Consider the following 72,089-nt stretch of genomic DNA (forward strand, 5'->3'; position numbering starts at 1 on the left):
AAAATTTTGAGGTCGGCGGGAAAATCTCCCGCGACCCTGATTCGAGCAGTGGGAAGTTACCATCATAGCCTTCGGAACAGGCCTACGGATGACGCTTGGTAGGGGGCTGTTTTGGTAACTTCAGGTTCACCCTACCCAGCTAACCCCACCCAAACACCCAGAGTAGTACACCTAAATACTCCCCATTTTCTATCCCCACTGCAAAATAGACTTCTCCACGGCACCGCAGCCTTCGTGCTCCTCCCCCTTTACATCGGCGCACTCATCCACCACAGCGCATCTGCCTCATCGACAACCTCGTACGCCGCACTGGAGCCGGTCCACCGTCGTCGTCGTACACAGAACCTCTTCCCCGACATCATCTTCCATGGTCTCAGATCTGCTTCCCGGAAGCCGACGCCAAGCGCAGAAGTACCACCGTCGTGGACAATGAACTGACTCCCTTTACCGACCATGACTCACAGAGGCCGCCGCGACCATCGTTCTCCTCCTCGATTGGTAATGTGTCTATTGAATCACTTAGCAGTACATGTGCAGTTCCAATTTTGTTCATACCTACCCTTCAAATTTCCTGGGTGCTATTGTTCCTGTAAAAGTAATTGCTTATAGCCTCCATTGTCCAACAGAATATCAGCTTGTAATTGTGTGTCACTCCTGTATCGCGTTGTGCTTGGGTAGGTTTTTCATCTGCAACCAGTAGTGTGGCAAATGATGGAAAGGTTTTTAGAACTAGCAAGATGCCCATGCGTTGCACGCATCAAGATGCATTTGTATGAGTATTTTATCTTGTGGGAGAAAAGGATGAACGAGGGAAGCCCTTATTTGCAAATCTGGAGAGGGGTATGGGTATCTTTTTGCAAAATTCCCATTTGTTTCCTTCCTATCTGTCAGATATAAATCGGACAGCCTATATTGCAAGAAAAAAAGTATAGAGAAAAAAAGTAGACAGTAGAGAAGTAGAGATAAATATTAAATATTAAGTATAAAATAAATATAACAGTAGAGAAGAGAGTAGAAATAGCAGAGACGTCGGGAAAGGATCGCGCGCGCGCGGGAAAAAGCTGCCGGGCGTGCGCTAGTTTTGGCGCGCGGCGTCCGGCGCGCTTTATAAAATCCAACACCCTCCCACCGCTCTATGCCTTGCCACCGCTCTCTCCCCGCTCTGTGCCTCGCCACTGCTCTCTCCCTGCTCTTTTTCGCCTCGCCGCTACCGCGCCACCATGCCGCCGTGTCGTCGGGAAACTTGGGGATGCCGTGGCATCCCCGTGCGCCCCTCCGGCGGCTTCTCCGCCGAGATCCGGTTCCGCGGGATGCGCCTCGGCCTCGGCAATTTCGACACCGCCAACGGGGCTGCCCGCGCGTACGACGCAGCAGCATGGCGCCTCCGGTGGCCTCATATAACATTGAACTTCCCCAACATGCCGACGCGGGAGCGGGCACAGGAGCTCGCGCCTCTTCCGCGGCTTAGCACCGATGAGGATCGTCGCGACAACCGGAGGTGGGAGCACCATCTCGGGATCACCGTGATGGACGAGGAAGCCATGGCGCTATGGTGCCAACACTTCCCGTAGGACATCATCAACGAGCGCGAGTTCTACACGCAAAGGAGGGCAGAGAGGGATAAGAGGAGGGCGGAGCGAGCCGCCTATCGCGAGGACAAGCGTAGGCGAAAAGCGGACGCTCAATTCAACATGAGGCTAGGAGCAGTGTCGCCCTGGGAATTCGACGATGATCGGTATCTTCACGCATACAGTCAGACGTCGGAGGAGGACATCACCAAGGAGGAGTCGGACGACGAGGAGTAGTTGAATTATCTTTTTTTATCTATCTATGCTGATAACTATCCTCTACTCTCTAGTCTCAACTTCTCGATCTCAGCACTATAAACACTTTTTTAATGCGCCATGCGTTGCAATTCTGTTGGAGATGCTCTAACATGGCAGACGAGTGCTTTAATGTTGCCCACAAGATGCGCGAGTATTACTAGTAGTATATTTTTCTTGCGACGTTGAGATTTTAAAACCACGAATGCGAACATGCAGAGGAGCAATGAAGACCAAACACGGGATATTCAGGACATCTTCAAGGAGCGTGGCAAGTTGAAGAGGAGCTGCACCGAACCTGTAAAACGAGCTTTGGTAAGTGACACCCTTTCAATTACTTTCATTTAGCCTCGTGTTCTTCGATGTGTATATGTTGTAGTTTCTATTTCTCTTAAGCGTGGTGTTCTTCGATGTGTAATAAGAAGAGTCTTAATCGTCCTAATGCTTTCGTTTTTAGCTTGATGTAGGAAGTGGGTGTTCTCACCTTGTAGTCTATTTTTATATTTTTTTCCTTTTGAATTCACTTCTCCAAGTTTTGTTTATCTGGCTTCTACTAAATGGATCTAGGTTGCTCTGAGTATTGATCTAAAAAAGAAGTAACTTCATGTCAGGATGCAGTTCCTGCGAGGAGGGAAGTATGGTCAACCTCGAGATCATGTCTCCAAAATGAGGATGGATTACACACAAGGTGCCAGTTCCCTAATGATGCTGGATTAGACACAAGGTGCAAATTCCCAAATGATGCTGGATTACACACAAGCTAGGTGGAGTCGTCAGCTGTTCGTGTCCTCGTGGCATTAGTAAAGGCTGAAAGAAAGCATGCAGCAGCCTTTGAGAATGTAACTGAGTTCCTGAAGAAGCGAAAAGAGCAATCAGATGCTCTCTTCACCCAAGCCAAAGAAGAGATGGAAGAAGCCAGAAATAAGCTAGCAGAGGCAGGCTAGGCTAGGCGTCTCCTGCTATCTAAAACTGTTGTAAATACAAAATTTCCTTCATAATAGCTAGGTTCAAATGTTTATCCAGTCAGCATGCCTGTTGTGATGTCCGTGCATCTACTGATGTGGCACAAAATGTTTTTTTTCGGGTCATGTAATAACAGCAATTACTTTCCAAATAATAACAGACGAAGCATTGGACATGGTATAATTCACGCGCAAGCCCGGCATTCCAAGTTCAACTTCCACATCAAACTCATGTTCAGTGATATCTGCACATTCATACATAATGTCCACAACCATGATTCACTTCAAAGCCAAAAAAATGTGAGGAGAGTTATAAATAAAGAAAAACCTCTACTAGTTCTTGCTACCAGTGTGAGCACAACAAGTCAACACCATGCGTAAATTAATTATATTTTAGTCATTTTTTGTGTTCTAAAATGCCTGCCGGCTTGCGGAAGGATCTGTTGTCGGCACAAGCATCGATACAATGAAGGCAGGCGGGGTAGTCTTAAGCTGGTTGCACGCGGCGAGGAGGCGTTCTCAGCCGGGACTCCAGCGAGTGCGGCCCTCTTGGCCGGCGCACCGGTTCAATGCCTGCGCTATGAGAGGTCGCCTCCGTGTCAAAGCAATCACTCCCTCCAGTCCTTTTTTGTTTGGGTATAACAAAATCTCGTTTTCCATTCACATTTTACAAGTAAAATTCGTGGATAAACTTTGACCCAAAGTACGATGGGCACTAGTAAACCAGAATGGAGGTAGTAGTTTTTTTTAATCAAAGAAGAGTTTCCCCTTCCGGTTTTCATTACCGAAAACCAGGATCTAAATCTAAACCATAGTATTTGCCCTAGAACTACCAGGTTCAACATCTTGCAACATAAACCCATACAACCATACGCCAAGGAGGTACGTAGTACTACGAATTCCATTTTCGCACCATACCAATTGTTCTAAAAACTAGTTACTACTTATAACACGCCATTGAAAATCGGAACTCTTAACCCCGCTAAAAATGATATTTTAAACGTGGCTACTCGATCTGTGGCTACTGGCGAGCCACCGCGCTCCAAGTCGTTCACCCGTGGTCCCGACCATCAACTCCTACGGAGCAAATTATCACGCGAGCTAACTATTCCTACAAAGGTGCCCCACCACGTACCCGGTACCCGCGAATGCAGCAATCGTGCACCTAGGATTTTAGGGTTTATTTGTTAACTTCGCCTTTACGTAAATCTCTTGTGTGCGAGACAACGAGAGGCCGACTGCGTGCGTGCGCCTCTTCTCTTTGTATATGTACTCCACCGTTTGTCTGGTGTCCAAAAAGTTATAATAACTACTAGCAATGTGCCAATGCGTTGCCACACGATCAAAGTAGATTAATACATATTCATCGATTTGATAGAAAAAAAAGTCTAGTTTTGAGATATGTATATCAGTAAAAATATGTTATGTTTCACTCAAAATATATTCCTTTGGCAATTTTGATGAGATAAGGGAGGAATGTTGTTGATTTCAAGATTCGAGAAGTGGTATATGTCTGATATCTACTCTTACTAGCAAGATGCCTGTGCATTGCACGGAACATCAAGATCTTGTGGGAGAAAAGGATGAACAAGGGAAGGCCTTATCTGCAAATGTGGTGAAGAGTGCGGGTAAATTGCCATAGTTTCCTTCCTATCCATCAGATATAAATCCGACAACCTACATTGCAGGATGGCAGGCCCACCATCATCAACAACTCTATTTTTTATCCCTACTCTTATAGAAAGCATAGTCGGTGATGATCGTGTGCCTGCCGTCCTGCAATAGAGGCCGTCCAATCTATATCTGACGGATAGGAAGGAAACTATGGCAATTTTGCAAAAATATACCCACACCCATCTCCGCATTTGCAAATAAGGCCTTCCCTATTTCATCCTTTTCCCTCACAAGATAAACTACTCATATAAATGCATCTTGATGTTCCATGCAACGCATGGGCATCTTGCTAGTTGTTGCAAAAAGCCCATGTGTGTGTGAGAGAGAGAGAGGGAGAGTGGAGGAGGACGGAGTGCATGTGTGACAAAAACACAAGGAGTGTGTGTGCGATAGGTATCAACTTAAAATGAGGCGATAGTGTGTGTGTGCACGATCGAGAGGGCGTGTCTCAAGAAGGGAAGAAAAATCTACATAGATACAAGGAGCGGGAGAGAGACATGTATGCGATAGTGAAAGGACGAGTGTGCGGGTGTATAAACCTATCTAGAGGCTAGCTAGTCGATAAATGTTTGTGAGAGAAATACGAGTCGGGGTGCGAAAGCGAGAGTTTTGTGTGTGCGAGAGAGAGGGTAGTCGGGAAGGGGAGTGGAAGCAGGAGTTGTGTGTGTGTCTGAGAGAGAGAGAGGGGGGGGGTTGTCTGATCGGTAAACAAAGGAATAATGTCAGTCTGGGATGGAGACGAAAAGGAGACCGCAACAAATGTTGTGTCTAGAGGAGAGAGAGAGTAATTTTAGTGGTATGGGTCATATGTAGAAACATATAGGGTGTGTGAGAGAATCCCATAGAGAGAAAGACAAAGTGAAAGACGAGTGGAGACTGTGTGTGTGGCGGTGAAAAAGAAAGCTTAGGTACCGAGTGATACCAGAGAACAGTAGAGACGTGAGAGATAATGAAAACCGGGTAATGTTTAATGATAGGGAGAGTGTGACGCTTCTCAAGGGAGACGTCAAGACCATGTTTGCGAGGATAGGAGAAACATGAAGTGATCGTGCGGGTGAGCTGGAGAAAAGAGAGTGATAGCTACCTGAAGCAGCATGCATGCGAGAGAGGTGCGCATGAAAGGAGTGAACATAAAAGGGATTCAAATATTTGAGTTCGAGATGATGATACATGTAATCCATACTCGAACCAAAATTGATCTATCAAACATTCATACTCATATGAATTCATGCACATCTATGTTATTTAATATGTAGATATTACTGATCCATACATTTTATTAGAGCATAATTTGGTTAATTTTTTTCGAATTCAACCTTAAGATTTTGAGATCGTTGTATTTGTAAATCATATTATACATATAAAGAAGCATAATTCTTTGTTGTGCTTTTGAAAGTATATATATAAAAAAATGATGTATATAGAATGTAATTCCAATTGAAAATGAATCCCGCCCGAGAAAATAGCATAAAAATGGGACTCGAATTGAGTTGGCATGGTAAACGTGCACTGTGCAAAATTTGAACGAAGCAGGGAAAGTCGCAGTAACCGCCCGAAACCAAAATCTGCGAGATGGAAATTACTACTACCTATCCCTGCCACGCAAAGCCTATCTGCTGGATTTCTATAGGTTTCGATAGGGGTAGGTTTGTAATTTCACCCAAATGTGACGTACCCGCCTCTCACCCGGATTTATACACGATGGGCGCCAAAACACAGTGTGTCCTCGGCCAAAATCGACTCCCTCCCCAATTCATATTCATACACGGTGGGCGCCAAAAACAAACTCTCGTCGGCAAATATTCGGTGCATGCGAGATTACCGTCCTATCCCCAACTGACTAATGTTGTTGTGATGTAGTAGAAATTTGAAACGGGGGCTAAGTTTGTAAATTTCCTCGCATTTGAGACAAGCGCGCCCTGAATACATGGTTCCCCCTTCCTCTCTACCTCCCTTTTCCCCATTTGTACTCCGTGGGCGCCAAAACACCCTCTCCACCCCACCCTCCTCCGTCTGCCGCCGTTCGCCACCCCATCCACCGCCGTCCTCCTCCACCATGCCGGAGCTGATACCCCGACGCCGCCGTCCATTACAAGAGATCGACCTCTCTCATCCACGGCTTCGGACTGGGATCCTTGCATCCCGTCCTCTCACTTCACCCCCGTTGTCGTCCACCATGCCGGTGCCGCTCCTACGACCGTCTTGTCTACTGTGCCCCGCCACCACCGTCTACCCTCCTAGATCTGGTTCCACGCTGCCGACAGCCATCGCTACCGCAGCGCCGTCAAATTCTCAGCAGATGCGTACATGGCGCCGCACCAGAGGCGGTACTCTTTCGTATCTGCTCAACTTATTTATCACAGCAAGAAAATAGATCACCACTGCTTTACTCTAATTTCTTGTCTTGGTTGCGAAGTTGCCTTTGTCCGGTTTGCACCTTCAGATCCGCCATGGCATGCTCAACACTATACTCCCAATGCTTATAGTTTTCCCCTTTTATATTCCACACTAGTTAAATCATAGTAGACTAAAATTTTCAGAGCTCGCCGGAGTTCGCCGGTGCGAATGAAGGGGCTCGGGTGGTTGTGGGGCCTCGCCGAACAAAGAAAACTCGATGCGGGTGGGGGTTGGGGCGGGGGTGGGGGGTGGGGGTGGCGGAGGAACACAGGTGGTGGGGGCCGGTGGTTCGGCCGGCGGCCCGTGCGGTGTTCTGTGTGGGAAGAATCAGAGACAAGGAAGAAGATGGGTTAGGAGACGTAGGATCTTCATCCAACCACCTGAAATGGTCGAGAGATAGCTGGGAGTTGCATTCTTAATGCGCTCTGGTTCATCATGTGTGGGCACTGCGCAACCAACATTTTATTATCCAAAATCTTCTTGCTCTTCTTTACCATGTTCCTCTTCCGTTCTTCTTTAATATGTACTCTCTCCGTTCCTAAATACAAGTCTTTGTATAGATTCCACCATGGACTACATATGGAGTAAAATGAGTGGATCTACACTCTAAAATGTATCTCGATACATCTGTATGTGATCCATAGTGGAAATCTCTACCAAGACTTATATTTTGGAACAAAGGGCGTATGATAGTAGTATAGTATGTTCCTTGTACTAAAGATGAGCAGGGACATTTGCAGTGTACAGGTCTATACGGTCAGTTGTGATGGACACTTTGAGCCTCTTTGATTCGTAGGATCTTGTAAACACAGGAATAGGATTTGTAGTGGCCTACCCACTTGAATCCTATAAGAATAGCAAGGAAATGCGGTGACCTGTGTCGCATTTGAGAGTTACATTGATATTAATAGTACCGCACCTTCACTTGAAGAGAGCTGGTATCCGAAGCCTTTCTAGCCGTACCGGCAAACTAGCACATATATTCCAGCAAGTTCCACTTTGCTGATTTTACTCTGATGCTTAAGGTTTTCCCGTTATATCTACACTATGATCTGTGTAGCTGCTTTGTGTCGCACTAGCAGCAGTCCACTCTTAAAGCTAAACACTGCAATGACTTACAAAATTGGCACCAAGGCATTGAGTGCCATTCTGGATGCAATGAAACTCATACGCTCCCCACCTGTTGATTCTTGTTCAGAATATGATCCTAATGACTCTTGTTCAAAATTGCCACATATAAAGAGACATCATGGAATTGCATTTCTTTGGGCGCTATGATTCATCATGAGTGGGCAACCAACATTGTATGCAATGAAGAGGAACCTCAAGAAAATGCTTCCTCTTCTGTTCTTTAACATGTTCCTCTTTGTTTATTCTGTATTTAGTATGTACAGTATGTTCCTTGTCAGGAAGGGGCGCAGGGACATCTGCAGTCAACAGCTGATAGAGCTGGCCTGTACATGATTGATAGGCTTTCAATTACTAGTGGCAATACAACACCGTATTTTCAAGCCAGTTCCACTTTCCCAATTTATATATCGTGGTTATGGTGTACCCCTGTTCTGTACACTATGATCTGCCTAGTTGCTTTGTGCTCTTGTTATCATGGTTTTGGCAATAAACTCTCTATACAGTATATTATGAACCTGTCATCTGCCAGCTATCCTTACTTCTGGAGCCTATTTTTTGTGTACTTGTGCCAGATTATATAAATGCACGCACCATATTACAGCACACATGAGCTCTCTCATTAGAATCCAGTGATAGCACGCAAGTGTTTACAGGGGCGCCCCTATATTAGAATATCATCTGCATTACAAAGATAATCTCACAACTATTTATGTTTTCATGGTTCTCAGATATTGTACGCAATTACAGTGAATATCAGAATCCGCGCAGCAGATGAATATTGTGGAACACTGCAATGACTTACAAAATTGGCACCAAGGCATTGACTGCCATTCTGGAAGCAATGAAACTCATACGCTCCCCACCTATTGATTCTTGTTCAGAATATCACCCTAATGACTATTCTAACCTCGAGGAGTCAAAGGCAGATGGCCTGTCCTTTTCACCCATCAAGGTGCCTGTTCTAATTTGGCAAGGTTTTATTGATTGCGCGTATCTTGCATATGTTGTCTTGCATTTCTTCTACTTTGTTGCACCGCCATCTCCTTAGTTTACTCATCATATAACTCGAGATGCCATGCCCATCCATTATTAATACATATTCCATCTGTCATCATACCATGTTTTTCCACTCAAATGCTGTTCTTGTGCATCAGACATCAAAAAGGAAGTGGGTGATTGCCGAACCCGAAGGAGCACCAGCAAAGTCCTTGAAAAACTTGGTGGTGCCAGAGAAATTACACAGCGCCACACTTATATTGGCTGTACAACCAGGGACACAAAATGTAGGACCGACTCCAACAGACTGTACCCATACTTCACTGGCCACGCCACTAGCCCCACCACACAGGACCTGCACTCCAGCAAAAGGTATACCAATTTCATTTGCCATAGCACCAGCCGTACCACAGAAAAATCCAACTCCAGCAAAAAGTACAACAAGTCCACCGGCCGAAGACCTATCCCAACTGCAGAGACGGCCAATTCCTGCAGATTAGAACCCCATTCCATTTATTCCCAGTTTAAAAGACAATGCTTTCAATGTTGTTAGGGACTACGTGCATATATTCCCATCATGGGAAGATTATTGTGAAGACAAACACCATTTTCACATCTTCCTGTCCAACTTATGTGTAAGTGTTATTATTCACGGTTATTATTTTCCTGTTTTCTGCCGATCGAACACATCAATGATTTACATTACATTGTTGTAACTAGGGGAGGGTCAATCTGGTTAGTCATGACGAGTAAAGCTTGCTTGTGCTTTTCAAGGAAGCATTGCAGCAGTATCAGTGTTACCTGAGGAAATCACAGTTTGATGGCAAGTCTATAAATGAATTTTTGGTGAAGTCTCCTGTGCTAAATTTAGAAGACATTGAATGGAAAAACCTTGTTATGCACTGGTCTCGTTCCCAGGATGAGGTACTGTCTATGAAATCACATGAAAATTTGAACGTCTACTTTTCCGCATGTGCCTTACGGATCTTTTTTGCAGGAAATCTGCTCGAAGAAGAATTTCGGTTTGAAAAGAATGACAAGATATCGCAAATATGCTGCCCGCTGCTTTGCTCTTGTTTGTACCTGTTGTCCTGTATCACTGTACTTGCATACATACCTTGTTCATTATGTGACAACAGTATGCATGATAGATTGCTTATCAATTGTTTGCTCCAAATTATCTGATCTGTATGAATGGTTACATTGGTGTAGAATATATCCAATGCCAATGAATTTTTTTAGCTCTGCATTGTTCTTGTAAGTACATGCTGTCCTTTATGAGTGTACTTATAGTGACAGGTAGTTGTTCATGTACCATCACTCTGCAGCTTATTTTCCTTTGCCCTCCATTTTCTACACATCAGATCTATATTTACTCTTACCATAAGGTTGGTACTGAAGAAGTTTAGCTGTGCATTGCTCTTGGCTGTGCCTTTTGCCTGTATCGCTGCACATACATTTATAGCTACATGGTTATGTAGCATAACTCTTCATCTTATCTTAAATATTCTCCATTTTTTCGTATATTATCACATCTATATATACTCTTAACAAAATGTAGAATAAAGGCAATGCTTATGAAGAAGATTCTGTGGTAAACTTCTTGAATTGCCCCCCATCAAAATGGACAAGGGCTTTATAGAGCCTGTCTTCACCAGTAATGTAAGTTTGTCCTTCTCAAGCCTTCAAACTTTGTTGTGTATATTTGGTTAGGCATGACTGCAACAGCTGTTTATTTTTGGTGTTTGCATCAAATTGCATGTTTAAAGTTTATTATGTAGTTCATAAACAAAAGTTTGTCCTTCTCAATTTAAGTTTTCAGTTGTACAACCAAGTTCCTTCTTCATACCATGTAAATTAAACTATACAGAGCAAGTGATCTTCTTTTGCACTGCATGCATGCTTCTATTCTTCATCTGTAATCCAGTGGTGTGGTGAACCTACCCACTACAGCACAATGTCATATTCTGCAATGTCTTAACTATGAACAATGACATATCATTCTACTATTATTAAACCATCTTTTTATTTGCCAATCTGAAATGGGATAAATTGACAGCACACTAACCATTGATACTTATGAGTTCTTGATCTGTAATCCAGTGGTGTCGTGAAGCTGCCAACTCCTTCACAATGTCATTTCCTGCCATGTCTTGACCTAAACAATACCATATTGTGTTAATGCATTTTTAAACTGTGTCACTTTATTCGTCAGTAAGAAATGTGATGAATTGTCAGCACTGATACTTTTATGTGCAAAACCTGTCATCTATCTACTTGTTTATCTTTCAGAGTGAGGAAGATATAAGTGTTGAACAAGTGCAGTCTCATCATCTTGCTCTGGTGCTTGCGCTGCAGCTCGCCAGCAGGGCTAACCTTTCTTGAACTCTATTGAAGTGCTGTCGGTTTTGTATATTATTTTGTCGGTGTGTTTATTTGCACTGGTGGCGATCTTTGATGCCCAATTTATGTAATCTGCTGTCTGCTTGTGCTTTATTATCATAGTGGCGAACTTTGATGCCCAGTGGATGTAATATGCCATAATTTCTTTATTATATAGTCTAGTTTTTTTCTTATTCACGATGCTGTAGTTATTTTACTGTATATATATATATATATATCCTATCTTCGCAGTAAGGCGGCCAAACCGTAAAATTACGGTACATAATCGGGCCGTCATGCAATCACGATGTATGATCCGCATCATGTACCCGTCAAACTGGCCCACTAGTAGATTCAGGCCTTTAATAGGCTGAGTAACCCCTGGCCCTCTTTTCGCAAGAGAACTCAATGGGCTTTTAGGAGGCTGAGAAGTAGGTTGGGCCTGAAACGTGCCGAAGAGCTCACGGGCCGGCAACAGCCCGAAATGGACCCCGGCCCATGATTGTGCGAGTCAAATCACGGGCTTTTAACTGGCCAAAATTGTCTCGGTCCTTGTTTGGCCCAATCAGATATCGGCTGCGAGCAGGCAGGATGCAAACCGGGCCATAGTTAGGCCCAACTATATGACGGGCTTTTAACAGGACGAAATTAATATAGGGCCGAAATTTTAAACGGGCCCTTAACAGGACAAAACTAATATTAGGTCGAATTACTAAATGGGCCTTTAGCAAGTGGGCCCAAAAGCATAGCGTCCAGTTAACGGGCCGAATCTGATATGGGCCATAATTGAGGCCAAAGCCTCTTAAAGGGTCGGACCTGATCTTGGCCGTGATTTGGCCCAGAACGTGGGAGGCTTTTAACGGGCCGGATCTCATATGGGCCATTATTAGGCCCGGAACGTGGCAGGCCATTAATGGACCGGATCAAATATGGGCCGGCATTTGGCCCAAAACATGGCAGCCAGTTAATGGGCCGGCCTACTAGGGTCCTAAAAATCTTGTGGGCCTATAGCTGGGTCGGCCCATTAGTGTCGGTGAAATCTCGTGGGCCTTTAGCTGGGCCAACCCATTATGATCCACAAGAATTTTGTGGGCCTTTACCTTGGCTGGCCCATTATGGCACACAGAAATCTTGTGGGCCTTTACCTGGGCCGACCCATTATGGCCCGCGAAATCGTGTGGGTCTTTAGCTGGGCCAGCCCATTATGGTCCACAAAATCTCGTGGGCCTTTAGCTGGGCCGGCCCATTATGGTCCGCAAAATCTTGTGGGCCTTTAGTTGGGCCGGCCCAGTTAAACTTGATGGGCCGTGCCACGTGTCGACGTATCATAGGCGCCTTATGTCCAATGAGTGGATGACGTCTGTCCCAACGATGAGCTGACACGTGTTTCCTCCAGCCAATGGTGATTTTACACGTGGAAAATCCCCATTGGTCGGGGCTGTTAATGGGTTATCGGATCCAAAACCCGACCCGATAGCTTAACGGTGTTCCGTTACAGTGGATGCCACGTGTCGGTCACCCTTGACGAAAGCACTTCTATGACGCATGATTTATCGTCATGGAAGTGGACACTTCTGTGATGATAATTTTGGTAATGTCATGGAACACTTCTACGACAGCACAGGTATGACTATCTTGATTCCGTCATAAAATCGTCATGGATGTACATGCATGACAAAAAACGTGACCTACTTTGACAAACACATATCATCACGGAAGTGTATTTTTTTGTAGTGCTAGCGCCAACACCTTCTCCCTGGTACAGAATTGATAGTCTTGGAGAAAACTAGCTCTTCCGTGGACAAAACTATCCGATGATGGTGAAAGGCGATCCAACTGTTGTTGACACAACGTTACTAGTACCATTTATGAGAAGCAACTGTGTCTATACCTTGGGCATTTGGCTGGTTCCCTACCCTGTTACTAATATAGTAGGCCGCTTCAGCCTGGATGATCAATCCTGCGTTGGTCTCGAGATTGACAATAGATGGCCCGTCCCAGAGAATCACTTGTGGTTCAAAGCAAGCGTTTCCAACGTCGAGGATTGTTTGAGTTGAAGTTCATTTCTTTGGTTCTTATTTGTTGTGTGATGAAAACTTTAGTATTTATAATGTATCCTCGTTGTTAATGTGGGTTGATGACCTGTTGTATGTAATAAAATGATATGCCTGTGATAAACTTACTAAATTTATGTATGGCTTTCGAGTCTCTTCTCTGAGTGAGTGGTGCGACGAGGCAAAAAAATATTTTCTGAATACATAATTGTACGTGCATTGCAACAGGTTATCGGATGAGGCCAAACAAAAATAGTAGTACACTATTTGTACTAGCTTCACATGCTTCGTGCGTCGGGCGGGTGTTTTTACTGTAGCCATATGTTAATGTGTTCGCTGTACGTAACCAGCACCTCGAATCCTCGATACTACTAGTAGGAGTACTATATAAGTAGTAGGAGTAGTAGGGTGGCATGGGCCAGAACAAGCATTCACGTCCAGGAGTACGGCACACGCCACCTGTTGGAAATATGCCCTAGAGGCAATAATAAATTAGTTATTATTATTATATTTCCTTGTTCATGATAATCGTTTATTATCCATGCTATAATTGTATTGATAGGAAACTAAAATACATGTGTGGGTACATAGACAACACCATGTCCCTAGTAAGCCTCTGATTGACTAGCTCGTTGATCAATAGATGGTTACGGTTTCCTGACCATGGACATTGTATGTCGTTCATAACGGGATCACATCATTAGGAGAATGATGTGATGGACAAGACCCAATCCTAAGCCTAGCACAAAGATCGTAGTTCATATGCTAAAGCTTTTCTAATGTCAAGTATCATTTCCTTAGACCATGAGATTGTGTAACTCCCGGATACCGTAGGAATGCTTTGGGTGTACCAAACGTCACAACGTAACCGGGTGGCTATAAAGGTGCATTACGGCTATCTCCGAAAGTGTCTGTTGGGTTGGCACGAATCGAGACTGGGATTTGTCACTCCGTGTAAACGGAGTGGTATCTCTGGGCCCACTCGGTAGGACATCATCATAATGTGCACAATGTGACCAAGGGGTTGATCACGGGATGATGTGTTACGGAACGAGTAAAGAGACTTGCCGGTAACGAGATTGAACAAGGTATCGGCATACCGACGATCGAATCTCGGGCAAGTACAATACCGCTAGACAAAGGGAATTGTATACGGGATTGATCGAATCCTCGAGATCGTGGTTCATCCGATGAGATCATCGTGGAACATGTGGGAGCCAACATGGTTATCCAGATCCCACTGTTGGTTATTGACCGGAGAACGTCTCGGTCATGTCTACATGGTTCCCGAACCCGTAGGGTCTACACACTTAAGGTTCGATGACGCTAGGGTTATATAGGAAGTTTGTATGTTGTTACCGAATGTTGTTCGGAGTCCTGGATGAGATCCCGGACGTCACGAGGAGTTCCAGAATGATCCGGAGGTAAAGATTTATATATGGGAAGTCCTGTTTTGGTCATCGGAAAAGTTTCGGGTTTTATCGGTAATGTATCGGGACCACCGGGAGGGTCCCGGGGGTCCACCAAGTGGGGCCACCATCCCCGGAGGGCTGGATGGGCCAAGTGTGGGAGGGGACCAGCCCCAGGTGGGCTGGTGCGCCCCCCACCACAAGGGCCCAAGGCGCCTAGGGTTTTGGGAAGGGGGCGCACCCACCTAACTTGGGGGGCAAGTCTCCCCTCTCCCCCCTTGGCCGCCCCTCAGATGGGTTTTGGGCTGGCCGCTGCCCCTAGGGGTGGAACCCTAGGTGGGGGCTCAGCCCTCCCTCTCCCCCTATATATACTTGAGGGTTTTGGGGCTGTCAACAGATGAGTTTCACCTCTCCCTGGCGCAGGCCTACCTCTCTCCCTCCTCCTCTCCCGCGGTGCTTGGCGAAGCCCTGCAGGATTGCCACGCTCCTCCATCACCACCACGCTGTTGTGCTGCTGCTGGATGGAGTCTTCCTCAATCTGTCCCTCTCTCCTTGCTGGATCAAGGCATGGGAGACGTCACCGGGCTGTACGTGTCTTGAACGCGGAGGTGCCGTCCGTTCGGCACTAGGATCTCCGGTGATTTGGATCACGACGAGTACGACTCCTTCAACCCCGTTCTCTTGAACGCTTCTGCTTAGCGATCTACAAGGGTATGTAGATGCACTATCCTTCCCTTGTTGCTGGTTTCTCCATAGATAGATCTTGGTGACACGTAGGAAAATTTTGAATTTCTGCTACGTTCCCCAACAGTGGCATCATGAGCTAGGTCTATTGCGTAGATTCTTTGCACGAGTAGAACACAAAGTAGTTGTGGGTGTTGATTTTGTTCAATATGCTTACCGTTACTAGTCCAATCTTGTTTCGACGGTATTGTGGGATGAAGCGGCCCGGACCGACCTTACACGTACACTTACGTGAGACAGGTTCCACCGACTGACATGCACTTGGTGCATAAGGTGGCTAGCGGGTGCCAGTCTCTCCCATTTTAGTCGGAACGGATTCGATGAAAAGGGTCCTTATGAAGGGTAAATAGCAATTGGCATATCACGTTGTGGTTTTGCGTAGGTAAGAAACGTTCTAGCTAGAAACCCATAGCAGCCACGTAAAACATCCAAACAACAATTAGAGGACGTCTAACTTGTTTTTGCAGGGTATGCTATGTGATGTGATATGGCCAAGAAGAATGTGAGGAATGATATGTGATGTATGAGATTGATCATGTTCTTGTAATAGGAACCACGACTTGCATGTCGATGAGTATCACAACCGGCAGGAGCCATAGGAGTTGTCTTTATTTATTGTAGGACATGCGTGTCATTGAACAATGCCATGTAATTACTTTACTTTGTTGCTAACCGGTAGCCATAGTAGTAGAAGTAATAAGTTGGCGAGACAACTTCATGGAGACACGACGATGGAGATCATGATGATGGAGATCATGGTGTCATACCGGTGACGATGATGATCATGGAGCCCCGAAGATGGAGATCAAAAGGAGCAAAAATGATATTGGCCATATCATGTAACTTTTTGATTGCATGTGATGTTTATCATGTTTATGCATCTTATTTGCTTAGAACGACAGTAGTAAATAAGATGATCCCTCATTAAAATTTCAAGAAAGTGTTCCCCCTAACTGTGCACCATTGCGAAAGCTTGTCGTTTCGAAGCACCACGTGATGATCGGGTGTGATAGATTCAAACTTTCACATACAACGGGTGTAAGCCAGATTTACACACGCGAAACACTTACGTTAACTTGACGAGCCTAGCATGTACAGACATGGCCTCGGAACACAAGAGACCGAAAGGTCGAGCATGAGTCGTATAGTAGATACGATCAACATGAAGATGTTCACCGATGATGACTAGTCTGTCTCACGTGATGATCGGACACGGCCTAGTTGACTCGGATCATGTAATCACTTAGATGACTAGAGGGATGTCTATCTGAGTGGGAGTTCATAAGATGAACTTAATTATCCTAAACATAGTCAAAAGATTCTTGCAAATTATGTCGTAGCTCGCGCTTTAGTTCTACTGTTTTAGTTATGTTCCTAGAGAAAATATAGTTGAAAGTTGACAGTAGCGATTATGCGATCAGTAGAAAGCTTATGTCCTTAATGCATCGCTTAGTGTGCAGAACCCCAAACGTCGTCTGTGGATGTTGCGAACATCGGACATACACGTTTTGATAACTACGTGATAGTTCAGTTAAACGGTTTAGAGTTGAGGCACCAAAGATGTTTTCGAAACATCACGGAACAATGATATGTTGCGAGGGATGAAATTGGGATTTCAAGCTCGTGCCCACGTCAAGAGGTATAAGAACTCCGACGATTTTCTTAGCCTGCGAACTAAGGGAGAAAAGCTCAATCGTTGAGCTTGTGCTCAGATTGTCTGAGTGCAACAATCACTTGAATCATGTGGGAGTTGATCTTCCTGATGAGATAGTGATGTTTCTCCAAAGTCATTGCCACCAAGCTGCTAGAGCTTCATGATGAACTATAACATATCAGGGATAGATATGATGATCCTTGAGGTATTCACGATGTTTGACACTGCGAAAGTAGAAATCAAGAAGGAGCATCAATTGTTGACGGTTAGTGAAACCACTAGTTTCAAAGAGGGCAAGGGCAAGAAGGGATACTTCATGAAACGGCAAATCAATTGTTTCTCTAGTGAAGAAACCCAAGGTTGAACCCAAACTCGAGACTAAGTGCTTCTGTAATAAGGGGCACGGTCACTGGAGCAGAATTACCCTAGATACTTGGTAGATAAGAAGGCAGGCATGGTCGACAGAAGTATATTGGATATACATTATATTAATGTGTACTTTACTAGTACTCCTAGTAGCACCTAGGTAATAGATACCGGTTCAGTTGCTAAGTGTTAGTAACTCAAAATAAAAGGCTACAGAATGAACAGAGACTAGCTGAAGGTGAGGTGACGATATGTGTTGGAAGTATTTCCAAGGTTGATATTATCAAACATCGCACGCTCCCTCTACCATCGGGATTGGTGTTAAACCTAAATAATTTTTATTTGGTGTTTGCGTTGAGCATAGACATGATTGGATTATGTTTATCGCAATACAGTTGTTCATTTAAGGATAATAATGGTTACTCTATTTATTTAAATAATACCTTCAATGGTCTTGCACCTAAAATGAATGGTTTATTGAATCTCGATCGTAGTGATACACATGTTCATGCCAAAAGATATAAGATAGTAATGATAGTACCACCTACTTGTGGCACTGCCATTTGAGTCATATTGGTATAAAACGCATGAAGAAGCTCCATGTTGATGGATCTTTTGGACTCACTCGTTTTTTGAAAAGTTTGAGACATGCGAACCATGTCTATTTGTATGTACGCATGAAGAAACTCCATGCAGATGGATCATTTGGACTCACTTGATTTTTAATCACTTGAGACATGCAAATCATACCACATGGGCAAGATGACTGAAAAGCCTCGTTTTCAGTAAGATGGAACAAGAAAGCAACTTGTTGGAAGTAATACATTTTTATGTATGCAGTCCAATGAGTGCTGCGGCACGCAGTGGATATCGTTATGTTCTTAATTCACAGATGATTTGAGTAGATGCTGAGTATATTTACTTGATGAAACACAAGTCTGAATTATTGAAAGGTTCAAGTAATTTCAGATTGAAGTTGAAGATCATCATGACAAGAGGATAAAATGTCTATGATATGATCATAGAGATGAGTATTTGAGTTATGAGTTTGGTATACAACTAAGACATTGTGGAAATTATTTCGCAACTAATACCGCCTGGAACACCATAGTGTGATGGTGTGTCCGAACATCATAGTTTCACCCAATTGGATATGGTGCATACCATGATGTCTCTTATCAAATTACCACTATCGTTTATGGGTTAGGCATTAGAGACAACCGCATTCACTTCAAATAGGGCACCACGTAATTCCGTTCAGATGATAGCGTATGAACTATGGTTTAGAGAAACCTAAGTTGTCATTTCTTAAAAGTTTGGGACTGCGAAGCTTATGTGGAAAAGTTTTAGCCTGACAAGCTCAAACCCAAAGTGGATAAATGCACCTTCATAGGACACCCAAAACAGTTGGGTATACCTCCTATTTCAGATCTGGAAGCAAAAGTGATTGTTTCTAGAAACGAGTCCTTTCTCGAGGAAAAGTTTCTCTTGAAAGAATTGAGTGGGAGGATGGTAAAGACTTGATGAGGTTATTGAACCATCACTTCAACCAATCTATAGCAGGGCACAGGGAGTTGTTCCTGTGGCGCCTACACCAGTTGAAGGGGAAGCTGACGATAGTGATCATGAAACTTCGGATCAAGTCACTACCAAACCTCATAGGTCGACAAGGACACGTACTGCTTCGGAGTGGTACGGTAATCCTATCTTGGAGGTAACGTTGCTAGACAACAATGAACCTATGATCTATGGAGAAGCGATGGTGGGCCCGGATTCTGACAAATGGCTCGAGGCCATAAAATCCGAAAGAGGATCCATGTATAAAACAAAGTGTAGAATTTGGAAGAACTACTTGATGGTCATAAGGTTGTTGGGTACAGATGGATTTTAGAAGGGAAGACGGACAATGATGGTAAGTGTCACCATTAAGAAAGCTCGACTTGTCGCTAAGATGTTTTCTGACAAGTTCAAGGAGTTGACTACGATGAGACTTTCTCACTCGTAGCGATGCTAAGAGTCTGTTGAAATTATATTAGTAGTTCCTGCATTGTTTATGGAATCTTGCAGATAGGATGTCAAAACATTGTTTCCTCAATGATTTTCTTGAGGAAAGTTTGTATGTGATACAACCAGAAGGTTTTGTCAATCCTAAAAGATGCTAACAAGTATGCAAAGCTCTAGCAATCCTTCTAAGGACTGGAGTAAGCATCTCGAAGTTGGAATATATACTTTGATAAGATGATCAAAGATTTTGGATTTATACAAAGTTTATGAGAAACTTGTATTTCCAAAGAAGTGAGTGGGAGCACTATATCATTTCTGATGAGTATATGTTGTTGACATATTGTTGATGGTTGGTGAAACCACTAGTTTCAAGAAGGGCAAGGGCAAGAAGGGATAATTCATGAAACGGCAAATCAGCTGCTGCTCCAGTGAAGAAACCCAAGGTTGAACCTAAACCCGAGACTAAGTGCTTCTGTAATAAGGGGAACAACCACTAGAGCAGGATTACCCTAGATACTTGGTAGATAAGAAGGCTGGCAAGGTCGATAGATGTATATTAGATATACATTATGTTAATGTGTACTTTACTAGTACTCCTAGTAGCACCAAGGTATTAGATACCGGTTCGGTTGCTAAGTGTTAGTAACTCGAAATAGAAGCTACGGAATAAACGGAGACTAGCTAAAGGTGAGCTGACGATATGTGTTGGAAGTGTTTCCAAAGTTGATGTGATCAAGCATCGCACGCTCCCTCTACCATCGAGATTGGTGTTAAAATAATTGTTATTATGTGTTTTCTTTGAGCATAGACATGATTGGATTATGTCTATCGCAATACGGTTATTCATTTAAGGAGAATAATGGTTACTCTATTTATTTCAATAATACCTTCAATGGTATCGCACCTAAAAGGAATGGTTTATTGAATCTCGATCATAGTGATACACATTTTCATGCCAAAAGATATAAGATAGTATTGATAGTACCACTTACTTGTGGCACTGCCATGTAAGTCATATTGGTGTAAAACGCATGAAAAAGCTCCATGTTGATGGATCTTTGGACTCACTCGTTTTTGAAAAGTTTGAGACATGCGAACCATGTCTATTGGTGTATACGCATGAAGAAACTCCATGCAGATGGATCGTTTGGACTCACTTGATTTTGAATCACTTGAGATATGCAAATCATACCACATGGGCAAGATGACTGAAAAGCCTCGGTTTCAGTAAGATGGAACAAGATAGCAACTTGTTGGAAGTAACACATTTTGATGTGTGAAGTCCAATGAGTGCTGAGGCATGCAGTGAATATCGTTATGTTCTTACTTCACAGATGATTCGAGTAGATGTTGAGTATATTTACTTGATGAAACACAAGTCTGAATTATTGAATGGTTCAAGTAATTTCAGAGTGAAGTTAAAGATCATCGTGACAAGAGGATAAAATGTCTATGATATGATCATAGAGATGAGTATCTGAGTTATGAGCTTTGGCACGCAATTAAGACATTGTGGAAATTGTTTCACAATTAATTCCGCCTGGAACACCATAGTGTGATGGTGTGTCCGAACATCATAGTTGCACCCTATTGGATATGGTGCGTACCATGATGTCTCTTATCAAATTACCACTATCGTTCATGGGTTAGGCATTAGAGACAACCGCACTCACTTTAATAGGGCACCACGTAATTCCGTTGAGACGACACCGTTTGAACTATGGTTTGGAGAAACCTAAGTTGTCATTTCTTAAAACTTTGGGGCTGCGACGCTTATGTGAAAAAGTTTCAGGTTGATGAGCTCGAACCCAAAGCGGATAAAAATGCATCTTCATAGGACACCCAAAACAGTTGGATATACCTCCTATTTCAGATCCAAAAGGAAAAGTAATTGTTTCTTGAATCGGGTCCTTTCTTGAGGAAAAGGTTTGTCTCGAGAATTGAGTGGGAGGATGGTGGAGACTTGATGAGGTTATTGAACCGTCACTTCAACAAGTGTGTAGCAGGGCACAGGAAGTTGTTCCTGTGGCGCCTACACCAATTGAAGTAGAAGCTTATGATAGTGATCATGAAGTTTTTGATCAAGTCACTACCGTACCTCGTCGGGTGACAAGGATGCGTACTACTTCAGAGTGGTACAGTATTCTTGTCTTGAAGTTCATGTTGCTAGACAACAATGAACCTACGAGCTATGGAGAAGCGATGGTGGGCCCAAATTCCGACAAATGGTTAGAAGCCATGAAATCCGAGATAGGATCCATGTATCAGAACAAAGCATGGACTTTGGTGGACTTGCCCGATGATCGGCAAGCCATTGAGATAAATGGATCTTTAAGAAGAAGATGGATGTGGACGGTAATGTCACCGTCTATGAAGCTCGACTTGTGGCGAAGAGTTTTTCACAAGTTCAAGGAGTTGACTACGATGAGATTTTCTCATCCGTAGCGATGCTTAAGTCCGTCGGAATCATGTTAGCATTAGCTGCATTTATGAAATCTGGCAGATGGATGTGAAAACGAGTTTCCTTACCAATCTTCGTAAGGAAAGGTTGTATGTGATACAATCAGAAAGGTTTTGTCGATCCTAAGGATGCTAAAAGGTATGTTGGCTCCAGCAATCCTTCTAAGGACTGGAGTAAGCATCTCAGAGTTGGAATGTACGCTTTGATGAGATGATCAAAGATTTTGGGATTATATAAAGTTTATGAGAAACTTGTATTTCCAAAGAAGTGAGTGGGAGCACTATAGAATTTCTGATAAGTATATGTTGTTGACATATTGTTGATCAGAAATGATGTAGAATTTCTGGAAAGCATATAGGGTTATTTGAAAAGTGTTTTTCAATAGAAAACCTGGAATAAGCTGCTTGAACATTGAGCATCAAGATCTATGAGGATAGATCAAAAACGCTAAATGGTACTTTCAAATGAGCACATACCTTGACATGATCTTGAAGGTGTTCAAGATGGATCAGTCAAAGAAGGAGTTCTTGCCTGAGTTGTAAGGTATGAAGTTAAGAGTTAAAGCTCGACCACGACAGAAGAGAGAGAAAGGTCGAAGGTCGTCCCCTATGCTTCAGACGTAGGCTCTATAGTATGCTATGCTGTGTACCGCGCCGGAAGTGTGCCTTGCAATGAGTCAGTCAAGGGGTACAAGAATGATTCAGGAACGATCATTGGACAATGGTCAAAATTGTCCTTATAGGAATAAGGAAATGTTTCTCGATTATGGAGGTGATAAAGAGTTCGGCGTAAAGGGTTACATCGATGCAAGCTTTAACACCTATCCGAATGACTCTGAGTAGTAAACCAGATACGTATAGTAGAGCAACCATTTGGAATAGCTCCAAGTGGAGCGTGGAAGCAGCATTTACAATATGACATAGAGAATTGCGAAGTACATACGGATCTGGATACTGCAGACCCGTTGACTAAAACCTCTCTCACAAGCACAACATGATCAAACCCCAGAACTCATTGAGTCTTAATCACATGGTGATGTGAACTAGTTTAGTGACACTAGTAAACTCTTTGGATGTTGGTCACATGGTGATGTGACCTATCAGTGTTAATCACATGGCGAAGTGAACTAGATTATTGACTCTAGTGCAAGTGGGAGACTGTTGGATATATGCCCTAGAGGCAATAATAAATTAGTTATTATTATTGTAGTTTCTTGTTCATGATAATCGTTTACTATCCATGCTATAATTGTATTGATAGGAAACTTAGATACATGTGTGGGTACATAGACAACACCATGTCCTTAGTAAGCCTCTGATTAACTAGCTCGTTGATCAACAGATGGTTCTAGTTTCCTGACCATGGACATTGGATGTCGTTGATAATGGGATCACATCATTAGGAGAATGATGTGATGGACAAGACCCAATCCTAAGCCTAGCACAAAGATCGTAGTTTGTATGCTAAAGCTTTTCTAATGTCAAGTATCATTTCCTTAGACCAGGAGATTGTGCAACTCCCGGATACCGTAGGAATGCTTTGGGTGTACCAAACGTCACAACGTAACTGGGTGGCTATAAAGGTGCACTACGGGTATCTCCGAAAGTGTCTGTTGGGTTGGCACGAATCGAGACTGGGATTTGTCACTCCGTGTAAATGGAGAGGTATCTCTGGGCCCACTCGGTAGGACATCATCATAATGTGCACAATGTGACCAAGGGGTTGATCACGGGATGATGTGTTATGGAACGAGTAAAGAGACTTGTCGGTAACGAGATTGAACAAGGTATCGGCATACCGACGATCGAATCTCGGGCAAGTACAATACCGCTAGACAAAGGGAATTGTATACGGGATTGATCGAATCCTCGACATCATGGTTCATCCGATGAGATCATCGCGGAACATGTGGGAGCCAACATGGGTATCCAGATCCCGCTGTTGGTTATTAACTGGAGAACATCTCGGTCATGTCTACATGGTTCCCGAACCCGTAGGGTCTACACACTTAAGGTTCGATGACGCTATGGTTATAAAGGAAGTTTGTATGTGGTTACCGAATGTTATTAGGAGTCCCGGATGAAATCCCGGACGTCACGAGGAGTTCCGGAATGGTCCGGAGGTAAAGATTTATATATGGGAAGTCCTATTTTGGTCACCGGAAAAGTTTCGGGTTTTATCGGTAACATACCGGGACAACCGAGAGGGTCCCGGGGGTCCACCAAGTGGGGCCACCATCCCTGGAGGGCTGCATGGGCCAAGTGTGGGAGGGGACCAGCCCCAGGTGGGCTGGTGCGCCCCCCACAAGGGCCCAAGGCGCCTAGGGTTTGGGGAGGGGGGCGCACCCACGTAACTTGGGGGGCAAGTCTCCCCTCTCCCCCCCTTGGCCGCCCCTCAGATGGGTTTTGGGCTGGCCGCCGCCCCTAGGGGTGGAACCCTATGTGGGGGCATAGCCCTCCCTCTCCCCCTATATATACTTGAGGGTTTTGGGGCTGCCAACAGATGAGTTTCACCTCTCCCTGGCGCAGCCCTACCTCTCTCCCTCCTCCTCTCCCGCGGTGCTTGGCGAAGCCCTGCAGGATTGTCACGCTCCTCCATCACCACCACGCTGTTGTGCTGCTGCTGGATGGAGTCTTCCTCAACCTCTCCCTCTCTCCTTGCTGGATCAAGGCATGGGAGACATCACCGGGCTCTACGTGTGTTGAACGCGGAGGTGCCGTCCGTTCGGCACTAAGATCTCCGGTGATTTGGATCACGACGAGTACGACTCCTTCAACCCCGTTCTCTTGAACGCTTCCGCTTATCGATTTACAAGGGTATGTAGATGCACTCTCCTTCCCTCATTGCTGGTTTCTCCATTGATAGATCTTGGTGACACGTAGGAAAATTTTGAATTTCTGCTACGTTCCCCAACACCACCAGCATGACATCCATCTGACACCATATTTCTTGGAGTCCGTGCTAGTGCAATCTCTTCAACCTCGTCGTTTCTCTAACTTCATCCATCGCGCGCCAGGCGAGGTGGGGGTTTGCCGATAGTCGGTTTCCTCAACTTTGGTCCCACTTGTAAGGCCAACTCCAACGCACGACCCCAAACGGACCTCTGTTTTACATGAACTCCAACGATAATTTTGACTAGAAAAGCAATACCAAAGAAAACAAGAACCACAAGAATACATTTTAGAAGATATCCAACTTCCATAACTGCTCCTGTAAGTTGGATTAGTGCCTTCTCGATGCATTCATTGTTAATCTGCGGAGGCTCGATCTTGCGTGGTTCTTTCTTCTTTGAGCGAAAAGAAGTAGACGTTGCTTCCTTGCATCTAGTCTCATGTCTAGCCTCTATTCTAGTAGGAGTATCAACAAGTGCACTAGTCTCATCTCTAGCCTCTATGCTAGCGAAAAGTGCTAGAACATCTACTAAATTACGCTCTATCAATATATCGATGTACTCCTCTTCCCAATACCAAACCTTGCATCCATTCTATTACACAATAAATTTTTTAAGTTAGCACAACTAGTCTAATACGAGAGCACAACCGAAGATTTGGTCGGTTTCTTCCTCCTTCTGCCGACACGTGGGACATCCAGCATCCATGTCGTGTCATGCAAGAAAATAGAGTGCTAATTGAAGCCACGTGATGTGCATCTTGGGTTAAACTGTAAATAGAATCTTACTACTCATGAGTAACTCCAAAAGCAGCCACCGAAGATCTTTATTGGATTTGTTTTCCATCACCAGCACATCGAGGTGAAAGATGTGCAGGTTCAGTGGGTCCTCTTGCGTTTTCACTAACATGTGGGACCGCATGTGAGCAAACAGACGATGGGCTCCGCGCGTCCGCTGGCTGGCTGAGAAGAGAGATAGAGGAGGGCTGAGCACGGACTCCATGAAATTTGTTCTACATAACCAGCACCTCGATATTCGCGTGTGGTTGTTTCTAGAATAAAAGAAAGGAGGTACGACTACTTATGTTACTCCCACTATGCCTAGCCTAAGGTTAGTAGGTGACCTTGCGCTTGGCTCTTTGCCTCTTCCGAAAGTCGATGGTTCTACAGAAATACTTCTGGCAATCTGACACCAAATGAACTGCTACACGTCCACCGTTTGTAAGCAAAAGTTGAGGGAGTCCTGGATTAAGGGGTCCTCGGACAGCCGGACTATATACTTTGGCCGGACTGTTGGACTATGACGATACAAGATTGAAGACTTCGTCCCGTGTCCGGATGGGACTCTCCTTTGCATGGAAGGCAAGCTTGGCAATTCGGATATGTAGATCTCCTTCTCTGTAACCGACTCTGTGTAACCCTAGCCCCTCCGGTGTCTATATAAATCGGAGGGTTTAGTCTGTAGGACAACAACAATCATAATCATAGGCTAGCTTCTAGGGTTTAGCCTCTACGATCTCGTGGTAGTTCAACTCTTGTAGTACTCATATCATCAAGATCAATCAAGCAGGAAGTATGGTATTATCTCCATCCAGAGGGCCGAACCTGGGGAAAACATCGTGTCCCCTGCCTCCAGTTACCATTAGCCTTAGACACACAGTTTGGGACCCCCTACCCGAGATCCGCCGGTTTTGACACCGACATTGGTGCTTTCATTGAGAGTTCCACTGTGCCGCCGTGGTAAGGCTTGATGGATCCTTCAATCATCTTCAATGATGTGGTCCAAGAGGAGGTTTTCCTTCCCAGACAGATCTTCGTATTCGGCGGCTTCGTACTGCAGGCCAACTTGCTTGGCCATCTGGAGCAGATCGATAGCTACACCCCTGGCCATCAGGTCGGGTTTGGAGGCTTGAACTATACTGCCGACATCCGCGGAGACTTGATCTTCTACGGATTCGAGCCCATGTCAGGTGCACCGAACAGTCACGACCGGCATGACTTAGATCTGCCAGCGGACAGTGTTCGGAAGATCGCGCCTACAGCGGTGCCAGGAATCAATCTGGAGCAGATTGTGCCACCCGAGGACGGGTGGAGGAACCCCGCCACGGAGGCCACACGTTCATCGGCCTTAGAGCCAAACACCAACCCCACCTCCTATGAGGTCGGCATTGTTGGACCTCCGGACTCGTCTCCGGCTACAGGATCCAAACCGCCTACGTCCGTGCGTATCGAATCTAATGGGGCATCGGTCATGGAGTTCACCTCCGCGGATATTTTTTAGCACTCACCCTTGGGTGATGTGCTAAAGTCATTAAGGTCTCTTTCCTTGTCGGGAGATTCTTGCCCGAACTATGTCCGGCTCGAGTGGAAAGCGGACGATATATATATGGTGGACACGCCAAAAGAAGGCGATGGTGATGATGCAACGAAGGATAATCCCCTTAATAAGCCACCAAAGCGACGCTGTAGGCGCTGCTCTAAATCCCGCCACTGTAAAAACAACGACAACGGTGCAAGAAAGAATAATACCCCGGTCGACTCCAAGGGAAACGACGACCCCATGGACCCAGCGATGGAGCAGGATGAGCCAGGGAACAGTGAACATAGTCCGGAGCTGACGCCAGATGACGCCGATCCTGAGGGTAAAATTAATCAATCTGTCTCCAGAGAGGAGAACAGTCTGTACGATGATGCACTCATCATCCCAGAAAAACACTTGGAACAAGAAAACCTCCACAGAAGGCTTATTGCCACTGCGAAGAGCCTAAAGAAGGAGAAGCAAAGGCTTAAGGCTGCGTAGGACACGCTCAACCACAGATGGAATAAAGTACTTGACACTAAAGAGAAATACGGTGGCGATCGCCACACAAAGAGCTATCCAAAGCGCAAGCTGCTACCCGAATTCGATGACGAGGCCATAGAGCCCATTCAACCGAAAACGGCTGATAAGCCGGACCGACCACCCCGTGGCCACGACAAAACGGCTAAGGATGCCGCACACAAGTCAGCACACGATTTATGTGAGCTCCTGGACAAAAAGTCCGGTATGGCTAGGTCCATCTATGGATCTATGAAGAACGCTTCGGCACAAGATCAAAGCTACCAAAATGATCACATTGATCGAATACCAGCCAGGAATCAGAACCAAACACAACAACTGTCAGGACCCCGACTCAATGTCACACCGATCTAGCATGTAACACATCATATCACTTTGCGGCCTCACGCACGGTATCCCCATGGGTGCCACCTTACCTGGCCCGGGACCGTTTGCCTTTTGGCTCACGTATATGATAGTGTCGCTAGCATCCATATGACAAAGAACCCGGGCTGACATGGCTAGTCGTGAACCCAAAGTGGCACTAACTTACAGGGACAGGCATCCATGACCCAGCATCGAACGTGTCGGTCATCAGCGAGTGAATCCAGGCTGTAGCACTGGGCTAGCAGGACTCCGGTGAACCGGGCTGTAGCGGGCTAACAGGACTCCGGTATTCATCGCGTGACATTTCCCCGAAGGGACAGACACAGGAACGAAGAAGGACACATGTCGGCCAGCCTAAGTGTTCCGGAGCAGTAGCAAGCTACCATGGCTCAGTGGAAGCACTAGGAGACATTTCCCGGTAAGAGAGGCTACTAAGGATAAACAAGTAGATAGCCAGATCCCACACATACCAAGCATTTCAATAACATACACACAATATGCTCGATATGTGCAAATACAACATGGCATCACAACATGACTCTACGACTCAAATATTTATTCATTAGGCTCCGAGGAGCGGAATATTACAAACATGGGTCTCATGACCCAACATTCAGAGCATACAAGTCAAAGCACAAGCGGAAGCTATCATGTCTGAGTACAGACAACTATAAATGAAAAAGGCTGAGAAGCCTGACTATCTATCAGATCCTGCCGAGGGCACAAGATCGTAGCTGAGGTAACAAGCTAAACGTCGAAGTCCATGCGGAACTACTAGCGAGACCGAAGTCTCTCTGCAAAAACATAAAATAGGCAAACGTGAGTACAAATGTACCCAGCAAGACTTACATCAGAACTAACTACATATGCATCATTATCAACAAAGGGATGGTGGGGGTTTAACTGCAGCAAGCCAGCTTTGACTCGGTGGCTATCCTAAACTACGACTGCAAGCGACTCTTTTGAGGTGGCGCACACGAGTCCACATATTCACCATATCAATACACCACTATGGATCCGCTCCCGTCTCCCTACGAGAACGCCATCCATAGCAGTCACGCTTATCTTGCGTATTTTAGAGTATCCACTTTCACTTGTCTATGAACTAATATAAGCAATCCAGAAGTCCTTTTCCGCGGACACGGCTATTCGAATAGATGATGTTAACCCTGCAGGGGTGTACTTCTTCACACACGCTCTCACCACTTACCGCCGTTTACACGACATGTACTCGGCAACCTTCAAGCGGAAGCCCAACGTGGGTGTCGGCCACGGCCTACCTAAACACTCGAGTCTCTAGTCCAGGTTTATCGCCTATTCGGGTTCCATCCATGAGGAGATCCGGCCGGAGTTTCGCTCAATGCCCCAAACGATGTGTACAGGGTTCCGTGACACCAAACGGGCGCCCGGTTTACCCGGCCACGTGCCTACCGCATCACAGCCCACCCCTACGGTCAGCGCTGCGTACGGCCTCCAGCATACTACAAACACCAGAAACTACTTGCAACTCCTGGACAGAGGACAAGGGTGATCAAGAAGCCGAGAGGGTCCATTGGTTTCGGGCCCAATGCGTGGTAGTAGCTGAATCATGGATCACAAACATAGAACTCAGTTCTTGAGGACGGCTGCAATGAGACAACCCACCATGTACTCCTACATGGCCTCTCACCGCTACCTTTACCAAAACGTGTTCACACACTTAGCTCACACACAGTAGGACATGTTCACACGCCTCTGATTCATCCCCGATGAATCAGACCTGACTCAACTCTAAGCAGTAGCAGGCATGACAACCAAGCAAGAATGAGTAGGCACAACAAGGCTCAAACAACTCCTACTCATGCTAGTGGGTTTCATCTATTTACTGTGGAATGACATGTCATGCAAAGGATAAAGGGGTTCAGCTACCGCAGCAAGTAACAGATGAATCGTTGTTGTCCTAATGCAGTAAAAGAGAGCAGGAGCGAGAGAGTGGGATTGTATCGGAATGAACAAGGGGGTTTTGCTTGCCTGGGACTTCTGAAGATAACATTGAGTCTTCATCAGTGTCAACGATCACATCGTCGGTACAACGTCTACCGAGGGAGAACAACACCGGCAAACACAGAAGAAACACGATCAATGCAATGCACAATATGATGCATGCTATGACATGGCAATATGAATGTGTTTTGGGCTAATGCATCTAGCAACACGTTAAATGGGGTTGGTTTGAATACAAGATTCAAATTCAAACTCCATATGTGAGAGTTTAAATGCCATTTATTTGATTTGTGCTAAACAGCAGCTATAAGTTGTTCTAACATGCATGAAAATGGTACAGATGGATTCCTTGAATTTTTCTGATAATTTTTCATATATAAATTATTTAATTTGGAGTTACGGTTGAATTTCTATGATTTATTGAAGTTTAGGGCATTTTCTGAAATTTCCTGAATAATATAAATCCAGAAATGAATTATGGCGTCAGCACCACGTCACTGTGACGTCAGCAGTGTCAACTGGGCTGGCTCGGGTCAAACCTGACATGTGGGGTCCACACGTCAGTAACACAGGTTAGACAGAGGGGTTAGTTTAGTTTAATTAAGGATTAGGGGCACTAGGGCCCACATGTCAGTGTCAGGGGGTTAGATTAGGTGGTGATTAGCTTAAACTAATCACCTGATGGCGGGGGCCCACCTGTCATAGACCCAGGGGAGGTCAAACTCCTGGGCAAACGACTCAATCCCGTCGGCGTTGAGTCGCCGGCGAGGCCGAGGCGGCGGAGGCCTTCGGGAACACGCTACAGGGCACGGGCGAGGCCGTGCTTGGGCTCGTTGGAGAGCCCTTGCTCCCACGCGTCGAACGGCGCGGTTGCGGGGTCGTGGGGAGGCCGGAGCTGACGACGGCGAGCTCCAAGGCGGTGGCCGGAGTTCGGGTGGCCACGGGTTAGCTGCTGTGGCATGCAAACGGGAGGGGGCTTGCGCTAGGAATGCTCTACGGAACGCTGCGAACGCGTTAGGCTCGCCGGGGTGACCAAATGGTCTCCGGAGCTACGTCGACGATGAGCTCGGGCGGCGGCGTGCTATGGGCATCCAGGGGCGATGCCTACGGCGATCAAAAGAAGCGGGGAAGAGGGGGAAACGGTGGAGGAGCTCATGGGGGTCGGTTGGAGCAGACGGCGAGCTCGGGGAGGCGGCGAAGACGGCGAATCGACAGATGGTGTCCGGCGGCCGTGCGTGGAGAAGACGGGTTGCTGGCGAGGCAGCAGGGCATCCGACGACGTGTGTCTCAACGGAGAGGTAGCAGGGGACTAGGCGGAGCCGATGGACTCTCTAGTAGGGCGAAACGACGGCGGTGGCTGCGGTGGTAGTGGACGGCGGCGGCGGCGGCGGTCGGGCGAGAGAGGGAGAGATCCAGGGAAGGGGGTGAGAGCGCGGGAGAGTGAGGGAGAGAGGCAGGGAGGTGAGTGGCGCCATCTAGACGCGTCGGGGCGCCTCGGTGGCAAGCAGGAGGTGGCCAGGGCGGCGTCGGCGCCCGCCACCGAGATGCTTCGGTGCGAGGGGAGGAAGACGACTGGGGGGGGAGAGCGGCGGTGGGCTGGGCCGTGCTGGGCCGGTTGGGGGCGCCAGGTAAGTGGCTGGGCTGCTGGTGGGCTACCAGGTAAGTCTTCTGCTCTTTTTTTGATTTCTGTTCTGTTTTATATTTTGTTCTGTGTTGTTTTAGTTTAGTAAAATACTAAACCATTTAATAAAAATCCTGAAAATAGTTATGTGGCTAGAACTAAAATATACCAACCCACATAAAAATGTTCCAGTATTATTGGACATATATTATTTATATATCAAATATATATCCAATGCAAATAGTTCTTGAATTAATTCAAAGGCCCCAAAATAAATGTTTCAGTCACTCCAAAAATATTGGTTTGCATTTAATTCTTGCCAATATTTTCCAAAGCTGAAAAGGAACATTTTGTTGGACTTCTTTGAGAAGATTTTAATGTTGATCATTTTTAGAAGGTTTCTGAGGCTTTGAAAATTCCCCAATTCAAATTTCATTTGAATTTAAACATGATGCACACATGAGGGTCTAGCCTAGTGCATAACAGGACCAGGGATGTGACAACTCACCCCCACTAAACAAAAATCTCGTCCCGAGATTTAAGCGTAGGGTAAGGTGAAGGGGGAACGCAACTAGCACAATCTTCACGATCCAGGTTGCACTTCAAATGAACGTTGATTCAAACACCATCTTTGTCTCGAAGTCTTCCTCTGAGAACTCCAACTATCATGTCAGCGAGAGGAAAGGGAAGACCCTAAAAGAATTGTTCTTCTCGAAGGTCGAACAACTCAGGATTAACCCACGGATTGAGACATAGCAACATCTCTCGAGCTGTGAGACGAAGCACACATCCATAGGAATGGAGTGAAGCAGATGACAAAGGTTCACTAGGTAGACAACAATTTCTCGCTTAAGATGGTGGTAAATGATTGTCAATGTAGCGAGGAGTTTGAGTTGCCATGATACCATAACGATGCACCTTAGGGAAGGTGACTCGTAGAAATATCCCCTTAAGTGGAAAAAAGAATTACCTTTGATTCAAAGATCCTTGAAACTCTTTATACCAGCTTAAGGCAAATCATAATCGATCATTTAGAGGGGTTCGGTAGAATGGCATACCCGAACTTGGATGATGTGGATTACCTTGTTGAAGACAACATAATGGATGAATTTGCTTATCACCGGAAATGGAAGGGACCCATGGTAGAATGGCACATTGGCGGTGCAAGCTGGGAACAAAATGCAAATGATGGGAATGATTCTGGTAACTGGGGAAGAACCCAACAATAGAGAGTGAATTCACTGTTGGAGTGGTTATAGCATAACCGAAGAGACTAGGAGCAATCCCGGTTAGTGCCGGCGATAATACCTAGCGGTTGTGCGTGCTCTCAAGAATTTGAGCATTTCCACAATCATCAAGGTTTTACCAACATCCGTGTCAAGGGTCCGGTAACACAACTTACTACCATGATGAATGGTGATGGAGGATGCAGATGCAAAGGAAGATAACACCTTCTCAGATTTCACCCTTGGCGGGGCCAAGGAAATAAAATCTGGATGATCGACCGAGAGACATTTAGCACTCCGCTTCTAATGTTCTCCTTGATGTGCTAGTGTAACCCATTCATAGATATGGTTTGATATCTAAAACATCAAGTAAAAAGGTCGGACTTCAGGAACACAAAAATCCATACGGGCAACTAGGGAGTAAATCCTACGAAATCCCTATGGGGAGGTGGCCAACTTCTTCAATCAAGATACTGCAATATTAGGTCTCCCGGCGGGGTGTGTTGGCCACGACATTCACTTTACCGGTTATCGCGAGACCAATATTATAATTCTTTGGGAAATGTTCCAACCATCATATCTGCCTGAGATTGAGATCTGGCTGGTGTCAGGATATTCCAGACTCATCGAGTCTAAGAAGAAAAACGAAAGTTTGCAACACAAATCGACGAGATAATGTTGCGGGATTCTCGGGGAGTGAGCTACGATAGTAAGCTCCAAAACATGAGCTGGTTCTGCTACAACATGTGAACATGTTGTCCAAGACAAACATGACCACAAAGTAGTCTTATAATAAAACACTACCGAGTTCAGGAGGGGGAACCATCAACGAGGGTATCGAAGTCCTTACATAAGTCCGGATTAGCTCTTATGAAGGAACTCCTTCTCCTTGAACAAATCAATCAGTGGCCTGGTGTGCTAGGGATACATATAGATTGAAGGTTGCAAGTCTTCAAAGCACAGAATTCTTCGCACGTGTGCATGACTGACTTGCGATGATTCCAGAGGAAGCAACATTGACTTTCTCGAGTCCACGGTGGCAACTTGCATCAAATGCACATGAACTAGAGGAAGTCACTTCTTACATCCGGACATATGCTTCATGAGCTAGCATGAACAAATGCTTTCAAAAGTTTCCAACACTAGCTTAATGTTCAGCAAAATTATGGAGAAGACAAGGATGTTGTCAATGGGCACAACAACAATTCATCTGGGTTTCCTTTTAAAAGGAATTCCATAGTTAAGTGAACAGGTGATAGCATTGGTCAGACCAAAGATGTAATGGTGTATGCTCGAGGGATCAACCACGAATAAGACAACATTACGAGCATCGTTGGTACTGATTTGATTTGACGATAGCCCACACTCAAATAAAAGGATTGATAAGACAATAGGTCCAGCAACTGATCACAGGGACCAATCGATGAAGATATCATCTTTCTTCAACACACACTACACAAGAATATTCCTTTGGAACGAACTAAGTTAGGCAAGCTTTTATCTTTCAATTCTCCAAGTTGTTGTCTAGCTTAACCAACTAGCTCAGGGATATCCAACACAGATTCATGGAGAAAGGGTGGTTCTCCAGAAACCAACTTGATCACGAGCTCAACATAACAGTCAGGAAACAACCCGGTAACACTTCCAAGAAGATATTTGGAAAGTCACGAACCACCGGTATGTTACTAAGCTCGAGAACAATCTTGCTTTTGAGGGCAAGACGACATGATCAAATGAGTGAGGACTTGAAATAATTCCTAACTCATTGGCCGAGGAGTGCACCAGAAATAGGGACTAGGTAGCACAATCAATCTTAGGGTGACGATTCAATAATCAACACGCTAAGAATGAGGTTATCGTCCATTTAACTACCAAGCAACAGAGTTGCTAGCAATATTGATTTCACACGCCATGATTCATTTGTCGGCATTCCGGTTACAATAACACAGGAACCGAGGAATGAACAATGATGGCAAGAAGTATCACTGTACCAAGAGTTCATAGGATGGTGTGCAATTCCTATAACAATCTCGATATAAAATATGTGATACTCCAAGGTAGAGCAGAACAAAAGCTGGATTAGCAATTTGATCTGCGGAGCACAACTTCTTTGACCCAATCCTGGATAGGGAAGAGGTACTGGAGTTTGTTTCTCCTAGTCATTCCGCGATAGAATGGCTTGACGGACCACAAGAGTAATAGGCATCGATAAACGAACGCACGCATACTCTTGACTATCAATTGATAGACGAAGATCAGTAGACAACTAAAGAGGGACAACTCAAAGGAACATATAACTTTCTGAGTTGTGGATGCATAGATTAGTATGTCGAACCAAGTTCAACATAATTCTTCCGGATAACCCATGCAGAAAGGTTGAGCTGGCAGAGTCACAATATAGCATGGAGAACTCATCGAGAGCACTCTTGTTGTCATCTTTTGGTTCAGAAGAACTCCTGCCAAGAATGGTTCATGGTAATTGGAAGAAGGATGTACCACGAACCTCGAGAACTATCACAAAGGTTACTAATATCCTAAAGGAACTAGCAAACACTATCAACATGAGGTAAGTAGAGTGAATCTCGGGTTCAAAACCCAGGAGTAGAATACCTACTACTAAGTAGCATCACGGAATGCTTTCGAGAATAAAGGCCAGAATCATCACACTAGGACACAAATCATGGCTAGACCACTAGATGATCCCCTGAGACACCTAGGGTCATAATAATAATTCCAACATAAATGCCAAGGCAATAGAATACCTCAACTCAACAATTAGTGTGATTGAGCTGGCATAAAGGAACATCGAAACCAGAGGGAAAGGATTTTGCAAATGCATCAGACTATTTAGAAACCTGGGATGACTCGGACAGCATAACGGCTGTAAATGCTCAGAAAAGATTTGAGACATACTACAAAATGGTGGCATAACCACTCAGAAGCACAATATCAAGGTTCCGAGATCAACAATTAACATACGGAAGTAGTAGGAACTGAACTGAGACTTAAATCCAACAATCTTATAAGTCTACTGATTAGTAACACGTGATCCTAATAGAAAGAAGAGATAGCCTAGTTCTTAATCCCCGTAGAAGAGAAGATGATGACTCAGATCAGAAGGCCATGAGGTATAAGGAGTAAAAAGAGCCTTACGTTCCATCCCACAATCAATTCCCTTATATAACTAAAGAATTTCTAGACTCAACTTCGACCAGTTTGGCTTGGTAATCCTACAGGCAGTCAAGCTCTGATACCAACGCTGTCAGGACCCCGACTCAATGTCACACCGATCTAGCATGTAACACATCATATCACTTTGCGGCCTCACGCACGGTATCCCCACGGGTGCCACCTTACCTGGCCCGGGACCGTTTGCGCCTTTTGGCTCACGTATATGATAGTGTCGCTAGCATCCATATGACAAAGAACCCGGGCTGACATGGCTAGTCATGAACCCAAAGTGGCACTAACTTACAGGGACAGGCATCCATGACCCAGCATCGAACGTGTCGGTCATCAGCGAGTGAATCCAGGCTGTAGCACTGGGCTAGCAGGACTCCGGTGAACCGGGCTATAGCGGGCTAACAGGACTCCGGTATTCATCGCGTGACATTTCCCCGAAGGGACAGACACAGGAACGAAGAAGGACACATGCCGGCCAGCCTAAGTGTTCCGGAGCAGTAGCAAGCTACCATGGCTCAGTGGAAGCACTAGGAGACATTTCTCGGTAAGAGAGGCTACTAAGGATAAACAACTAGATAGCCAGATCCCACACATACCAAGCATTTCAATAACATACACACAATATGCTCGATATGTGCAAATACAACATGGCATCACAACATGACTCTACGACTCAAATATTTATTCATTAGGCTCCGAGGAGCGGAATATTACAAACATGGGTCTCATGACCCAACATTCAGAGCATACAAGTCAAAGCACAAGCGGAAGCTATCATGTCTGAGTACAGACAACTATAAATGAAAAAGGCTGAGAAGCCTGACTATCTATCAGATCCTGCCAAGGGCACAAGATCGTAGCTGAGGTAACAAGCTAAACGTCGAAGTCCACGCGGAACTACTAGCGAGACCGAAGTCTCTCTGCAAAAACATAAAATAGGCAAACGTGAGTACAAATGTACCCAGCAAGACTTACATCAGAACTAACTACATATGCATCATTATCAACAAAGGGATGGTGGGGGTTTAACTGCAGCAAGCCAGCTTTGACTCGGTGGCTATCCTAAACTACGACTGCAAGCGACTCTTTTGAGGTGGCGCACACGAGTCCACATATTCACCATATCAATACACCACTATGGATCCGCTCCCGTCTCCCTACGAGAACGCCATCCATAGCACTCACGCTTATCTTGCGTATTTTAGAGTATCCACTTTCACTTGTCTATGAACTGATATAAGCAATCCAGAAGTCCTTTTCCGCGGACACGGCTATTCGAATAGATGATGTTAACCCTGCAGGGGTGTACTTCTTCACACACGCTCTCACCACTTACCGCCGTTTACACGACATGTACTCGGCAACCTTCAAGCGGAAGCCCAACGTGGGTGTCGGCCACGGCCTACCTAAACACTCGAGTCTCTAGTCCAGGTTTATCGCCTATTCGGGTTCCATCCATGAGGAGATCCGGCCGGAGTTTCGCTCAATGCCCCAAACGATGTGTACAGGGTTCCGTGACACCAAACGGGCGCCTGGTTTACCCGGCCACGTGCCTACCGCATCACAGCCCACCCCTACGGTCAGCGTTGCGCACAGCCTCCAGCATACTACAAACACCAGAAACTACTTGCAACTCCTGGACAGAGGACAAGGGTGATCAAGAAGCCGAGAGGGTCCATTGGTTTCGGGCCCAATGCTTGGTAGTAGCTGAATCATGGATCACAAACACATAACTCAGTTCTTGAGGACGGCTGCAATGAGACAACCCACCATGTACTCCTACATGGCCTCTCACCGCTACCTTTACCAAAACATGTTCACACACTTAGCTCACACACAGTAGGACATGTTCACACGCCTCTGATTCATCCCCGATGAATCAGACCTGACTCAACTCTAAGCAGTAGCAGGCATGACAACCAAGCAAGAATGAGTAGGCACAACAGGGCTCAAACAACTCCTACTCATGCTAGTGGGTTTCATCTATTTACTGTGGCATGACAGGTCATGCAAAGGATAAAGGGGTTCAGCTACCGCAGCAAGTAACAGATGAATCGTTGTTGTCCTAATGCAGTAAAAGAGAGCAGGAGCAAGAGAGTGGGATTGTATCGGAATGAACAAGGGGGTTTTGCTTGCCTGGGACTTCTGAAGATAACATTGAGTCTTCATCAGTGTCAACGATCACATCGTCGGTACAACGTCTACCGAGGGAGAACAACACCGGCAAACACAGAAGAAACACGATCAATGCAATGCACAATATGATGCATGCTATGACATGGCAATATGAATGTGTTTTGGGCTAATGCATCTAGCAACACGTTAAATGGGGTTGGTTTGAATACAAGATTCAAATTCAAACTCCATATGTGAGAGTTTAAATGCCATTTATTTGATTTGTGCTAAACAGCAGCTATAAGTTGTTCTAACATGCATGAAAATGGTACAGATGGATTCCTTGAATTTTTCTGATAATTTTTCATATATAAATTATTTAATTTGGAGTTATGGTTGAATTTCTATGATTTATTGAAGTTTAGGGCATTTTCTGAAATTTCCTGAATAATATAAATCCAGAAATGAATTATGGCGTCAGCACCACGTCACTGTGACGTCAGCAGAGTCAACTGGGCTGGCTCGGGTCAAACCTGACATGTGGGGTCCACACGTCAGTAACACAGGTTAGACAGAGGGGTTAGTTTAGTTTAATTAAGGATTAGGGGCACTAGGGCCCACATGTCAGTGTCAGGGGGTTAGATTAGGTGGTGATTAGCTTAAACTAATCACCTGATGGCGGGGGCCCACCTGTCATAGACCCAGGGGAGGTCAAACCCCTGGTCAAACGACTCAATCCCGCCGGCGTTGAGTCGCCGGCGAGGCCGAGGCGGCGGAGGCCTTCGGGAACACGCTACAGGGCACGGGCGAGGCCGTGCTTGGGCTTGTTGGAGAGCCCTTGCTCCCGCGCGTCGAACGGTGCGGTTGCGGGGTCGTGGGGAGGCCGGAGCTGACGACGGCGAGCTCCAAGGCGGCGGCCGGAGTTCGGGTGGCCACGGGTTAGCTGCTGTGGCATGCAAACGGGAGGGGGCTTGCGCTAGGAATGCTCTACGGAACGCTGCGAACGCGTTAGGCTCGCCGGGGTGACCAAATGGTCACCGGAGCTACGTCGACGACGAGCTCGGGCGGCGGCGTGCTACGGGCATCCAGGGGCGATGCCTACGGCGATCAAAAGAAGCGGGGAAGAGGGGGAAACGGTGGAGGGGCTCACGGGGGGTCGGTTAGAAGAGACGGCGAGCTCGGGGAGGCGGCGAAGACGGCGAATCGACAGATGGTGTCCGGCGGCCGTGCGTGGAGAAGACGGGTCGCTGGCGAGGCAGCAGGGCATCCGACGACGTGTGTCTCAACGGAGAGGTAGCAGGGGACTAGGCGGAGCCGATGGACTCTCTAGTAGGGCGAAACGACGGCGGTGGCTGCGGTGGTAGTGGACGGCGGCGGCGGCGGCGGTCGGGCGAGAGAGGGAGAGATCCAGGGAAGGGGGTGAGAGCGCGGGAGAGTGAGGGAGAGAGGCAGGGAGGTGAGTGGCGCCATCTAGACGCGTCGGGGCGCCTCGGTGGCAAGCAGGAGGTGGCCAGGGCGGCGTCGGCGCCCGCCACCGAGCTGCTTCGGTGCGAGGGGAGGAAGACGACAGGGGGGGAGAGCGGCGGCGGGCTGGGCCGTGCTGGGCCGGTTGGGGGCGCCAAGTAAGTGGCTGGGCTGCTGGTGGGCTACCAGGTAAGTCTTCTGCTCTTTTTTTGATTTCTGTTCTGTTTTATATTTTGTTCTGTGTTGTTTTAGTTTAGTAAAATACTAAACCATTTAATAAAAATCCTGAAAATAGTTATGTGGCTAGAACTAAAATATACCAACCCACATAAAAATGTTCCAGTATTATTGGACATATATTATTTATATATCAAATATATATCCAATGCAAATAGTTATTGAATTAATTCAAAGGCCCCAAAATAAATGTTTCAGTCACTCCAAAAATATTGGTTTGCATTTAATTCTTGCCAATATTTTCCAAAGCTGAAAAGGAACATTTTCTTGGACTTCTTTGAGAAGATTTTAATGTTGATCATTTTTAGAAGGTTTCTGAGGCTTTGAAAATTCCCCAATTCAAATTTCATTTGAATTTAAACATGATGCACACATGAGCGTCTAGCCTAGTGCATAACAGGACCAGGGATGTGACAACAACCATCGACAGCATGCCACGACACATCCAAATACAGGGGTGCCGCACACCCCCTGTGCTTCACCGATGAGGTGCTAGACCATGAATTCCCGAAAGGATTTAAACCCGTGAATATAGAGGCATACGGAGGAACGACATACCCTGGGGTCTGGATTGAGGATTTTATCCTTCACATTCATATGGCCCGCGGAGATGATCTCCACGCCATTAAATACCTACCACTCAAGTTGAAAGGACCAGCTCATCACTGGTTGAAAAGCCTCCCCAAAAACTCAATTGGAAGTTGGGGAGAACTTGAGGATGCTTTTAGGGCCAATTTTCAAGGTACCTATGTCCGACCTCTGGATGCAGATGACCTAAGTCACATAATTCAACAGCTCGGAGAGTCAGCCCGATAACTTTGGAACAGATTTCTTACTAAGAAGAATCAAATCGTCGACTACCCGGATGCGAAGCCTTAGCGGCCTTCAAGCACAGTGTCTGGGACAAATGGCTTGCCAGACACCTCGGCCAGGAAAAGCCGAGGACAATGGCAGCCTTAACAAGTCTCATGATCCGCTTTTGCACGAGCAAGGACAGTTGGCTGGCCCGCAGTGGCACCAACGACCCAGGCACATCCGAAGTCAGAGATGGCAACGGGAAGCCGCGACGCAATCAAAACAAGCGTCGGAACAATGAAAATAGCCTAGACAACATGACGGTAAACGCCGGATTTAGGGGCCCTCGACCCGGTCAACGGAAGAAGCCATTTAAAGGAAGCAGAGATGGACCGTCCAGCCTAAATAAAATTCTGGACAAATTATGTCAGATTCATGGCACCCCCGAAAAACCTCCAAATTACACCCACAGAGAGTGCTGGGTTTTCAAGCAGGCCGGCAAGCTAAATGTCGAACACAAGGGGAGGGAGACGCCCAGTGAGGACAAGGACGAGCCTCGCCAGCCGAACACTGGGGGACAGAAAAAATTCCCACCATAAGTCAAAACAGTGAATATGATTTACGCAACTCACGTTCCAAAGAGAAAGCACAAACGCGCACTGCGAGACGTATACGCTGTGGAGCCCGTCGCCCCCAAATTCAATCCCTGGTCGGCCTGCCCAATCACTTTTGATCATAGGGATCATCAGACTAGTGTCCGGCATGGTGGATCGGGTGCCTTGGTGCTCGACCCAATAATTGATGGATACCATGTCACTCGAGTCCTTATGGACGGCGGCAGTAGTCTTAACCTGATATATCAAGACACTGTCCGCAAAATGGTGATAGACCCGTCAAGAATCAGCCAAAGCAACACTACCTTTAAAGGAGTGATACCAGGCATCGAAGCCCGCTGCATGGGCTCTCTAGTACTAGAGGTTGTATTCGGTTCTCCCGACAACTTCAGAAGCGAAGAACTAATCTTCGACATCGCTGCATTCCGAAGCAGCTATCACGCACTACTTGGAAGAATGGCTTCGCTCGTTTTAATGCAGTAACACACTATGCCTATCTTAAACTTAAGATACCTAGTCCACGTGGCGTCATCACAGTTAGCGGAAATACAGAGCGTTCCTTACGTGCGGAAGAATATGTGGCGGCTATAGCAGCCGAACACTGAGCGGCCCTTCCAACCAGAATAAACGGTCGGTCGTCAAGACCACGGACACGGTTAGACGAGTCCGGCGCTCCACCAAATGTAACAGCCCAGTTGGGATATCCCCATAAATGGTGCTAGGGGCTGCTCACAAAAAAAGAGGCCCATAGTTTTGCCCGACCCTATCAATACAATAACATATTGCATTTTCATGGTTCATTCAGATTAACGAACTCCTCGCACGAAGTCTTTCACCTGAGTTTTTCCTCTTTACAGATGATCATCGTGCTACACCCTTCCAGGATACGGCACATCGGAGACAAAGGCACAGACGTGCAGCAGGGCCCCGCTCAAAGGTTTCTCTTTAGATTAAGACCATGCGTAAACCTTTTTAATGTCTCTTGTTGCTTCTTCCCCTCCAGAAACTTGATACAACCCGGAGGGATACTGGTGTTTTCGGCATTTTTGTCACACCAGACTAATGCACATACCTGAAAACTCAGTGCTTATTATCAAGGGCGTTATTCAACCCAGTATATGTTGTAAAGTCCGAATACCTTAGGGAGTGTTCGGCGTCGCGAGTTTGGCCTTATATGCATCAGCTCCGAATCATGTCTTTGGTCAAATGTTGGGTTTGCCCAGCTCCCGTGTTTTGCTACCTTACGTTCCGCTCTATCGGCTAAGGCGGCACCGGGAGAACTACTGCGATTGTGCCCTGGTTCATCTGGATGAGCACCTCAGTAGAGAAAGCCGAAAACTAACTGTCATGACACAGCGTGAGACTGTTCAACCACTCGATGACTCAGAGGAATCTTCGCGATTCCTCCGCATTAACGAAGGACCGGATTCCCGGTCATGTACGTACGTGCACCATCTTCAGATGAACGCGGAAATACCAGGGGCTATATAGTAGCCCCACCATCAAACTCCTATGGCTAAGTGAAAGTGTTAAAGCTATATAGTCCAATTTCCTGGATCGCCGTGCTACCTCCTCCTTAACGGACCAAGACGTTGGATCAAGTGTGACTACGCGCTTTCTCGAACACCCCCGCATTATATGCGTGGGAGCTGAAGCCGACGACTGCTAACTTTCAGGTTATATACATACATAAACGGCCGCACAGGAGGCACTACAATACTTTCGGGCAAAAGTATAAACACAACCTTTATTACCAAAATAGCATTGTCTTTACTATTGAGATACATGTCACTCAAACATGGCACTCTTCGAGCAGTGAGCCTCTATTAAACGGGCGCCTTCTAAGACTTCTTCAAAATAGTGCTCGGCCGGCTGCTGGCCTTCCGCCTCACCCCGGATTGCAATAGTGGTGGTTTCCATCCCAGCCCAGTATGTTTTAACACGGGGAAGAGCCATCCGCGCACCCTCTATGCATGCCGACCTGTTCACAGCATCGATATGTGACACCGCACCAAGGAATTGTTGCACCAATCCAAAATAGTTGTCCGGCCTTGGTCCACGTGGCCAAAGATGATCCAGAACAGACCTCATAGCAAGCCCGAACAACCTGTGGAGTTTGGCCCATGCGTCCATCCTTTCATTTAACGGCAGCGGACGCGTCGGGGCACTGAACTGCGACCAGAATAACCTCTCTACCTGATGGTCTTTTCGATCTTTGTAAAACTCAGTCGCATCAGCAGCACTCTTTGCCAGATCCACATACGTGTCTGCAGCACTCCACAACTGATCCAGAGGGGCATACTTCGGATCTCCAAACTTCATCCGCAACAAATAAGGCCTCCCAGTTGTGATATCTCCGGCTTCCCGAAGCTCCTCCCTTATCCCTCTCATTTTAGAGCGGGTTTCCTTGGCTGCCTCCAGGGCCTTCTTCAGGTCGGCCACTCTCGCTTGGCTGTCCTTTTCAAGGAGCTCATTGAGGGAGTGTTGGATAAGGGGGTATCCGGACAGCCGGACTATATACTTTGGCCGGACTGTTGGACTATGAAGATACAAGATTCAAGACTTCGTCCCGTGTCCGGTTGGGACTCTCCTTTGCGTGGAAAGCAAGCTTGGTGATTCGGATGTTAGATCTCCTTCTCTGTAACCGACTCTGTGTAACCCTAACCTCCTCCAGTGTCTATATAAACCGGAGGGTTTAGTCCGTAGGACAACAACAATCCTAATCATAGGCTAGCTCCTAGGGTTTAGCCTCTACGATCTCGTGGTAGATCAACTCCTGTAATACTCATATCATCAAGATCAATCAAGCAGGAAGTAGGGTATTATCTCCACCGAGAGGGCCCGAACCTGGGTAAAACATCGTGCCCCCTGCCTCCTGTTACCATTAGCCTTTGACACAGAGTTCGGGACCCCCTACCCGAGATCCGCCGGTTTTGACACCGACATTGGTGCTTTCATTGAGAGTTCCTCTGTGTCATCGCTGCAAGGCTCAATGGCTCCTTCAATCATCAACAACAACGCAGTCCAGGGGGAGACATTCCTCCCCGGACAGATCTTCGTATTCGGCGGCTTTGCACTGCGGGCCAATTCACTTGGCCATCTGGAGTAGATCGACAGCTGCGCCCTTGGCCATCAGGTCAGGTTCGGAAATTTGAACTACACGGCCGATATCCGCGGAGACTTGATCTTCGAAGGGTTCAGGCCTACGCCAGGAGCGCCGAATAGTCATGACTAGCACGGCTTAGATCCGCTATCAGGCAATATTCGGGGTATCGCACCTACAGTAGCTCCGGACCCAAATTCAGGGAAGATCTCGTCATCCGAGGACGGGTGGATGGACCCCGCCTCGGAGGCCGCATACTCATCAACGGTAGAGCCGAACACAGACTCCACCTCTGAGGAAGTCTGTGTCACCGGACCCCCGGACTTGTGTCTGGCCGTAGGTTCCGGGCCGCGCGCATCCGAGCCCATCGAATCCGATTGGGCAGCGGTAATGGAGTTCAGTGCTGCGGATATCTTTCAGCACTCGCCCTTCGGCGACGTGCTGAATTCATTAAGGTCTCTCTCTTAGTTAGGAGGCTATTGGCCGAACTATGTCCGGCTTGAGTGGGAAGCAGGTGACGAAGAAATTTGTTACCCACCCACCACCCACTTCATTGCCATGGTCGATGATTTGACCGACGTGCTTGACTTCGATAGCGAAGACATCGACGGCATGGACGACGATGCAGGAGAAGAACAGGAACCACCGCCCACAGGGCGCTGGACAACCACCTCCTCGTATGATATATACATGGTGGACACTCCCAAAGAAACTAATGGCGATGAGGCAATAGAGGATAACCACTTAGGGAAGAAATCAAAGCATGGGCGTCATCGACGCCGCTCTAAGCCCCGCCACAGCAATACCGGCACAGGAAACGAAAACAATCCGGATGGTGCCGAAGATGAATACAATCCCGATCAGCCTGCCTTCGAGTAGGCCGAACAGGAAGACGCGCAGGTTAGCCCAGATGAACAGGCAATGGACGGATACTTGGAGGAGGACAACTATATGCCTCCCTCCGAAGACGAGGTGAGCCTCGGCGACAATGAATTCGGCGTGCCTAGGGATCCTGTAGAGCAGGAGCGCTTCAAGCGCCGGCTTATAGCCACTGCAAGAAGCCTGAAAAAGAAGCAGCAGCATCTCCAAGATGATCAAGATCTGCTCACAGACAGATGGACTGAGGTCCTGGCAGCCGAGGAATACGGACTCGAGCACCCCACGAAAGGTTACCCAAAGCACAAGTTGATACCCCAACTCAGGGAGGTGATCCTAGAGCCTACATTACCAGCACAGGACGAGGCTGGCCGGCCACCTCGTTGCCGAGACAATATGGCGTACTAGCCCGAATACCAGCCTGCACCCCCATGCCAATACACTACGACCCAGGGCAATACACAGGACCTGCGAGATATATTGGAAAACAAAGCAGGACAGCCAAGATCAATCTACGGATCACGGGAATGCACCCCAGCACATGACAATGACCGTGATGCCGGATACAGTAACAACAAGTTCGGCCAGGCCGAACATAACAGACCAGACTTACTCGAACTGCGTAGTAACATAGCCCGGCATAGAGGCGCCGCACACCCCCTCTAGTTCACGGATGAAGTAATGGATCATGAATTCCCAGAAGGGTTCAAACCTGTAAACATCGAATCATACGATGGCACAACAGACCCCGCGGTATGGATCGAAGATTTCCTTCTCCACATTCACATGGCCCACAGTGATGATCTACATGCCATCAAGTATCTGCCCCTTAAACTCAAAGGACCGGTCTGACATTGGCTGAATAGCCTACCGGCAAATTCCATCGGCAGTTGGGAAAACCTGGATGATGCGTTCCTTGACAACTTCCAAGGCACTTATTGCGACCGCCGGATGCTGATGACTTGAGTCACATTACCCAATAGCCCGGAGAGTCAGCCAGGAAATTCTGGACTTGGTTCTTAACTAAAAAGAACCAAATTGTCGACTGTCCAAACGCCGAAGCCTTGGCGGCCTTTAAGTATAATATCCACGACGAGTGGCTCGCTCGACACCTCGGCCAAGAAAAACCGAAGTCCATGGCGGCCGTCACGACACTCATGACCCGCTTTTGCGCGTGCGAGGACAGCTGGCTGGCTCGCAGTAGCACCACGCCAAGAAATTCCGGCACTTCAGATGTCCGTGACAGTAACGATAAGCCACGGCGCAATAGACATAAGCGTCGGAACAATGGCGACAACACCGAAGACATGGCAGTCAACGCCGGATTCAGTGGCTCAAAATCCGATCAGCAGAAAAAACCGTTCAAAAGAAACAACCCGGGATCGTCCAGTCTGGACCGCATACTCGACCGCTCGTGCCAAATTCACGGCACCCCTGATAAGCCAGCCAACCACACTAACATGGATTGCTGGGTGTTCAAACAGGTCGGCAAGATAAATGCTGAAAACAAGGACAAGGGGCTGCACAGTGATGATGACGAGGAGCCTCGGCGTCCAAACACTGGGAGACAAAAGAAATTTCCTACCCAGGTGAAAACGGTAAACATGATCTATGCCACCCACATTCCAAACGGGAACGAATGCATGCACTAAGGGACGTCTATGCGATGGAGCCAGTCTCCCCAAAGTTCAACCCACGGTCATCCTATCCGATGACTTTTGATTGCAGGGACCACCCTACCAACATCCATCACGGCAGTTTAGCCGCATTGGTCCTTGACCCAATCATCGAAGGATTCCACCCCACGCGAGTCCTTATGGACGATGTCAGTATCCTGAACCTGCTTTATCAGGACACAGTGCGCAAAATGGGCATCGATCCCTCGAGGATCGAACCCACCAAAACCACCTTCAAAGGTGTAATTCCAGGTGTAGAGGCCCGTTGTACGGGCTCAATAACTGGAAGTGGTCTTCGGATCCCTGGATAATTTCCGAAGCAAGGAGTTAATCTTCGATATCGTCCCTTTCCGTAGTGGCTGTCATGCACTGCTTGGACGAACCGCATTCACTCGATTCAATGCGGTACCACACTATGCATACCTCAAGCTCAAGATGCCAGGACCTCGCGGGGTTATAATAGTCAATGGAAACACAGACCGCTCTGTGTGTACGGAAGTGCACACTGCGGCCCTCGTGGCAGAAGTATAAAGAAGCCTTCTCCGGCAGACCGCCAATTTGGTGGTGACAACCCCGAACCCCGTCAAGCGAGTCCGGAGTACTTTGCAACAGGATGGTCAGGCACGCCAAGAGCGCGACTAGAAATCTGGCCTTTGCCCTAGCCCCACTCAGGCAGCATTTGTGCCATGCGTACATAATTACGCACTCAAAATACCATGGGCATAGGCGGAGGCGCAACGATAAGGCGGTCCACAGTGCGGTTCAACCGCCACGAGACCCGCATACCTTTATAACCTTCTTTCTCTTTCAGGACCCTACTTTCGGGCAGCCCCTTCAGAAAACCTGATCATCGGACTCATCATAGGAGGGAAAACAAAGGAGGCAAGAGGCTTTGCGTACAAAGGGAATACCCAGGTGGTCTCTGTTAATGATTGTTATACCTATTTTACATACCCGCATGCGGCCCGCCCTTGGATAGGACATGTCAAATAGTCATATTTGTTTATGCTTAGTGCATTAATTGCACCCATACGCTTTAACGTATTATTGAGATAACAACAGGAAACAATATACAATGTCAGCTTATTATTTCTATCTTCATGTTCTCCCTTGAATGATTATATTGCATCCGTACACTTTGGTATGTTCAGTTTGCCAGGGGCTTCATATGGTGCCCCATAATACGGCAAGATAAGTCGAACACTTTCGACAGTGCGGCACCCCGAACTTATAGCATTATATGGATCAGCTCTGAATCATGTCTTGGGTCAATAGTTGGGTTTGCCCGGCTCCCTTGTTTTGGTACTTTACGTTCCGTTATATCGGCTAAGGTAGCGCAGGGAGAACTACTGCGATTGTGTCCCGGTTCTTCCGGACGTGCACCTAGGTAGAGAAAGCCTAAAACTGACTGTCATGATGCGGCGAGAGCTGGTCGCTGTTCAAGAGGTTCTAAATCCTTAAAGATTTTTTCCGCTTCAGGCGAGGAATCGGCCTTGTCCGATTTAGGCGTGTATAGCGCCCCAATTCGGCTTTCCGAATACTAGGGGCTTCGCCAAAATTTAAAATTGTAGACTTCTATGGCTAAGTGAGAGTTATAAAGCCGCATAGTCCGATTGCCTTGTTAGCTGCACTAAACACCTCCTTAATGGACCAAAAATTTGGATAAAGATTGTTTGGGTTTTCCACAAACACCCCAGTACTAGTTACGTGGGGGCAGAAGCCGACGACTGGCCTACTTTCAGAATTTTATAAACAGCCGCACAGAAGGTAATATTTTAAATTAAGAAAGCGCCATATAGCACAAACAAACTCGTTTTCATATTACAAAGATGACATGAGTACATTCACTCAAAGATTATGTCCTTGGTACATTCATCGGCCACGAGGCGAGCGCCTTTCATTACGCCATCATAATATTTCTCGGGGTAGCGATGCGCCTTACCCTCTGATGGTCCATCCTTCACCAGCTTCTTTGCATCCAGTTTGGCCCAATGCATCTTCGCATGGGCAAAGGCCCGGCGGGCACCCTCAATGTAGACGGATTGCTTGATGACTTCAAGTCATGGACATGCATTTACCATCTGGTTTATAAGGCCGAAGTAGCTATCGGGCAGGGGCTCACCAGGCCACATCCGGACTATGAGGTCCTTCATGGCCAGTTCGACCGCCTTGTGTAGTTCGACCAATTGCTTCAGTTGGTCACTCAGAGACATTGGGTGTTCGGTTCCAGTATACTGGGACCAGAACAGCTTCTCCGTCGAGCTCCCCTCTTTGGCACGGTAGAACTCCGTGGCATCTGATATGCTACGTGGCATATCTGTGAAGGCCCCTGGAGAGCTCTGAATGCGGGTAAGTAAAAGAAATGTCTCCTCCACATGCTTGCTTTGCATAATGAATGCCTTACCCGCCGCTATCTTCTTGGCTGCCTGGATTTCCTGGATGACCTTTTGGGCTTTGGCCTTAGCATCTTTCGCGCTCTAGAGGGCCTTTGCAAGCTCAAACTCTTGTGTCTTGAAGTCACGCTCCAAGGACTCGAACTTCTTGCCAACCTCCTGGAGCTATTGCGGTACCTCGCCCACCCGAGCATCTTGCTTTTCACACTCGGTGTGCTCTGCGGCTCTTGATAACCCGCAAGTATATGGGATAGTTGTAACCTCTTTCGATAAGTAAGAGTGTCGAACCCAACGAGGAGCTAAAGGTAGAACAAATACTCTCCCATGTCCTATCAGCCACTGATACAACTCTACGCACGCTTAACGTTCGCTTTACCTAGAACAAGTATGAAACTAGAGGTACTTTGTAGGTGTGATAGGATAGGTTTGCAAGATAATAAAGAACACATAAATAAAAAGTAGCGGCTGTTTAGATAAATAAACAATAAAGTAAATATAGCGAGTATGGAAAAGTGGTGGTAGGAGTTGTGAAATTGTCCCAAAGCAATTGACTACTTTACTAGACCGATAGCAAGTTTTATGTGGGAGAGGCCACTGCTAGCATGTCATCCCTGACTTGGAATTCTATGCACTTATGATTGGAACTATTAGCAAGCATCCGCAACTACTAACGTTCATTAAGGTAAAACCCAACCATAGCATTAAGATATATTGGCCCCCCTTCAATCCCGTATGCATCAATTTCTATGCTAGGTTGAAGCTTCTGTCACTCTAGCCCTCCAATACATAGTCCTATCAACATACAACTAACCCTATGGTGTGATCCACGCGCGCGCTCATATGATGGGCACCAAAGGACAGCAACATAACCACAAGCAAATTAAATCAATCATAGCAATTCATCAACCACCAATAGGACAATGAAAATCTACTTAGACATCATAGGATGGCAACACATCATTGGATAATAATATGAAGCATAAAGCACCATGTTCAAGTAGAGGGTACAGCGGGTCGCGGGAGAGTGGACCGCTGTAGATAGAGGGCGGAAGATGATGGAGATGTTGGTGAAGATGGCGGAGGTGTTGGTGAAGATCGCAGTGATGATGATGGCCTTCGGCGGCGTTCCGGCGCCACCGGAAGCAAGGGAGAGAGAGCCCCCCTTCTTATTCTTCTTCCTTGACCTTCTCCCTAGATGGGAGAAGGGTTTCTATATGAATGCTTCCGGCGGTGTACCGGGATGTGCAATGATGTAGCATAGCAATGACATCAAAAAACGGACAAGCCATGAAAACATCATGCTAGCTATCTTACGATCATGCAAAGCAATATGACAATGATGGAACGTGTCATAATAACAGAATGCTGGAAAGTTGCATGGCAGTATATCTCGGAATTGCTATGAAAATGCCATAATAGGTAGGTATGGTGGCTGTTTTGAGGAAGGTAAATAATGGGTTCATGATACCAGCGAAATTTGCGCGGCACAATAGAGGCTAGCAAAGTGGAAGGGTGAGTGTGCATATATCCATGGACTCACATTAGTCATAAATAACTCATATACTTATTGCAAAAGTCTACTTAGCCCTCAAAGAAAAGTACTACTATGCATGCCCCTAGAGGGATAGATTGGTAGGAAAATACCATCGCTCATCCCCGACTGCCACTCATAAGGAAGACAAACAAAAAACACCTCATGCTCCAACTTCGTTACATAACGGTTCCCCATACATGCATGCTACGGGACTTGCAAACCTCAACACTAGTATTTCTCAATTTCACAATTACTCAACTAGCACGACTCTAATATCACCACCTTTATATTGCAACACTATTGCAAGGACTCAAACATATCATATTCAGTGATCTACAATTTTTATGTAGGATTTTATGACTAACCATGTGAATGACCAATTCTTGTCATCTCTCTAAATAGATATAAGTGAAGCAAGAGAGTTTAATTCTTTCTACAAAATATATGCCCACGCTCTAACAATTATAAGTGAAGCGAGCATTCTACAAATGGCGGTTTTCTATGTGAAGAGAAAAAGGCAATCCAAACTTCAAATGATATAAGTGCAGCACATGAAGCATTCTATAAAGCCATACTCAAAAGATTGAAGTGAAGTGCAATGGGCATTCTATCAATCAACCAAGGACTATGTCATACCAGCATGGTTCATAAAAGAAAAGTGAAAACTAAATGCAAAAGACGCTCCAAGACTTGCACATATCGCATGAACGAAACGAATACGAAAACATACCGATACTTGTTGAAGAAAGAGGGGATGCCTTCTGGGGCATCCCCAAGCTTAGACGCTTGAGTCTCCTTGAATTTTTACTTGGGGTGCCTCGGGCATCCCCGAGCTTGAGCTCTTGCCTCTCTTCCTTTTCCTCATATCAAGACATCCTCGATTAGACACTTCATCCACACAAAACTTCAATAGAAAACTCGGTAAGATCCGTTAGTATAAAGCAAATCACCACTCTAAGTACTGTTGCAAACCAATTCATATTTTGTTTTTTCATTGTTTCTACTGTAACATAACTTTTTCATGGCTTAAATCCACTGATATAGATTGATAGATTCATCAAAACAAGCAAACTATGCATCAAAAACAGAATCTGTCAAAAACAGAACAGTCTGTAGCAATCTGAACATTCACCATACTTCTGGTACCTCAAAACTTCTACCAACATTAGGAAAATAAAACAGGTTGTATAGAAATGCAGTGCAAAAGGAATCAGAACCATTTGACGTTCCAGTTAAAAATGTAAAATCGCGCACTACATCCAAAGTTTCTGTCCTGCACCATACAAACCAACAAGCATTGTAAACATCCTAAGGGCAAACCTTGGCACATTATTTTTGTAATACAATGGAATTGTACAAGGGGATAATTATATTTTATGGAAAGTTTCTGTAATTAAGATTCACAAAGTTTCCGTGAGCATTAACAAAGTTCAAGGAGCTCTCCCACTTCAACAATGCTTGTCTTTTCTCACTTTCACTTTCCTTTTTGAAAAGTTTTTAGGTTCCCCTCTTTATTTTTTTAGACTATATGAAAGCACTCAACAAAATAAATGACTCTCTAAAACTTCCGGGTTGTCTCCCTGGCAGCGCTTCCTTTAAAGCCATTAAGCTAGGCATATAATGCTCAAGTAATGAATCCACCCGGATCCCAAGGTATATCAAAGCAATTTTAATTAACAATGATTTGTAATTTAGTAGTGAGCACAAAGTAACATATATCATGTAACAACGAAGTCTAACTCTCTTCCTATGCATCGGCATGTCATAAAATAACAATTCATGCACACCAAGTAACGACCAATGCGTAGTATAAGCAGTTTCTTGGAATTCTATCATATTGGAAACATAGAGAGGTGGATATATAGTTCCTCTCTCATACTAATTGCAAGTAGGAGCAGCAAGCACATGCATATTATATCTATCAAAATCATCTTGTGCAACGGTAAAATGCAACCCATCAACATAATCCTTAATAAGCACAAACTTCTCCGATATAGTGTAGTTTGGAGAATTCAAAAAGATAATAGGACTATCATGCGTGGGTGCAATTGCAACAATTTCATGTTTAACATAAGGAACTATAGCAAGTTCATCTCCATAAGCATAATTCATATTGGCATCTTGGCCACAAGCATAGCAAGCATCATCAAAAAGGGATATTTCAAGAGAATCAGCGGGATCATAGCAATCATCATAGCAATCATCCTTTGGTAAGCACGCAGGGGAATTAAACAATGTATGAGTTGAAGAGTTACTCTCATTAGAAGGTGGACACGGGTGATCAATCGGCTCTTCCTCCTTTTGTTCTTCGCTCTCCTCATCATCTTTTTCATCCAATGAGCTCACAATTTCATCACTTTCTTCTTCCATAGCTTCCTGCAAAATATTAGTCTCTTCTTGGACAGTGGAGACTTTCTCAATAAATGCATTAATATAGTAATTGTATTCATAATTTTCATAGCAATATCTAAGTATAGAGGGATTTTCTGGTCTATAAACTGAATCATCAAAATCATCAAAAGCTTTAAACATGGATTCAATCTCATAAGCACCCATAAAAGCAACAAATTCTTCTGTTTGTTACACATCATAGTAATCATATCTACCATTAGCATAAGAAGCTATGGTTTCATTATCATTGAATTTGCATGAAAATGGAAGGTGTGGAGCCTTCATCCTAGAGCAACAAGTATAATCATGTATCACGCATAGTTGATGAGCATACCAACGCAACATAGAAATTTGAAGCCATAATAGTTTCCCTTTTTGTGTCAAGCGGTAATCCCTAAAGTATTCACGTTGATCCAACATTACTCCCACAACATAATTGAATGGGGTTTTCTCAGGATTATCAAAGTGGTACATAATATCCTGAACATAACGATCATCGAGGGTTTTAGGAGGTTCCCCATCTCCATGAGTAGCAAGTACACCTAATTTTTTTGGTATTTCGTGTTCCATATCCATAACTAAAGATAGAGAACAACTTAGAACAACAAATAAAAATTACTTAGTGATAAAGCAAACAAGCACACATGAGAATATTCACCCCACGCTATGACTACCCGGCAACGACGCCAGAAAAAGGTCTTGATAACCCGCAAGTATACTGGATAGTTGTGGCCTCTTTCGATAAGTAAGAGTGTCAAACCCAACCAGGAGCTAAAGGTAGAACAAATACTCTCTCAAGTCCTATCGGCCACTGATACGACTCTACGCACACTTGACATTCGCTTTCCTAGAACAAGTATGAAACTAGAGGTACTTTGTGGTGTGATAGGATAGGTTTGCAAGATAATAAAGAACACGTAAATAAAAAGTAGGGGCTGTTTAGATAAATAAACAATAAAGTAAATATATAGAGTATGGAAAAGTGGTGGTAGGAGTTGTGAAATTGTCCCAAAGCAATTGACTACTTTACTAGACCGATAGCAAGTTTTATGTCGGAGAGGCCACTGCTAGCATGTCATCCCTGACTTGGAATTCTATGCACTTATGATTGGAACTATTAGCAAGCATCCGCAACTACTAACGTTCATTAAGGTAAAACCCAACCATAGCATTAAGATATATTGGTCCCCCTTCAATCCCGTATGCATCAATTTCTATGCTAGGTTGAAGCTTCTGTCACTCTAGCCCTCCAATACATAGTCCTATCAACATACAACTAACCCTATGGTGTGATCCACGCGTGCGCTCATATGATGGGCACCAAAGGAAAGCAACATAACCACAAGCAAATTAAATCAATCATAGCAATTCATCAACCACCAATAGGACAACGAAAATCTACTTAGACATCATAGGATGGCAACACATCATTGGATAATAATATGAAGCATAAAGCACCATGTTCAAGTAGAGGGTACAGCGGATTGCGGGAGAGTGGACCGCTGTAGATAGAGGGGGGGAAGGTGATGGAGATGTTGGTGAAGATGGCAGAGGTGTTGGTGAAGATCGCGGTGATGATGATGGCCTCCGGCGACGTTCCGGCGCCACCGGAAGCAAGGGGGAGAGAGCCCACCTTCTTCTTCTTCTTCCTTGACCTTCTACCTAGATGGGAGAAGGGTTTCCCCTCTGGTCCTTGGCTCCCATGGCGTGGGAGGGGCGAGAGCCCCTCCGAGATTGGATCTGTCTCTTTGTCTCTCTCTATTTCTTCATTCTCAGATCCGTCCCCTTCACCGTTTCTTTTATATTCGGAGATCCGTAACTCTGATTGGGGTGAATCTTTCGCCCAGATTTTTCTCATAAAATTAGCTTTCTTGCGGCAAAAGAAGAGTGTCAACCGCCTTACGGGTGGCCCAGGAGAGTGCCAAGCGCGCCCAGGGGGGTGGGCGCACCCCCTATCTCCTGGCCACCTCGGGCACCATTTCGCATTGATTCTTCCTCTGGAAAATCCCAAATATTCCAAAATAATTCTCCGTCCTTTTTTATCCCGTTTGGATTCCGCTTGATATTGGGTTTCTGCGAAACATAAAACATGCAACAAACAGGAACTGACACTGGGCACTGGATCAATATGTTAGTCCCAAAAAATAGTATAAAAAGTTGCCAAAAGTATATGAAAGTTGAAGAATATTGGCATGGAACAATAAAAAATTATAGATACGAAGAAGACATATCAGCGGCCGCCTTGTCTTCAGCCTTGGATAGCGATTTCTTCAGGGTAGCGACTTCGGTCGTGGCCCCTATTAAAAATCATGACGTTTTTGTTAACGTCACCAATTTTTTCTCCTCTATATAACACATGGACGGGGTATCACTTACCTTTGTTCTCTTCGAGTTGCCTCTTCGTGAGGCTGAGCTCCTCTTCGATCTGCTTCAGGTCCCGCACGAGTCCGGCGACCTCGGCAGTGCCGGCGGCAGCGGTCAGCAGCAACACCTGCTTATTCACATAGACAATTGTTGTTAGACTCCTGCGGATTAAAAGTTGACCCTCTGTTTGGTTCTTCTTTCTGAACACCAAACAGAGTATCAGGGGCTACTGTCTATTGGGTGATAACTTCTCACACCTTTTGATTACTTACCTCAAAGCCTGATAGTAGGCTGGTGCAGGCTTCGGTCAATCCACTCTTGGCGGACCGAACCTTTTCAATCACCGTACTCATAAGAGTATGGTGCTCTTCATCAATGGAAGCGTCGCGAAGCACTTCCAGCAAACTATTTGATGCCTCCGGAGGGACGGAGGTCATCGGCACAGCCGGCTCACCCTCCTTAGTGAGGGGCTGCCTACCTGAATCCGGAACCTTTGGAGGTTCCGGTACAGCGTCCGGCTGGGAACCCAACTTGCTGCGGCTCTCGTCAGCATCGTCTATGGGGATCTTACCCCCATATGCCCGGCGTCTGGAATTTTGCCTTGGGGCATCTCCAGAACCGTCGCCCCCTGTTCCGGTATCCTTTGGGACAACACCTCCGTGTCATCCGCAGGCCGAGGGGAGGTGGCTGTCGAGAGCAAATTCATCGCCAAATCACTCAGAGACCCATCCAGAGAGGTTACCTTGAGATGGGACCTGGCCGGGCTGCATATGCGTGTTCGGCATTATAACAAACTATGAGGTTAAGTTGCATGAAAGGTATTACAAAGTGCGGATACTTACGATCTCGCCAGGGGCTTGCCCCTGGGCAGCCACTCCTCCTCGCTGTAGGCGGCCGTGGTGGAGTGATCCAGAAGGGACGCCTTTCCCTTCTTCGGTGTCCTAGCCTCCCCTTGTGGGGCGGCTTTTCTTTTCTTCTCCTCCCCAATGCGGGGAGGGGGAATTTCTTCATGTTTCCCCCCGTCTCCATGGGGGGAATCTGCCTCACCATCCTCAGACGACGAGTCTATTACGGCCTTGCGCCGGAGACCCTTCCTGGTCCCCACGACCGCTTTCTTGGACCCTTCGGCCTCCCTGGACGGGGCGGCCTTCTTCATCTCCTCCCCTTTGTGGGAGGAGCGCGCCTCATCGTCTTCGGATGAGGCGTCTGGTGCAACCTTGCGCCGGAGACCATTCCTGGTCCCCGTGGACTTCTTTCCGGTCTTCTTCTCCGGCACCTTATAAGGCGTCGGGACTAGCATCTCCGTCAGGAGTGCGGTTCCAGTAGCGGAGCCAGGCAGTCGATCCACTCCGCCGTCATCACGTAATCCTGTTTGACAAGCGTGGTAACCTAAAATCCTCCCACGAATATGCTAGGAAAGGTACATCTAGTAATATTCAGAGAACTTACCGGATTGGCGAGCCGCGTGGCACTGAGCCCGCGTTCCTCGGATGTGGAAGGAGGAACTTCGGTGGCCTTGAACAGCACCTTCGAGGACCGTGGTCTCAGTGCTCCAGGTCATGCTCATCCGCCGGATCCTCCCGTGTGAAAGACGGGCATTCACTCTGTGGGAGTTCGATCCGGCCGGACACCAGACACTGCGAGAGCTTTTCGGCACGATGCATAAGGACGAAATTTGGGGATAGATCATGGAAATCTAGCCCATAGTAAAACATGAGCCCGCGGACAAAGGGGTGGAGCGGAAATCCTAGTCCGCGGACGAAATGAGAGAGAAATACAACTCTTTCCCGAGACTTTGGAGTAGGGGTGATCTGTCCCTCCGCCGGAAGCCTGTGTGCGACGTGTGTGGCCAGGTATCCGGCCGCCTGATGCTTGGTAATGTCCTCCTCCGTGACGGAGGAGGCCATCCACTTGCCTCCCGCTCCAGACATACTGCGAATGGTCCTACGGAGAAGGTGAGAACTTGGGCGCTGGGGCTCGAGAGTGCGAGGATGGATGAGCTAAGGAGGAAGAAGGCGTGGGTAAGAATGGGGGATCCTTGTCTCTTTATAGAGGTGGCGAAAACTGTGCGCCTCCCTGCTTGCCTGTTAAAATCGCTTATTTTCCAAGCGCCATGTTACATGGCACGGTTGGGTTACCCGTACCCGTATTAATGAGAATCCCGTGATAACGGGACACGATCTCTTCTTCGACAAGACGTGCCAAGGAAACCGCCTCGCGATATGTGCGGTGGCTAGTTGTGGAGAAATGATTCGAATAATGACTCGGCCATGGTGATGTCACGTTATCTAGAGTTATCGACAGATTGTATTTGTGGAATATTGTTCTCTCTTTGGTGGTATGTGAAATTCGTCTTGCAGAGCCAGACACGATTTAAGTGTTCAAGATTTACTTTGGAGTATTCGGAAATGGAACCCGCTTTACAATGCCGAAGACAATCTGCACGCCGGACTCATCGTCATTGAAGCCTGGTTCAGGGGCTACTGAGGGAGTCCAGGATAAGGGGGTATCCGGACAGCCGGACTATATACTTTGGCCGGAATGATGGACTATGAAGATACAAGATTAAAGACTTTGTCCTGTGTCCGGATGGGACTCTCCTTTGCGTGGAAAGCAAGCTTGGCGATTCGGATGTTAGATCTCCTTCTCTGTAACCGACTCTGTGTAACACTAACCTCCTCCGGTGTCTATATAAAATGGAGGGTTTAGTCCGTACGACAACAACAATCATAATCATAGGCTAGCTCCTAGGGTTTAGCCTCTACGATCTCGTGGTAGATCAACTCTTGTAATACTCATATCATCAAGATCAATCAAGCAGGAAGTAGGGTATTACCTCCATCGAGAGGGCCCGAACCTGGGTAAAACATCGTGTCCCCTGCCTCCTATTACCATTAGCCTTAGACACACAGTTCGGGACCCCCTACCCGAGATCCGCTGGTTTTGATATCGACACTCATAGCGGTCGGCGGCATCTTTCAGCTCAACAGCCATCTCGGCTATCCTTTCCTCGCTCTGGCAATGAGTAGCCTATTTGACTCTCAAATCTTCGACCGCCTTCAGGGCGGCCGCATCACTTATTCGAGCTTGTCCCCTGGCTCGGGCAAGCTCCGCTCGAAGGGTCTCTACGGTAGCAGCTCCATCTGTAGTCACAATATATTATAAGATACTAGCATAATGCTCCTCTTACAATTTACTGACAAGCCGAAGATACATACCTTGGGCCTCGTCAAGCCGCTTGTTAACAAGCGCAATGTCGGCATCCGCCAGGTCCAGCTGCCTCTTCAGTTCGGCAAAATCAGCAGTCCGGTCAGCCGCCGGACAATCAGCCGCCTACACATAAAAAGCAGCGCGATTATTACCTGGGATTATGATCCTCTGTTTGCCACCTCTGGGTGGCGACCAGAGTCTCAGGGGCTACTATCTATACAGAGCATAGCTAGCATGTGCGGTACCGTCAAAAATACATATATTATTTTGTGTACCTCAAAGCCGCTCAGCAGACTTGTAAAGGCTTCATTCAACCCGCTTTTGGCGGATGAAATCCTCTCAATCACCGTACCCATTATGGTACGATGTGTCTCTGAGATGGCCGCTCGCTCCAACAGACTCATCAGTGTGTCCGGCTATATGCCAGACAATCCCGGACTCTTTCTATCGCCCTCCTTGGGAGCAGAATAGTCCGAACTTCGAGCAGCCGAAGTGTCAACTTCTGGCCTCGGCGGATCGGGAGAAATCCTCCAGGACGACACCTCGGGGTCGTCCGCCCCATGTGACGGGGCAGCAGGGGGAGGCGTTTCGCTCTCCATCATCTCCGGAGGAAGATCGCCCGAAGACAAACTCAGTGGAGAAGGGCTACGAGCCGGACTGCAGTAATTATTTTTTGGTTGTTATCCTCAGAGACAAAACGGGATATATTTACCAAATACTCTTTTACTTACGGCTCGGTGGAGGGCTGACCCCCTTGCGGGTGTTGTGCGGTAAGGACGCCCTCTGGGGCAGGGCCCCTTGGGGAGGGTTTCTTCCCTCGTTTGGAAGCCTCCGTTTCCAAGTCTTCAGAGGAGGCCCTTTTCTTACCTTGAGGAGAAGGGATTTTAGGTTCCCCTCCCCGATTATCCTCCTTCGAGGAGGCACTTACTCCCCCAATTTGGATGTGTAAAATATGAGGCCCACATGTGGCTTCTCTATTCCTCCCCTTGTCTTCTCCTGATGGCAGCTGATACGGCACGCGCTCAAGCATCCTGGTCAACGAAGGATCCAGCGAGCCTTCGGGAAGAGGGGCCGAACACCTAATCCTCTCTGCATTCCTTATCCAATCCTAGCAGAGAGCAATTTTTCAGAATGATGTTATAATAAACATAAAGGATGGTGTGTTCGGTAGCGGAATTACTTACTTGGGTATCCGTACGGTTGCAGTTGAGACCCACGTCCTCGGTGGTGTCCGGACACTTTATTCGTGATCCGAAGAATGACCCATACGTCTCTTTGAGCGTCATGCCAAAGAATTGTTGAATGGTTCGCAGTCCTTCTGGGTTGAACTCCCACATACGGAGAGGACGATGTTGGCAGGGCAGGACTCGACGAACCAAAATCACTTGCATTATCTTGACAAGACTGACATCCCTCTTGAGGAGGTCTCGGATGCGGCTTTGCAGTGTCAGCACATCATTAATCGGCCCCCAGTCCAGCCCCTTGTTGACCCATGATGCCAGTTGCGGCGAAGGGCCCGAGCGGAAGGCTGGAGCGGTCGCCCGCTTTCTACCTCAGGGAGCTGTGATGTAAAACCTCTCCTTGTAGGACCTTGAAGTATGTCTAGAGGGGGGGGTGATTAGACTACTTGACCAATAAAAACTTAACCTTTTCCCAATTTTAGAGTTTGGCAGATTTTAGCTATTTTAGGACAAGTCAAGCACTCATCACACAATTCAAGCAAGCATGCAAAGAGTGTATAGGCAGCGGAAATTAAAGCATGCAACTTGCAAGAAAGTAAAGGGAAGGGTTTGGAGGATTCAAACGCAATTGGAGACACGGATGTTTTTGGCGTGGTTCCGATAGGTGGTGCTATCGTACATCCACGTTGATGGAGACTTCAACCCACGAAGGGTAACGGCTGCGCGAGTCCACCGAGGGCTCCACCCACGAAGGGTCCACGAAGAAGCAACCTTGTCTATCCCACCATGGCCGTCGCCCACGACGGACTTGCCTCACTAGCGGTACATCTTCACGAAGTACGCGATCTCCTTGCCCTTACAAACTCCTTGGTTCAACTCCACAATCTTGTCAGAGGATCCCAAGTGACACCTAGCCAATCTAAGAGACACCACTCTCCAAGAAGTAACAAATGGTGCGTTGATGATGAACTCCTTGCTCTTGTGCTTCAAATGATAGTCTCCCCAACACTCAACTCTCTCTCATAGGATTTGGATCTGGTGGAAAGAGGGTTTGAGTGGAAATCAACTTGGGGAAGGCTAGAGATCAAGATTCATATGGTAGGAATGGAATATCTTGGCCTCAACACATGAGTAGGTGGTTCTCTCTCCGAAATGGTAAGTTGGAAGTGTAGGTTCGTTCTGATGGCTATCTCTTCGAATGAAGAGGAGGTGGAGGGGTATATATAGCCTCCACACAAAATCTAACCGTTACACACAAAATTTACCAAACTCGGTGGGACCGAATCGTTAAACTCGGTCGGACCGATTTAGTAAACCTAGTGACCGTTAGTGATTTTCGGTGGGACTGACATGCATCTCGGTGAGGCCGATTCGGTTAGGGTTAGGGCATAACATAATCTCGGTGAGACCAATTACACAAACTCGGTGAGACCAATTTGGTAATAAGCTTTCCAGAGAGTTGGTCAGGTAAACTCGGTGGGACCGATTTTGCTCTTTTCGGTGAGACCGAAATGTTACAAAAAGGAAACGGAGAGTTTACATTGCAATCTCGGTGGGACCGATCGCTCACTTCGGTTAGACCAAAACGTTACAAAGGGAAACAGAGAGATTGCAACCCCATCTCGGTGAGACCGAGATCCCTATCGGTAAGACCGATTTGCTTAGGGTTTGTGGCAGTGGCTATGACTTTTGGAATCAGTCATGCCGGATAGAAAGAATCGGTGTGACCGATTTTGGCTTTAGGTTTAGGTCATTTGTGGATGTGGGAAAGTAGTTGAGGGTTTTGGAGCATATCACTAAGCACATGAAGCAAGAGGCTCATTAAGCAACACCTCATCCCTTCTTGATAGTATTGGCTTTTCCTATAGACTCAATGTGATCTCGGATCACTAAAATGTAAAATGAAGAGTCTTGAGCTTTTGAGCTTGAGCCAATCCTTTATCCTTAGTATTTTGAGGGATCCACTTTCATCATCCATGCCATGCCATTTATTGAGCTTTCTTGAAATAATAGTCTTGGAATAGCATTAGCTCAATGAGCTATATGTTGTTATGAATTACCAAAACCACCTAGGGATAGTTGCACTTTCAATCTCCCCCTTTTTGGTAATTGATGACAACATATAGATGAAAGCTTCGACAAATGATAATAAAATTTAAATAACATCGTCGCTTTGAGAAGTATGTGATAAGCAAGAGCTCCCCCTAAATTTGTGCATAGTTTTAGATTTGCTTTGGACTGCAAATGCACAACGAATTAGGCTCATGGGTTACTCTTCCATGCCACATACATCTTGGTGGAGCGCTCAAAATAATAAACAATGAATACATGCACTCATCACCAAGCATAGTGAGTGATCACATAAGATAGATAGGATAATATCAAGCATGCATAAGTGTAGCTTATGATCAAACACATGATCATCAATGTCTCACAAGCATAGTATCTCAACCAAAAGCAAACAAAGATTGAAAAACCACCAAATAAAGCAAGAGAGAACAAAAGCAACACTCTCTCTCTCAAAGCCTATGATCTATACATTTTTCTCCCCCTTTGGCAACAAGTTACCAAAAAGTTCATAGAAAATACATAGTGCTAGATCGACTCTCAGGCTTGATCTTCTGGTGGTGGTGTAGAGATGGCTCCTTGGATGAAGGCTTCAGTTGAAGTGGATGGAGCTGGAGGAGTTGGTGCTAGAGCTGGTTGCACTGGAACTGTAGGGGCAGTGGCTGGTGCTGAAGTTGTTGCTCTAGTGTCTGTCACTGGCACTGCAACTGACCTCTGGGCTCTGGGCACTCTAGCAAACACATTTGTGGTAGTCTTGCCCTTCCTCTCCTGCATGTCATCCTGCAGCTGCTCCACAACTGACTGAATCTCAGTTACCTTGACATCTAGATCATAGAATTTTTGTTCCATGATCCTTTCCAGGCTCTCCTGGTTTTGAGTTAGGGTGGCCAACCCCTTCTCAATCCTCAGAGATGATGCTATCAAGTAACCAAGCTGCTCCTGTTTGGTTTTCAAGAAATATTCAGATGCCTCCTCTTGAGTTGGCATCTTGGCAGCCTTCTCCCTCTTTGCCTTCTCCTTCTTCTCCTGAGCTTGAACTGATTGTGGATCATCTTCATTCATGACAACCTCATTGTCCTCAAAGTCTGGATAAAGTGGAAAGTGTTCCTTATCCAACTGATATTTTCCTGTGCCCATTTTTGAGTTTATCAATTCTTGAATCTATGGTGCATATCCACAGCTCCTCTTTTGATCTGCTGTAGTCCTCTTGATTGTTTCAATGATTAGGCTCATGACTTTGAACTTCCGTGGCACATCAAACACATGCAACATGTTGATGGCATGCCCTATGATCATGTTATGGTCACCAGACTTGGGCAACAAAGTGTGCCTCAGAATCCAATTTATGGTTGGCAACCCTGACAGCAGAAAGTGAACTAATCCAAACTTGTGAGTCTCTAATGCCTTGTCTGAAATTTCCTTGTACATGTGAGCCATTGAATTGTGACCCAACTTCTTCTTTGCATAAATGTCTAGGTCATCCTCATTCTCCTTGGGGGCATTGATCAGACATGCCAATTCTTCAATAGTGGACTGGTACCTTGTACCTTCGGACATCCAAACTATTCTTCCATCTAGGTAAAAGTGTGCTGTGGAGTAGAACTGCATGATAAGCTCATCATTCCAGTTGGTGAACTTCTGTCCAACAAAATCTGCAACTCCACAAGCAACAAAGCTGTCTTGCACTCCAAGATAGTGCTGTTCATTTTCCTTGATGAATTTCCAGTCAACCCACCTCATGTCACAGACTATGGGCTTCTTGTCCAACAGAATTGTTTCATAGAAGTCCTGCTATTCCTTTGTGTGGAACCTGTAGTCAACAGCAGTTCTTCTTCTTGAAGCATATGGATCTTCCATTCTCCACAGTCTCAGCCCTGAATCCTTCCTGATTCTCATGTCCTCAGCCACAGGATGGGCATCATTGTGGTCTGGTATCTTGGGCTTGAGCTTTCTTAGAACCTGTCCTTCTTCTTCTGAATCTTCAGCAACATTGGGCACTGGGGCCTTGTTCTTCTCAGCAGCTGGAATACTCCTAGTATTCCTCTTTGGAACTTGCTTGGCCTTGGAGGCAGCTTTGGGTGATTCCTTGGGCTTGGATGTTGCAGCCCCTGATCTGATTGCAACTCCCATAAGCTTAGCTGCCTTTGGAGCTGGTGCAGCAAGCTCTTCCTCTTCCATCATGGAAGGTTGACCAACAATTTTGGCCATGGTCTTCTTGACCCTTTCCTTCCTCTTCTTTCCTTCAGCTGCTGGCTCTTTGGGATCAGGCCTTTTAGGCAGTTGAGTTGATGCTCTGGCCTTGGACATTGGTTGTCTTCCTGCAGGCATTTTGGTCTTCATGGCTGGCTTTGTATTCTTTGCTGAGCCATATTCCTTCTTGAGCACCACTTTCTTGGAAGTAGCCTCATCTTCCTCAGCTTTGTAATCTTCATCCTCTGAATCTGAAGTTCTTTTCCTCCTTTGCCTAGTTGCAGCCTTAGGCAAATTGCTAGGAGTACTTCTGCTCCCTTCATCTGAAGTTGAGGGACTAGTGCCCTCACTCAAGTCCATCTGCTCTTCTGACCTGTTCTGGCTGTCACTTTGATCAGACATACTGCAAACGCTAACTGCTGACCCTGTAAAGAGTTATAGATGAGATAGAAAAGATGAGCATCACAAAATGCAGAGGTTTTTGCAAAAGAATGACTCAAAAGTTCAGTCTTAGTTTTCCACAGAAAGCATTTCGGATCCACCGATTTTCAAACTCGGTGATACCGAAGCAGTTTTGGAACCTAAACTGATGATCTCGGTTGGACCGAGTTTCAGTTCGGTGGTACCGAGACTGCTAGGGTTTCACAGCATCCTCAAATCGGTTGCACCGATTAGTAATTCTCGGTCAGACCGAGAGTCACTAGTGCAATGGCATAAGCCAAATCGGTGAGACCGAGTTTTTCAACTCGGTGAGTCCGAGATGGTTTCGGCAGAAACCTAACCCTAAAAATTTGAATCACATCTAATCTATGAACTACTTTGGCTGGATAGAAGAGTTTCAATCGTGGCAAGAATCAATATGAAAACAATGTGCCAGGAATCAGACGTGGATAGCATAAAGATTAAGTCCATACCCTAACTTGGTGGTGGACTTGCTACGGCGGCAACGGCGGGGACGAAATCCGTTGACAGCGGCGGAGACCAGCGACAGGAGGCTGCTGGCGACGAGGAGACGATCCGGAGACCATGATGGCAGAGCGAGCTGTTGCGCGGGCGAAGGGTTTCGGAGAAATTTCCAAAATTTTGCCCATGGCTATATATATAGCTCGACCCTGTCGGTGTGACCGAGTGGAACAACTCGGTGGCACCGAGATGCGCAACTGTGTTCAGTTACAGCAAATCGGTGAGACCGAAAAGTTCAAATCGGTTGCACTGAGATTGAAAACTCAGATCAACTTGATGATCTAGGTAGGACCGAAATGGAAGGATCGGTCAGACCGAGAATCACTAAGAGGTTTTGGACGTTTAAGTCTATGACGAATCAGGGACTCCGAGTGCTCCTCACACAGAGTGGTTCGAATCTGACTTGATCAAATTTTGTGATGTAGCATGAATAGAGTTTGAGACGTGAAAAGCATAGATAGCTAAAGAAGGTTCTTAGGCATTCTTGTCCATCCACTTGGCACAAAGAAAAGAATCCAAACAAACAAAACAACAAGTGGATGTCCTTGAATGAGTAAAATATGCACCAACATGCTCACACAATAAGATGGCAATTGAAATATGTGGCAAAGCATGCCAAACCAATTTTAGCATCCATCAAGCAATTGGCGATGACTAGGTCATCTATATATGAGTATATTGACTTAGGAGTCAAATGAGAACATTTGATCATAGGTCATACTCATCGTTTTAGCTCAAGTGGGGTTACCACTTTTACATAATGCATTAATGTGTTCACACCATTAGAGTTGCTTTGACTCAATTCTTAGAGTTAAGCTCCCCCTAGATGTGAGATCCCCCCTTAGAGGGATGAACTAACCTTGGGTTTTGTCGATGATGACTTCATGTAGGTGTTGAAGATGTAGATGCTCAATGTTGATGTAGATCATTTGGAGCAATCCTTTGGAGTGAGTTGCACTTTCAACTTGCCTACATGGGTTAGTCCCACAAGGAACAAACAAGAATATCCATAGACATAGAGTGATGCACACACAAGATGATGCCCATGAAAACATTAGGTTACCTTGTCCCTTGCCTTACCAGCATGAGGGTTTGTGACTCCTTGAACTAGTGCAAGATGTGAAAGTTTATTGCACTTGTTCTTGCCAAAATGATATGAGTGAAGAATGTTGGCGGAGTCACCCTCAAGAACTCTCTAGTTCTTCTTCTTCGGGATCCACATCATCTTGATGGGAATCCTTGGAGTTGTAGTTGTACTTGATGAAGTAGAACTTGACGTAGTCTTGGGGACCCACTTGAACGAGGCTTTAGGTGCTTCTTCAAATGCATCAATCTCTTCTTGAAGCTTGTCCTTGCCTTTGTTCTTGTGGCCTTGTGGTGGAAGATCATCTTGAGCTTGTGTCCCCTTGAAGGAAGTAGGATCATACTTCTCTTGTTGAGGAACAAACTTTGTCTTGGGGTATTGATCTTCTTCCCACTCAACTCCATTTGCGTTGAACTTTCGTTCAAAACCAACACCGTGATTCTTCCGGTGCCTTCCTTGCTTGCGTACAATTTCCTCGAATTGCTTACTCCCAGCAAGGCTCTTGTAAACACCTTTCTCTAGAATTCCCTTCAATAAACTATTTTCTTGCTCAAGTGTAACTTGGCTAAGAGAATCATTAGTGGAATCAAGAGAACTACTAGAAGCAACAACATTGGATTTGACATTATTATTGTTACTACTAGAGGAAGTATCTTTCTTGTACTTGTTACTAGACTTGACTTGAGGCATGTAAGTAGATAAGAGTAAACACTTGGCAATGTAAGAAGAACTTTTCTTGCGGAGATCATCATTGATTGCCTTTAAGAACTCATGCTCTTGCTCAAGATTGAGCTTTTCAAAGCGTAACTTCTCATGAGCCCTTAAAAGTTCTCGATGATCTTCGAAGATAGTTTCATGAGCCAACTTAAGAGTGTTTAGTTCTTTAGTTAGAAGCTCAATTTTCTCCTTATCATTGTCATTCGTTTGATTAGCATGATTAATTGACGTTTCATCATAGTATTCATCACTAGAGTTGTCAACAAGTAAATCATCATCCACAAGCAAGTCATCTTCATCACTATTAAAATCAACATACTCGGGATGTGTTACCTTTGGACCTTTGGCCATGAAGCATCTTCCAACACCTTCATTTGGTGAGTCAAATATGTCGTAGGAGTTGGTTGACACAAGTGCTAGACCGGCAACACCTTCATCTTGATTATATTCGGAGTCGGAGTGATAGCTTCTCTCGGAGTGATTGTCGGAGTCGGAGCCGGAAACCCATTCACCAACATGAGCTTGATGTCTTCGTTTTGTGTAGCTCCTTGATGACTTGTCCTTTCTTTTCGAATCCTTACTTCTCCGTGAGGGTCTTCTTTCATAACGATCATCTCTACTCCTCCTCTCTCTTGGTGGTGATTCTTCTCTTTTGCTCCTTCTTCTTGGAGAATCTTATCTTCTTTTGTAGGGTGTCGTACAGTCATTGGAGTAGTGTCCGGGTCTCCCACAATTGTAGCAATTGCGCTCTCGACTAGAAGATCTCTTGTCATTGTAAGACCTTGACTTGGAGCTTCTTTCTTTGCTTCTACTTTTGTAGAATTTGTTGAAGTTCTTCACCATTAAGCTCAATTCTTCATTGAAGGTTGGTTTCTCACTTGATGATGTGGGGGCTTCACTTGAGGCTTTGTAAGCACCACTTGACTTGTTATGAAGTTCCTCCTTATCCTTGAGTGACATCTCATGAGCAACAATCCTTCCAATGACTTCCGTTGGCTTGAGATCTTTGTAGTTTGGCATCATTTGGATCAATGTGCACATGGTATCATACTTTCCATCCAATGCTCTTAGGATTTTCTTGATGATGAATTTGTCGGTCATCTCTTCACTCCCTAAGCCGGCAATCTCATTTGTGATAAGAGCAAGCCTAGAGTACACTTCAGCAACACCTTCACCATCCTTCATTTTGAACTTGTCAAGCTGACTTTGGAGCACATCCAACTTGGATTCCATGACGGAGTCGGTACCTTCATGCATATCAATCAAAGTATCCCAAATTTCCTTTGCATTCTCAAGACGGCTGATTTTGTTGAATTCTTCGGGTCACAATCCGTTGAAGATGATGTCACATGCTTGAGCGTTGTATTGCAGCATCTTCAATTCTTCCGCATTAGCTTCACGGTTTGGTTCTCTCCCACCGAAGAATTCGCCTTGCAAGCCAATACAAATAATTGCCCAAACGGCGGGGTTATGTCCAAGAATATGCATTTTCATCTTATGCATCAAACTAGCAAAATTAGTACCATCAAAGTAAGTACCTCTACGGTGATAATTTCCCTCGCTAGACGCCATACTCTCCTAGGTTGTGAAACCAAGGCTATGACCACCAAAAGCTATGGAAATCAAAGCAAATGGAGACCAAGGCTCTGATACCACTTGTAGGACCTTGAAGTATGTCTAGAGGGGGGGTGATTAGACTACTTCACCAATAAGAACTTAACCTTTTCCCAATTTTAGAGTTTGGCAGATTTTAGCTATTTTAGGACAAATCAATCAATCATCACACAATTCAAGCAAGCATGCAAAGAGTGTATAGGCAGCGGAAATTAAAGCATGCAACTTGCAAGAAAGTAAAGGGAAGGGTTTGGAGGATTTAAACGCAATTGGAGACACGAATGTTTTTGGCATGGTTTCGATAGGTGGTGCTATCGTACATCCACGTTGATGGAGACTTCAACCCACGAAGGGTAATGGCTGCGCGAGGCCACGGAGGGCTCCACCCACGAAGGGTCCACGAAGAAGCAACCTTGTCTATCCCACCATGGCCATCGCCCACGAAGGACTTGCCTCACTAGCGGTAGATCTTCACAAAGTAGGCGATCTCCTTGCCCTTACAAACTCCTTGGTTCGACTCCACAATCTTGCCGGAGGCTCCCAAGTGACACCTAGCCAATCTAGGAGACACCACTCTCCAAGAAGTAACAAATGGTGCGTTGATGATGAACTCCTTGCTCTTGTGCTTCAATTGATAGTCTCCCCAACACTCAACTCTCTCTCATAGGATTTGGATCTGGTGGAAAGAGGGTTTGAGTGGAAAGCAACTTGGGGAAGGCTAGAGATCAAGATTCATATGGTAGGAATGGAATATCTTGGCCTCAACACATGAGTAGGTGGTTCTCTCTCAGAAATGGTAAGTTGGAAGTGTAGGTTCGTTCTGATGGCTCTCTCTCCGAATGAAGAGGAGGTGGAGGGGTATATATAGCCTCCACACAAAATCTAACTATTACACACAATTTACCAAACTCGGTGGGACCGAATCATTAAACTCGGTCGGACCGCTTTAGTAAACCTAGTGACCGTTAGTGATTTTCGGTGGGACTGACATGCATCTCGGTGAGGCCGATTCGGTTAGGGTTAGGGCATAACGTAATCTCGGTGAGGCCGATTACACAAACTCAATGAGACCGATTTGGTAATAAGCTTTCCAGAGAGTTGGTCAGGTAACTCGGTGGGACCGATTTGCTCTTTTCGGTGAGATCGAAATGTTACAAAAAGGAAACAGAGAGTTTACATTGCAATCTCGGTGGGACCGATCGCTTACTTCGGTTAGACTGAAACATTATGAAGGGAAACAGAGAGATTGCAACACCATCTCGGTGAGACCGAGATCCCTATCGGTATGACCGATTTGCTTAGGGTTTGTGGCAGTAGCTATGACTATTGGAATCGGTGGCGCCGGATAGAAAGAATCGGTGTGACCGATTTTGGCTTTAAGTTTAGGTCATTTGTGGATGTGGGAAAGTAGTTGAGGGTTTTGGAGCATATCACTAAGCACATGAAGCAAGAGGCTCATTAAGCAACACCTCATCCCTTCTTGATAGTATTGGCTTTTCCTATAGACTCAATGTGATCTTGGATCACTAAAATATAAAATGAAGAGTCTTGAGCTTTTGAGCTTGAGCCAATCCTTTGTCCTTAGTATTTTGAGGGATCCACTTTCATCATCCATGCCATGCCATTCATTGAGATTTCCTGAAATAATAGTCTTGCAATAGCATTAGCTCAATGAGCTATATGTTGTTATGAATTACCAAAACCACCTTGGGAAAGTTGCACTTTCACTCCTGCTGCCATAAATCAGAAGTTTCTGTGAAAGAACCCTTTGGCCATGGGGTGTCGGCGCCTTTGCTTATTATAGCGCCTCCGCACTCTGCGTGACGCCCGTCAATCACCCTCGGCCCCACATTGAATGTCTTGAGCCATAGGCCGAAGTGGGGGGTGATGCGGAGGAAGGCCTCACACACGACGATAAACGATAAGATGTGAAGGACGGAATCCAGAGCTAGATCGTGGAAATCTAGTCCGTAGTAGAACATGATCCCTCTCATGAAGGGATCAACGCTAAAACCTAGCCCTCGGAGAAAGTGGGGAATGAAAACAACACTCTCGTTGGGTTCGGGAGTAGGGATGACCTGCCCTTGAGCAGGTAGCCTATGCGGAATCTCGACGGTGAGATACCTGGCCTCCCTAAGCTTCTTGACGTCCTCCTCTGTGACGGAGGAGGCCATCCACCGGCCTTGAAGGTTGGATCCGGACATGGTTGAAGGTCTGAAACGCTTAGCCTAAGCCTTGGGTGCTGGAACTTGAGGTTTGGGAGGGGAAGGATCAAGCGTGGGAATAAAAGGACATGCCTTGGCCCCCCATATAAAGAGGACAAATATCAAGCATCCCCCGCATGACAGTTTGGGACTTGCCTAGAATCGAGCAGTCATATTAAACAAACACAGTTGGGTTACCCACACCTGTATTGATGAGAATCCCGCGATAAGGGGGACACGATCTCTGCTTCGACAAGACGTGGCAATAAAACCGCCTCGCAGCACGTGTAGTGGCTGATTATGAAAAACGGTTTGAATAAAGACCGGACCACGGCGTGATGTCATAAAAAGTTGTCAGCAGATCAGTTCTGTGAAATATTGTACTCTCTACGGTGGTGTGTGGAATTTGTTTTGCAGAGCCGGACACGATCCTCGTGTTCAAAATCTTCCATGGAGTATTCGGAGAAGGAACCCACCTTGCAATGCCGAAGACAATCTGCGCGCCGGACTCATCGTCATTGAAGCCTGGTTCATGGGCTACTCAGGGAGTCCTAGATTAAGGGGTCCTCGGACAGCTGGACTGTTGGATTATGAAGATACAAGATTGAAGACTTCGTTCCGTGTCCGGATGGGACTCTCCTTTGCGTGGAAGGCAAGCTTGGCAATTCGGATATGTAGATCTCCTTCTCTGTAACCGACTCTATGTAACCCTATCCCCCTCCGGCGTCTATATAAACCGGAGGGTTTAGTTCGTAGGACAACAACAATCATAATCATAGGCTAGCTTCTAGGGTTTAGCCTCTACGATCTCGTGGTAGCTCAACTCTTGTAATACTCATATCATCAAGATCAATCAAACAGGAAGTAGGGTATTACCTCCATCGAGAGGGCCCGAACCTGGGTAAAACATCGTGTCCCCTGCCTCCTGTTACCATTAGCCTTAGACGCACAGTTCGGGACCCCCTACCCGAGATCCGCCGGTTTTGACACCGACAAAAGTTTCTCCTCGTGCTGCGAGCCACCGCGCACGCGTTGGCGAGGGAGAAGGCGTAATCATGCTTCTCGTCGTTCTACGAGTTGACGGGACACATCAAAGTTATTTAGTATGTACTCTCTCCAAAAATGGGCTAACC

The sequence above is a fragment of the Triticum dicoccoides genome, chromosome 7B (assembly GCF_002162155.2).
Source record: "Triticum dicoccoides isolate Atlit2015 ecotype Zavitan chromosome 7B, WEW_v2.0, whole genome shotgun sequence".
Taxonomy (NCBI): Eukaryota; Viridiplantae; Streptophyta; class Magnoliopsida; order Poales; family Poaceae; genus Triticum; species Triticum dicoccoides.